Consider the following 72,089-nt stretch of genomic DNA (forward strand, 5'->3'; position numbering starts at 1 on the left):
ATCATAACAAAAGCCATTAATTATACATTATGTGCAATTTCCCTCATGTGAGTAAATATCTTTAAACAATACTATTGGAAATTTCCAAATAACATTTCACCAAATGAAATTACCAAACACACAATGTATATTTAGAATATTGCTGTGAATGGGTTTTTATACTGATATCATTCAAGGGCTTTCTGATTCATTGTTTTGGGTGAGTGGGGTACCCGGGATTGAACTCAGGGGCACTTGATCCCTGAGCCATGTCCCTAGCCCTATTTTGCATTTTATTTAGAGACAGGGTTTCACTGAGTTGCTCAGCAACTCAGAAGTTGCTCACTTCTGCTGAGGCTGGCTTTGAATTTACGATCCTCCTGCCTCAGCCTCCTGAGCTGCTGGATTACAGGCATGTCCTAATGCACCTGGTGGGCTTTCTGATTCTTTCCTTGAGACAGCTTCCTGGGGATGTAATGGCTAGGTGGAAGGACAGGACCAGACTGGTACACAGTCTAGCAGCTTTTCCAAGTGGCTGTGTACAGAGTTACTTCTAAAAAGAAATTCTGATTTGGAAAGTTGAGGATGGATCCTTTTAAACTCGAATTCAATTTGCCATCTTCTCCTCACTACCCACACCCCACACCCCTTCCCACCACAGTAAACTTCTTATTGACTAGATGTTTATGAACTCAACTGCTTTTAAAATGAGGAGAGAATATGGATCTCTCACATAATAGATATCCTGGTGGAATTTAACTGAGGTGTTTCCAGTTATTATTTAATTTGCATTTTAAAAGCATTTATTATAAGTTAATGGATCAATTGATACTCCAGGGAGCATTTAATAAGATTTATTGCCTTATAAAATTTATATGGCTCTCAGCTAAATAACTGAGATTATAATTATTAGCGGTTGCATAATTACATTTGTGGTAATTCTAGAGACGGTCAGGGATAAGGAATGTATATAACTTTTTATATTTTAGATAGAAGTAGGTGACATTAAGATGTAATTTTAAAGCATATTCATAACTTCCAAGTGCCTGTATTTATTTTTTTTAATTTTAAATGGAATAAAAAGTATCTGTTCACTAAATATATTAGTCCTTCATAATAGCAATAGGTCAGGGGAAACGAAAGGGCAGTTTATTAGGAAATGCCACATTGCCCCAGGAATCTGTCATTCCACTGGCCCGGGAGGCAGAAGGTCGTCTACAACCTGTTGTCCACGTTCCCAACCGGTTCTCTCCAGTCCTGAATTCCATTCTGTGCACCCAGGTGCCTGGGCCCATTGCTCAGTCAGAGGCACACTGCCTTTCCTGCATGTCCTCCTTCCTGTTGCCCCTTCCCAGCTGCTACCACGGCATGTCACTTCTTTTATCAAACCTTCTCCCTGTGTCCTCTTGTCCTTGTCATCCGGAACATCCCCATTTGCATTGAATCTCATCTAAATGCATTCCTGTTCCCTTCCCTCTGCCTGGGAACCCATCTCTCTTTATCTTGACAGATGCAATACCCTAGATGCAAAAGCCCTGACACGTGACTTACTGTGGCCAATAGGACCTTAGCAAATGTGGCCCAAGCAGCAGCTCAGGGATGAACAGCTGACCACGTGAGCCAGAGTGGTTGTATCAACTGGCCCCCCAGCCTGCCCACAAACTAAAACCACGTGAGTGACCCCAGGAGAGACCAGCAGAAGTCCAGTCCCACTGAGCAGGTCTACTTTGCTGATATATAGAATAATGAGAAAGTCAAATGGTGGCGGTTTCAGCCACTGAATTGAAGTTCTCTATTTCTGCTTTTTTACTTATTTTTGAAATGCAGCAAGAGATTGCTGTCTCAGTTATCTACTTGACCTCTCAGCTTTCTTTCCTCATCTACAAAATGAAGATTAAGTCCCTGATGATTTAGTCCAAAGGACACGATGTAGCATACCCTTGCCTGTGGGGTAGAGCATCCAGTACATACCAACTCCCCTGAGTTTTCTAACTCCTTCAAACACATTAAGATCTCCATGCCTCTGCTTTCTCACCTGTGAAAACATAAATAGCAGCAGCGATGTATCAGCTAGGATTCTTCTGCTGCAGGTGACAGCATCCTGACTTAAGTGGATTCAAGGAAAAGAATATGTGTACAGAGTCCAAACACCCTTGGGGTGTCTTGTCCTCACCCACCAATGCCTCCCCTCCCTGAGGGGTCACTGCCAATTTCCAGAGTGCCAAGGTGGCTGCCGCCTGTTTGTGTCTGCAAACTGTGGGTTCAAGTCCAGAGAAAGAGGAAAGACACAGCAATGCCTATTAAGAGTTTTAACAGAAATCTCCAAGGTGTGTGCCTATCACCTGTCCATAGAAAACAAATTTTTGATCATCCAAACTAGAGTCCTTTCTCAACTTTGGACTACAGAGTAGGAGTCACAGAGACCAGTGATGAGGACCAGAGACCAGTCACAGAGACCAGTTTTCCAAAGGAATGTCAGAACATGGTTACCTGAAGAACGCTGATATAAATAAAGTATTCTCTGCTATCTGTAGCTTCTCAGTGAAATAAGTCACTAAGTATAACTGCTTATTGCTGAAGGTGGTACCTAGTAAGAACTCCATATATATCAGCCATAAAAATTAACAACACACACCAGAGTGTGCTTTGTTTTCTGTCTTGACTATGCTAGTGTTCACCCAAGTCAACACAGGTGACAAAATCGCAGGCACAAAGGCACAGGTACACTCAAAACAGGTAAAGTCAGATCTGAATGAGCTCAGTGGATTCTGTCCAGGTTGGTTTTCTGCTTTGATACTGCACTGTAAGCATGGATGATATTTTATATTTATCCATATCTTAGAAAATAGTATGAGTCTCCTTGAAGTTGTACTTGAATTTTTAGTAGAAAGTTAAGATCTGATGTGCATTTTTTTTTTGTACATGGGATTGAACCCAGGGGTGCTAGTTACTGAACCACATCCCCAGCTCCTGGTCTTGCTGAATTGCTTAGGTTCTCCATAAGTTGCTGAGGCTGGTTTTAAACTTTCTGTCCTCCTGCCTCAGCTTTATCCTCCCGCCTCAGCCTTCAAAGCTGCTCAGATTATAGGCGTGTGCCACTGAACCTGGCAGATGCATAATTGTAATGGCTGTCAAATCAAGGCACGAGACATATTTCTTAATTGTAGTTATATCAGAACTACTGTGCAGTGGCTAATTTTTTTTTTCAGAATTGGATTGTCTTTGGGGCTTTTCTTATCAGGACTCAAAGAGACACTGAGATAGGGATTATCTACTGAAAAAGAGTTTTATTTCACAGGAGCCTGGGGATCCGAGATTAGCTATTGAATGATCATCTCCTTGGAGCTCCAATTCCCTTTTTATTTAGGTGTTGTGGTGTCTGTCATAAAGCTTTTAAGTAGAAAGAAGTGCATGGCCTCCTCCTAAGGAGTTTGCCATTCGAGTGAATTTTTGGAAGCAATGAAAAAATTTTTAAAAAGGCCAAGTGAGTTTTTTAATAGAGGATTACTCTCCCCGAAGTCGACTATAATTCTCATATATATAGGTTCCCTGACCACGGCTGAGTGGCCAGGGAGATAATAGCCTGTTGGGAAGCGTCCGTCTGTGTTCAGCCAAGGGCATTCTGTCTTTTTTTTTCTTTTCTTTCTTTCTTCCTTTTTTTTTTTAAGACTCATCAGGCCCACCAAATAAGACTAATACCAAGTCTGCAAATAGAAAGCGAGACCATTAACATATCAAGCACTTCCAAGATCAAAATACTGCATGCAGCATGTGTGTTTTAATGAACATCTAGAAGCAGAGCCGAGGGCTGCATTGTGTGAGTTTTCCAAGATAAAAGTGCAATTTCAATGAGAAAGGGAACTTTTAACACTCAAAGTAAAAATGGCTTCTTACATTCTGTGCTAATTAGTTTCTCCTGTTCGGACATACATCATTGACAGACTTCTTCTCTGAGGGAGATAAGTGTGACTCTCTCCTCTGCCTGAATTTCCTTTTGCCTGCAGGAGTCTACCTGCTGGGAGCTAGTGTCTGCTATAAACTGTCTGGAAAGTTGGTCATTTCATTTACTTGGGAACCCATTCGTCTTGGCGACTTGTGTTTCCCACGCCTTGGTTTGCATTTCTCCAGCTGATGGTTTCGAAGCTAATGTTATTGATCATCCCGGTAGCACGGCTCATCATCCCGGGGAAAATGAGGTTACCAACTCCATTTCCTTTTGTCTAGCATATGCTTTGATGAGCTCATATATATCTTCCCCTTTCTTTAGTGTTTCCTTTTTCGTCTCACCTTCCTGACACCTTTCCTATAGAGAAAGGAAAATACAATTTCAAGCATGAAGGGTAGGAGGTGACAAAAGAAAGGGGGTATTTTAAGGTTTGAGAGTACCATCATTTGTTCCAGCAAAGAGCTACATTCATTTTTCTGTGGCCCTCTGACAAATGACTTCTAACTTAGGGGTTTAAATAAGCATGTGTTTCTTACTGCACAGTTTCCATGGGTAAGGGGCTCCAGAATGGCTTTCTCTGGATGCTCTGCTCAGGGTCCCTTGGGATGGCCATCAAGGTGTTGGCTGGGAAGGGGTCACTCTTTCAAGAAAGTGTCACAAATCCGTTCTCTGTGATTGTGTTACAGGAGTAGGCCACCAGTGGAGAGCCAGCTGGTGCCTTAACTCAAAGTCAGTCCATTAGCAACCTCATCTGATAGCACATCAGACTTCCAGGTCCCACCCACTCTTATGGGAAAGAGGTTAATACAGTGCCATGGGCCATCCAGTCACTTATGCCTACCACGGGGACGGTTTGTCTATCACTCCGTAGTTCTTAGAGCTATAACTGGCACCTTTCCTGCAAATAATGAAAAGTTACCCAGAAATTCACCACTCTTTATTTTTGGAATTATTACAACGATTGAAATTCCAAGTCCATTGCTATTGATTGTGTTACAAGAGGAATCATTCCATTTGCATCCATGAGCCTCCCAGTTGCTGCCCACGACGACTTAGTACAATTACATATTCACTTCTCTAACGTGGAGTGTCGTAAGCCAGGTGACTTCAGGGATGAGTAGTTAGTACTGCTTTTTTAAATTTTCCTTTAATTTTTAAATTGGGAAAACCACTGGTTAATTTTCACTCATTAAAACCAGCTCCCATCTGCAGGTGCGAATTTAGCTGCTGAATCACTGGGGAAGTAGAAATGAATTCATGTGCTGCCTACTCCAGTTTTTGCATGTTGGCCTGCCGGTGGCTGATGGGGACACTGTGTTTTTTTAGGCTGCCTCAGTATTTTCTGTGGTTCCTTTTTGCCAAAGTCAATTGCTCAGCATGTAAGGATGGGTTTTTAGCTTTCAGAAATTATAGAAAAAGTCAAGTCCTGAGCTCCGGGTTTCAGGTTTTGAATAGTGGCTATGAATTGTGGACTTGTTTTTCCAAGAGCTCCTAGCGAGAAAGATTACATAAGGAAACAATATTCTTGTGGTGAAAGACAGATACACACACGTGTGCATATATATTCTAATATATATTTTATTCTCAAATACATCTTTACATCTATCTATATAATATCTTGATATATGCTTGATAGGAATGTAGTTCACATTCCTGCATGTTTTCCTAGAGATAAATCGTGTCTATCTCTGCATGTGTGAGTTCATTAAGTGACTTAGTAGAAAATAGTATGAGTCTCCCTGAAGTTGTAGAGATGAAGTTTAGAGCCTAAAAATCTCAGACTGAGACTTGCCTGAGGAATGCAGATGAGGGTAATTCAGGCCACCATATTGAAGTGAGAGTTCTTGAGTTCTCAGAGACCTTTCTCAACTCTTTCAGACCAGATTTTACATCTTTGCTGGAAGTGATTGGAGAAACTAGAATTAGAAACCCTCCTGAGTTAACAGAAGTGTATGCTCTTGACAACTCACTCAGCCTGCTTAAACCCAAGGCTCCCCATCTGTAAGATCAGGGGGATGAGAGCAGAGCTTCCTTTGGAAGACGGTTGTGGGAGTCAAGGTAGCACACCTAGGTTAGCCAGCTTGTCATGGCTGTGACCCAAACACCCGGCAAGAACAACTAGAGGAGGAAAAGTTTATTTTGGCTCACAGTTTCAGAAGTTTAGTCCATGGTGAGATGACTGCATGGTTCTGAATCTGAGGTGAGGCAGAAAATCATGGTGGCAGGGTGTGGTGGGGGGAAGCTTCTCAGAAGCCAAAAAGGGGGGAGAGAGAGAGGTGGGGAGGAGAGAGAGAGAGAGATAGAGATAGATATGGGGTGGGTAGAGCATGCAAGCACTGTACTGTACTCACCAGGGACAAAATATAAACCCAAAGCCATGTCCCAGTGACCCACTCTCTCCAGTCACAACCCTGAGTGCCTCAGTTGTCATCCAGTGGGGTAGTCCTTTCAAATGATTAATCCGTCAAGTGGATTAATCCACTGATGAGTTTTCAGTTCTCATATTCGAATCATTTCAGCTCTGAACATTCCTGCATTAACCCATGAGCTTTTTTGGGGGGTGGGGGTGATACCTCACATCCAAACCCTAACAGCACCCCTGCCTGTAAGGTTCTTAGCCCTTAACCTCATTAGACTTGAGATTCCCTTTCCGCTACAAGGTGAGTAGTACCCTGCCAAGTGATCGTAATCACTCATCACAGTGAAGATGAAAGTGCTTTGTAAAATGGAAACCCCTTTACAAGTAAATGGGTACATGCTTATTATAGTAAAGGACAAGGATGTCACTGTCTTGTCCTCTGGGAAGACTTCTCTGATTGTCCCCCCACACTCCCCACTATTTCAGATCCTTCTTAAATAGGCCCTGTAGCCCCCAGGACTAGTGCTTCTATTTCCATCACATCTATTTTCAGGTTCATCATTACTTAATCCTACATTTGTCCCCTTCACCACCACTGCTGCCTTCTCCAGTTTCTGCGTGAGATTTTCAAGGAGTGACTCCAAATGATGCTCATTTGCAAAATGGCTTTAATTCTTATTCTTCAGTAGTTGATTCATGGCAGCTTTGAAAATCAAGCATATTTAAACCTCAGTTGTAAGTATTCTTAAACCCCCAGAGAATAAGTGTAGTGCCTTTTTCCCCCCACACATCCAGGTGCTTAAAAATGTGTTGATAATGCTCGGTGTGGGGGTGCATGCCTCAGGAGACTGAGGCAGGAGGATTGCAAGCTTGAGGCTAGCCTCAGCAACTTGGTGAAGCCCTAAGCAACTTAGACTCTGTTTCAAAACTGAACAATTTATTAAAAAGGGGCTAGGGGCATGGCTTAGTGGTAGAGCACCCCTGGATGCAATCCTCAGTAACAACAACAACAAAACAAAAACAGTAAAAACGTGTTGATATAATAAATACATGAGACAAACCAAAAACTAGGATCAACTTCTTGAATGTTCCACAAAAACTTGGCTAAAATGAAGTATTTCCCAGTATAGAAGCCAGGTCATTTACATACAGTCTTATTAATTGACAGGTACTCACTTTCATATATTCTATCCAGTAGTACGATAAAAACGACAGAGGAAAAGTCTCTGCATTGTTTATGGATTCACAGAAGAATCCCAAGAAGATTCAGATAGCATCTGTCCTCCCCTAATGTAAATTCCAGTTCAATTCCAAAGGGCAAAAACCAAGAAATGGAGAGGTCTGCAAATGCTTTCTGGTAATAGATTTCCTAGATGGTGTAAAAATTCTTGTTTTGTTTTTACAGACTCATTGGCATGTTCAAAACTGGTGGTGGCTTTCTCCCTCCATCAACCACACACCTCAACACTGTCTTCCTTTGAATACATCTGTTTCCCTAGAAAAATAGAAAAACAAAACTAAAAGGGTGTTCTTTAAATAATACTGAGAATTTCAAGCTATGTTCCCGTAGAAACTAAATGGAGGGTTACAAACCCGGGGACTCGCTCAATCATTGTATATAAGCCTGCAAATATTTTACTCAGCATTCTTACCTGAAGCTGATACATGAGGGAGGGAGCCCAGAATACTAACTGAAAGTTAAATTAATCTCTCTGATATTTAGTTTCTACAAATCTAAAGTGGGCATAGGAATAGCTGGGATTTGTTCTGGAGAGATAATAAGAGTTAAATAATTTTGACAAGTGCCTATCATATGGTATTTCTGCATTCATCTTGGATTAAAACTGGGATTCCAAAGGTAAGGGTGTGAGATTTGAAGTCAGCCTCAGACCCCATCAGTGGATGAATGCTAGAGAAAATGTGGCTCTTGTGTACGGTGGGTTGTCATTCAACCTTGAGAAAGAATGAAATCCTGTCACTGCTGAAACAGGAATAAACTTAGAGGACCAGGTTGTGTGAAATAAGCCAGAGACAAAAACATGGCCCAGTCTCACCTGTGGGCAGAATCTAGGCCCATTTATTGGAAGCTCAGGGTAGGACAGAGGCTATTACCAAGGGCTGGAAGAGGGGTGGCGATTTAGGAGATATTGATTAAAGGTACACAATGTCAGTCAGAAGAAAAAGGTTGAGTTGGGCATGGTGGTGCACACCTGTAATCCCAGCAGTTTGGGAGGCTGAAGCAGGAGGGTCATGAGTTCAAAGCCAGCCTCAGCAAAAGTGAGGCCCTAAGCAAATCAGTGAGACTCTGTCTCTAAATAAAATATAAGAAAGGGCTGGGGATGGGGCTCAGTGGTTAGGCACTCCTGGGTTCAGTCCTCAGTACCTAAAAAAAAGGGGGGGGGAGAAGTTGAGAAGTGTTGGACTTCATGATGACTGTAGTTAATAAAAACACCCTTTGCACCTGAAAATGGCTGACAGTAGATTTTAAGTGTTCTCATCCCAAGAATGATAAATACATGAGCTAATACTTATGGCCTTTAGCTTGCTTTAGCCATTCCATAGTGTGTCTATAGAGCAAAACATCTTGTCTTACATGATTAATATATTTTTGTCAATTGAGAATAAATATAATAAAAAATTAGAACAAAAAGTGATTTAAAAAAAGAAAGGTTCAACATACCTAGTTCAGGATCTAGGAGAATATATTCCTATAAGAAGTTAATACTTCAATTTCTTTTCCAAAATGTCATTTGTTTAAACCACTGATTTGTGTTGGCACATATATTATTGATAATCATGTGAACATCTATGAAAGTTAAATTTTAAGTAAATTCAAACAACTTCAAACCTCTAACCCTCCTGCCAATCAATCTCAGCGAGAACTCTCAGGAGCAGGTGAGCTCTGTATGCCTGCCCTGGACAGAAGGGCCTCCCTTCCTCTTTGAGCTGGTGTAGCCTAGTAGAATACTCAGGGGCTCCTGCATCTCTCGGAATTAGGCTGGGAATGAGCTTGTCTGATTCTCAGGGTGCATTTCACTTAGCCATAAACCCCCACAACCATTACTTCTGAGTTTATAGTTCCCAGGATCCCCAGGAGTCATAGCTAAGGTTGGAAGAGAATAGGGCCCTAGAAATTGGGATACATTGGTGGAGTTCTTTCTAGTCTTTCCTTAAGGACCCCCCATTCCCCCCCATTCCTCCCCATCTCCATCCTTTCTCTCCCCTTCATTGTTCTTTGTGCTATGGCTGATGGAGTCTGAATTCTCCTGTGGAATTAGAGCCCCATGAGAGCCAAGCAGAGGAGTGAGGTGGAGAAGGCTCAGTACAGCCACTTCTTTCACACGTGAAGCCTAATTTATTTTACTCTGCTTTCCTTCAGTTAATTTGGGCTCTGGATACATGTTTCAATGCTTATTTTCAAAATACATCCATTTTCATAAATACAAACAGAAGTATAGTCATAATTACGTTCCTTTCATTTCAGTCTCAAAATAACTTTGATTAATTCAAAGTAAGACGTAAAAGAATATTGTTGAAAACTAACTAATGAAGGGGTTCAGATTAGAAAGGGAATAATATCCCAGTTCAGAGGCATTTCCTTTTTTTTATTTTTCAGAAATTGCATAGCATTTAAATCTTTGAGAAATGGCTATATTAAGTAAGTATCCATTTGCTGAATCTAAAAAAGGCAGTTTTATCCAAGAGTCAGTGCTGGATCTGGGTCACTCTAGGAGCGACTGCTCACATCTTCCAGAGCATTAACTCTTGCTAGGCACAAGCATTAACTTGCATTAACTTCTGCAAGCTGTTCAGACCCTCGATTGATTTGCACAGACCTTGGAAGCAGGTGATACAGAATACTGTGTAGGAGGGTGGTCCATCTCAGGAAAGAGAATTTCTTAAGTAAAAAAAAAAAAAAATATATATATATATATATATATATATATATATATATATATATATGTAAAATAAATAAGACTTTAAAAAATCAGAGGTATAATCATGTAGATTTGCATTTGTATACACGAAGTAGATGTTTTCAGTTCGTATTTATTTTGGAACAAGCGGGGTTTCCTCAGTGACATGAAGTCAAGGACCATTCAGCAAGGTGATCAAACCCAGAATCAAATAGAAGGAAGTCCAGTAATTGGCAGAGCAACTCTCATTCCTGTGAGCTTTATTTTGAAGGAAGGAAACTTAAATGGACTTTGGGATTGCAGGAGTGGCATGCTGGGGGAAGGGCCTGGAGTGTAAGAATGAAGAGCTGTCCTAACACTGCACCCCCAAAGGGGCTGGGCCTGGAGCTCCCCTCCCCTGTCTCCCAATGCCACCTGGAAACCAGCAAAAGAAATCAAGAGTTCATGGACACACCCTATCTTACATCTCAGGCATCTCAGCATTTCCACTGCTGAGATGGGGAATGCTTCCATTTGGGGATTTGGTTTGGGCTGCCTGGAAATGTGTATGCTTCTGATTTCAGTTAATATGTGTCCCTGATATTTTTAAGAAGGCCCAGGCTTGCTATGTGGAAGTCTTATTCTGGGGAAGAGAGCTCGAATAAATACTCTTTGAGAAAACTACTTTTTGATAGAACCAGACATAGGGACTTGATTCTTGACCTCAGCTTTACATTGGATCATCGAAAGAGTTCTGCAAAATACCACACCTGTCATTTTCATTGTGGAGATCTTTCACCTCTTTTTTTAGATTGATTCCCAAATATTGTTTTTTGATGCTATTGTGAGTGGTATAGTTTTCCTAATTTCTCTTTGATTGGTGTATTAAAGGCAATTGATGTGTGGGTGTTAATTTAATATCCTGCTACTTTGCTGAATTTGTTTATAAGTTCTAGAATTTTTCTGGTGGAGTTTTTTGGGTCTTCTAAATATTGAATTATGTCACGGGCAAATAGGGACTGCATGTATGAACAAGATCATATCCCTTTAATTTCTTTCTTTTGCCTGATTGGTCATGCTAGAGTTTCAAGGAGAGTGGTGAATAGAAGTGGTAAAAGAGGACATCTTTCATTTGTTGAAGGGCACCTAGGTTGGTTCCATAGCTTGGCTATTATGAATTGAGTTTCTGTAAACATTGATGTGGCTCCGTCACTATAGTATGCTGATTTTAAGTCTTTGTGGTACATACCAAGTAGTTGGATAACTGGGTCAAATGGTAGTTCCATTCCAAGTTTTCTTAGGACTGGATCAATAAAATGTAGCATATATACACAATGGAATATGACTAAGCCATAAAGAAGAATGAAATTATGACAAATTACAATAAATGAATGGAACTGGAGACTATTATGCTAAGTGAAATAAGCCAATCCCCCAAAAAACCAAAGGCTGAATTTTCTCTCTGATATGTAGATGCTAACACACAACAGGGGTGAGGGAAGGGAGAATAGAGGTTCATTGGATTAGACAAAGGGGAAAGGAGGGAAGGGGGGATGGGATGAATGAATTGAATATAACTTTCCTGTGTTCATATATGGATAACTGACCAGTGAAACCCCACATCATGTATAACCACAAGAATGAGAAGTTATATTTCCATATATATATATATATATAAACATGCCAAAATACCCTCTACTCTCATATATATCTAAAAAGAACAAATAAAAGAAATACTATGCCTGAATAAACCTACCTGAAAATGTTTTGACTTAGTTATTGTTGGGTGCATCCTGGGCACCAAGAGATTTTCAATCTTCCTAGGCTGTTCTAGCATGTAGCCACATTTGAGAATCATGTGACTTAGGAAAGAGATGGGAAAGTAGAGTGATCTAGCAGCCTTGAGTCCTGCTTGAACACTGTATCGCAATGCAGCACAGTTATCCATCATCCCTGGGCATGTCTGGGTATTTGTTCCAGGATCTCCTGTGGAGGCCAAAATCCACAGATGCTCAAGTCCCTTGTGTAAAATGATGTAGAATTTGCGTTCAACTTATGCACATTTTCCTGTATACTTTAAATCATCTCTAGATTACTTATAATACATAATACAATGCAAACACCATTTATGTAAACAGTTGTTACACTGTGTGGTTTATGAAATAATGACAAGAGAAGAAGTCTGTACAGACTCAGTGCAGTTGTAATTTATTTCCCTCCTGTTTTCTGTCTATAGTTGTTTGAATCTGGGAATGCAAGCCCACTGAACTGTAGGACCACCTGCATTGAGCAAGAATAAACAAGAGAGTTAGTCATTTCCATAGTAGGCCATCACAGGGGGTGCTATTGGCTCTGCTGCCCTAGGAGTCCAAGTAGAAATAATGCCAGGCTTTTTTAAAGAGATCTGGAAAAAGTTAAGAAATAGTCAGGCAGTATGGGAATAAGACAGAGGCCCTGTGGGGTCTGACTCAAAAATGGAAAAAAAAAATTCATGCTGGGTATGCAGTTTCCAGCCCCGTGAGCCGCTGCATGTATCCCCACCCTACCTGAATAGGAATCATTCCCTCAGTGGGATTAGCTTTGCGGCTTTCGGGGAGAGCTAGTAGCCAGCAAGTGGGAGGTCTTGGTGGTAGAAGAGACTAGATGTCCCTGGTCCTGGATGATGGATGCTCCATCATAGGAAAACTGTTAGAAATAAGTTCTGAAATTTTAACTTCAGTATTTGATCGGTGGTGAAAAACACAATATGCCATTCTCTTAAGGACATATCACAGTTGAAAAGCAAGTGGAAGTTATTGTGTTTAGCAGAGAACCGTGAGTGTGTTCCCCAGTCAAGGTCGGCTTCCCCATCTGCCTGTGAAGGTGTTCACGCATTGGCTTAAGTCAGTGTGTTGGGTAGCAGCTGTTGGCATGTGACAGTGGTGATTCCACTTGGCTCTGCCTGCTTTCCCAGCCAAGACTCACAAAAATGCGCACTTTACAGTTAGTCTCCTTAGCTGGGTATTGTGGTTCACACCTGTCATCCCAGCAACTCGGGAGACTGGGCAGGAATATCACAAGTTTGAATCCAGCCTCAGCAACTAGGTGAGGCCCTGAGCAACTCAGTTAGACCCTGTCTCAAAATAAAATGTAAAAAAAGGGATAGAGATGCGGTTCAGGGGTTAAGCGCTCCTGGATTCAATCTCTGGTATCAAAATCATCATCATCACCATCATCACCTCCATCTCCTTTCTTTAATTAAAAGATTAATATTCTCATTGCAAAAATAATATAGGACAAACAAAAATATATCTTTTTATAATTTTGGTTATTTTCTGTCATAATTACTGGATGTAGATCCATCTCAGTGTATATTAAAGTGCACCCGTATTTGCAAAATATGTAAAATCAGACTTCTATCATATTTATAGTTTGCAATCCTGCTTTAATTTATTTCATTATATCATAGCCATTTCCCTACCTTATTATATATTCTTTCTTTCTTTCTTTCTCTCTTTCTTTCTTTCTTTCTTTCTTTCTTTCTTTCTTTCTTTCTTTCTTTCTTTCTTTCTTTCTTTTTAAGTGGTACTGAGGATCGATCTCAGTGCCTCATGTCAGCTAGGTGAGCACTTCACCACTGAGCCACAACCCCAGACCCTAATTTTTTCGTTTTTATTTGTTCTTTTTAATTATGTATAACATCAGGCTTCCTTGTGACATAATTATGAAGGCATGGGATACAAGATGCTCCACTTCAGTCCCCAGAACTTCCCCTTTTCCTCTCCTCTCCCTCTTCCTGTTCTCTTCCCTCGACTGATCTTTCTTCTATTTACTTTTTTTAATTTTTTTTTGTTAGTGTCTTGTGGATATACAGGATGGTGAGATTAACATTCTTTATGGGGATTATTTTAAATGACTAAATAGTATTTCTCTTTCTGTTTATAACATTGTCTTATAACCAAATTCCTTTAATCAATTATTTCCTCATGAATTTGTACCTCGATTTGTGTCATTCTGATGAGCATCATTGAGCTCCTTTTTCTTTTTATTCTCCCCTCTGATGTACCCATCTATAGAGATGGAACCTTTTAAATATTTGGAGACTTTTAAAGCCTTTTATTCTTGCTGTCAAATTCACTGTGGGAAAATTATACCAATTTGTACTGAAGGTATTTACAAAAAAAAAAAAAGGCTATTCTGCTTTACCTCCTAAGCACTGGGTGCTGCTCTGTATTACATATTTGTCACTTTGATTAAAAATCTGCTGCAAAGGACAATTGCGTAGGCTTTGCATGCCCAGTGTTGTAAATTTGCAAGAGAAGGCTGGTAATGGTAGCTAGGCTATTTGGTGGTTGCATTAAATGTTGTACATGCAATGTAAGACTGTGCCTTCCAACAGAACAAATATTCAAAAGCAATAGCTCAATTTATTATTGGCAAAAAAAGGAATCTGATTATGATTGGAGTCTTTTCTGTTCACTGATACACTTGAGGTTCCCAATGTGTAGTCCTGTGCATATCTTCATGAATCAACTGCTGAGGTCATTCTTCCTTTGACTATTGAGACATCTGCTCTGTTCTATTTATAGGAGCTCATTATAAGTGAAAGGTACTTTTTTTCCAATGACATTTTAAATAATTTCCTTGACTTCTACTTTCTGTTAATTAACATTGCCATAAAATATTAGGAATGTCAATTTTATCCCGAGAATATAGAGAAGCAACTGATGCTAGCATTTCTCGGCAGAAGTCCATGAGCAAATCTGCCAAGGCTTCGAGGCCACTTCCCCTTGCACACACATTCAAATGCTGTGACCTTTCCTGAGGGTCCAAGGCATGTCCCCACATGCCTTGGTATGTCACACCATCACTTTTGTATTTACCTTTCTAAAGAGCCTCTGGTTATATTTCCACTTTTCATATAATTAAACTGAAGACCTAAAGAATTGTAGGACCGTTGCCCAATCTTCAGGTAGATGGCAAATATTTAAAACTTGATTAATAACTTTTAGTTTGAATGCATTGCAACCTGTCATTATGAAATTTACAAATTTACACCTTGGGGGAAACCAGTGATATATCCTTTGGGGCCTAGAATATGGTCAGCGTCTAATTGTTTCTTGGACATATAAAATAACATGTATTCTCTTTTTCACATGGTCACTTGATGACATATTTATGAAATAAATTGAGTTTTGTGATATTTTATTCAAATCCTCTGTGCCAGTGATCTTTAATGCTAATGTGTAAGAGGCAGTACATTTAGATAACAAAATGCATATGGCGGAACTGGGCCTACTTCACAGGCTCAATGAAAAGATTGATCAAAACATTTAGACTTATGGGGTGGGGCTGGAGTAAGGATGCACACACTGGGTGTTTTGGAAAAGCCCTCAGATAAGCCTGCAGCTCCCATGAGGAGGTGCAGAGCAGGACAGCCCTCTGATTTTGGTCTTCTAGAGCTGTCAGACACTATGAATGCTGAGCTTAAGACCTCACAGTGGTCACCTAGAACTGGTTTATTGACCTTCTCAATAGCATTCTCTCATCCTCCATTGAAAGATGTATTGCCTCATATTATTCCACATGATCTAGATAGGGATTCACTCCATACTTTTATATCACAGTGAGAACCTAAACATTTAGTTCCACACACAACCCCTGTTCTTTCGCTTTACCTTCCTTTATTCCTGCTTTTAAGTCTTGAGCACCTTTCCCAGGCTCACTCTTGCTTAGTTGACTAAATTTATTCTTTATTCTTCAAATCATGTCTCAGGAGTGTTTTCTCTGATGTTCTAGACTGGGTAATATTGTGAACAAAACATGTGCTTTCTTCTGCTTTATGACCTAGTTTCCTCTCTGTGTTGTCATGGAAGGTTGTGCGTCTGCATGAAGGCAGCATGATACATACAACTCGACAGCATCATGATACATACTCTGGCACATAGGGAAAACTCAGTATTTGTTAAATGATGATGTGTGCTGTTTTTATAACAAGGTAGTTAAAAAACATGAAAGAAAGAGAAAAGAATGAAATTAGTCAGATATAGATGTGAAATGAAAGCAGACCGGTTCTGAGCTACTTAAGGATCTTTTTACTTTATTCATCAATATGTCCCCTCCTACTGACAGAGCTCCTGGCTCATGGAAGGAATTCTATAAATATTTACAGAAGGGATGAATTGGTCTACAAATATTTAAGTGAAATCTGCCTCATACTGTTGAGTGACTTCAGTAATGTTTTTGACTTTCTTCTGGGTTGGTTTTGATGATCAAACAAAGATGTGCTTCTCCCTGTTTGCCAAAATGATAATTTTCAGTGGAATTCTTCCTATTGTTCCAAGATTGGGATGACAAATTTGTTTGCCTTGACATTACATCATGACTCTTCCCAAACTGAAGAAGAGGATCTCAAATTGTGATTTTGCTAATACTGTGCACAAATTTTGACCTCAAATTCTAGTCCATTCTACACATATACTGCCTTGTCTTAAGTTCACTGTGCCTTAAGAAAGAAATGCACATAACCAACAAGCTCTGCTTTGAAGAAGAAGGAATGTGTTCAATCTTAGCATCTCCCCCAAACCAACTCCAATAATACAGACTCAATAGCCGAGAACTCAAGTAAAAGTGGTTGGACGTGGATGTCAACACTTTTAAATGGATCTCCTTTTTTATTGCATGCTGCATTTTCGTCAAGGGAATTTGATAATTATAAACTGCAACAATAATGAGGTTTTGAATATTCATTGGCAATTAAAATGCCTCTGTGCATTTGAGCAGTGCCCTGTGGAAGTGTAACTCATTTTAATAACTGGGTTGTAATAATCAAATTCCCCAATATTCTGTTAAAAATAGAGAGGGGGGAGGAAACTAATTCAGTAATGTTTTTATGTACTAGAAGAGTTGGCACCTACTAATTCAAGGTTGATGCTATTATTTTTAATCTGTGACATTTGGGCCATTTTGACATGGTAGATATCTATAATTTCTTATCTCCCTAAACCTCACATGTAGGTCTTGTTCATTTTAAGTTTGATAGACCTCCTCAAATTGGAGTGGTGTGGGGGCAGTGGAGCATGTTTACATCTCCATGATGTAACAGGGACCGGCTGGCTGTCCCCATGTAAGGGGGAAGTATGGCTGCTTCCTCCTCCCAAGGGTGCAGCTGCCCAACACTCCAGTCTATCCTTCTTGGTGGCATTGCCAAGGTGAAACTTTGATTGACAGCATGGTAGCAAGAGCAAGGTGATCCTTCCATTGGTCATGGAGAACTCTCAATCATGTTCCATTTCTGGGGGACCATCGGCAAGCCCCAAGATGGTAGAACCACAAGATGAAAGAAGACAGGGGTTCTTGAATCTTTGCCTAAAAGAAGTCACTGAATTAAATCACTTACATTAGTTGGTTGCACCACTGGAGGAAACATTCCTTGTGCCTCTGAAATTGGGGAGTTTGTTCATTAGAGTAGCTGACTTTAGCCCAACTCATAAAGAATGAAAGAGTAACTATCATCTTGGTACCTTTTTCCAGCCCTTTCTAAAACAATGCATAGAGTTTCAGCTAGAGTGACTCTGGATTGTTTGGCTCTGAATTGTTCTGCCAATTAATATTTGAAAAGGCTTTCCCTGATTTTGTTTTCTTGCCCTCTGCACTAGGAATTGAACCCGGGGTTGCTCCACCATGGAGCTACATTCCCAGCCCTTTTTATATTTTATTTTGAGAAAGGCTGTCACTAAGTAGTGGAGACAGGCCTTGAACTTGTAATCCTCCTGCCTCAGCCTCCCTTGTCACTTGGATTTTAGGCATGCACCTCCACACCCAGTTATCTTGGTATCTTTGTCAGAATTATTTTCACTTAATTTAACTGGCATTGCTTCTTTTCAATGCATGGACTTCTCCTCTTTGCATTTGGTTCAGTTTTGGGTTGTAGCCATTCCAGGGACACTGTCTATTCCAGTGACTGCTTTTCCTGTAGTCACACTTTCCTTCCTTCCTTAACTTCCCATTTCAAAATTGCTAAGGTCTGAATGTTTGCTCTGTTGCCACCTGATCTCCAAGGTGATGGTATGGAGAGGTGGGGCCTTTGGAGAGTTCCAAAGATTCAGACTTAAGAGTAGGATTAGTGTCTTTGTCTAAGGATAAGGAAGGCCAAGAGGCTCAATTGCCTCACCTGCCATGTGCAGACACATCAAAAGTGGCATCTCTGAGGAATGAGCATTACATCAGTGCAGGTCAAAGAATCACCTGTGCAAATCATGGTCCTATTACTGAGAGCTAGTGCTTTTCCACTTGTTAGAAGGTAAGCTTTGCTCTTATCTCTTTTATTCCTATTATCTTATTTAAGTTCTCAAAAAAGGGTCTAGTGCATGAATAATATTTCTCTCTCTGTTACAAAAAAATGAAGCTTATCATTGGTTAGAAGCGTAGAATGGTTGGAATATCTGGGGAAGAGACAGTGGTGAAGAAGGAAGCACAGAGCAGAGTATTCAGGCTGCGGAGCTGTGTATTGGAACAACAGGGCATATTTTAAATTGAAATAAATGATGTTCATAACAGCAACCTACCCTCTCCTGTGGAATAGAAGAAATTAGAGCAAATTTTTAAAATGTCACTATAAAATAACAATTTTCTTTTTGATTAATTTGTTGATCAGTATTTTCTAAGGACTATCTAGTGTCTTAGCATCAGGATAAGGACTTTGGGGTATTCAAGGCAAGAATAAAGCCTCATCATGTTTTCTTGGGGACAGAGCAGGGATTGTATTCAGAAGCACTCAACCTCTGAGCCTCATACCCAGCCCTATTTTGTATTTTATTTAGAGACAGGTCCACTGAGTTACTTAGCGCCTTGCTTTGGCTGAGACTGGCTTTGAACTGGAGATCCTCCTGCCTCAGCCTCCTGAGCCACCACGCCCATTTAAGATTCATCTTTGTTCTCAGTTATAAACTCTCCATAGCCTTCCACCTGCAGGGACTGACGGTGATCTGATTTCAGGGACTACTGTGGAAAGCCTCCCGTGTTAATTTTCTATCACCAAGTAACAAAGGACCACAAATTCACAAGCTGGAAAATAATGTGAATTGACTCTCTCACAATCAATACCTGTGTCCTGAGGCACAATTTAGATGGATCTTTGGCTCAGGGTCTCATCTCACAGTCTGCAGTGGTTATTGTTCAGGTTTGTGGTCTCCTCTAGGGACCAAGGTCTGTCCTCGGCTCACTGGCTGTTGGCAGAGTTCACTTCCTCTATGTGTAGGCCTGAGTCCCAGGGCTCTAGAAGCTAACCTTCCTCCTCACTCCATGGTGCAGGTCTTCTTCAAGGCTAGGAAAGCAAACTGTCTCCACATGCTGAAGAGGCATCCAACAGGAAGCACGGAGGAATTGCACCAACTCATAAGGTTCAAAGGGATGACCTGCCCCTGGTCATCAGGCACAACCAGGACAAGCCATAGTGGGGTGGAAGACTTCTGTGTCATCTTACAATTCTGCCTACCACACCTGAGTGGGAGGATGAAATGGTCAGCCATGGAACTACAGAAAATTTGAGGGTCAGAGAAACCATAATATTTGTCCATGTGTCTATTGGAACATCTCAGGAAAGAACACTTCCTGCAGTCTTGCTGTCATTTAAAATCTCTGATGACCCTGTGTCCTCATTTGCCGTGGACAATCCTGACACCTGTTGTCCTGTGCACTGGCGATGGTGTTGTCTTCAATTCTCAAGGATACCTCATTCTGGATGGTACATTTTAATGTCGACATATTTACAGCCCTGTTGCACAAAGGGGATCACAAAGCCATCAGAGCCTGGTGCCACTCAATATCAGCGTCCATCTCTTTGTTCAGGTGGCAGGGTTCTCTAAGCATACGCTTCTGATCATTTGGATTCTGCGCAGCAGGTCTACAGAGAGGAAGTGATAGTTGGACTAATATCAAAGGCTGGTCTACTCGGTGCTTGTCTTTCTCATGATTAACGAATGAGCAGACAACCTGGTTTATGAACTTCAAGCTCTTATGTGTGCGGAGAGTGAGGCAACTTTCCTAATGCTGATCAATGTCAGGATCCCAAGAACACTGAGTTGCAGCACCCAACCTGCGAGTCATAATGTGATGCAGAACAGCAAGGTCACCAAGTTATAATACTCTCCTCTAAAGCCAGGCATCCATGCCCCGACCTCCATGATTCCACCTGGGCACTCTTTATGGTTCTTTACTTTTAAAAAATTACTCTTTTTTAGTTTTACATGACAGTAGAATGAATTTTGATGTATTATACATGGAGTACAACTTCCCATTCTCGTGGCTGTCTATGACGTGGAGTTACACTGGTCAGGTATTCATGCATGAACATAGGGAAGTTCTGTCTGAATCATTCCACCGTCTTTCCTATTCCCATCCTTTCTCCCTTCCCTTCATTCCCCTTTGTCTAATCCAATGAACTTCTTATTCTTGCCTCCCTGCTGACTTATTGTGTGTTAGCATCCATGAATCAGAGAGAACATTCGGCCTTTGGTTTTGGGGGGATTATCTTATTTCACTTAGCATGACAATCTCCAGCTCCATCCATTTACTGGTATCTTGATGGATCTTTACTCCAAACACCTCCACCTGGATAGAGAGTAAAGGCTGTGAGGGAGAATTAGAGACCCCTGTTGGTAGAAAAGTCAAGGTGGGCTTCTCAGAGCAGAGATGAGATATAAATCAAACGTCAAAGATGAGAGGTCGGCTAGATCAAAAACCAGAAAAATTAATGAAGTCCACTTTACACTCTTCAACAAGACCTTTTCTTTACCAGCTGAGATCTTGAGTTAGCTACAGCAGGGTACAGATTACCCCATAAGTAGTGACTTGAGTCCACTTGTACCACTGTGATCAACAAGGACCCATCTCCTTTCTATAGCCACAGATTAACTTCAGGCATTCACAGTAAGATTATGAGCTTTTATGAAATAAGGAATGCATCTATGAATACCACAGATACTTCCTGAGTGTTTTAGTCAACTTTTTCGCTGCTGTGACTGAAGGACTCAGCCAGCACAATTATAGAGGAAGGAGAATTTATTTAAGGGCTCCTGGTTTCAGAGGTCTCAGTCCATAGAAGGTCGGCTCCATTTCTTGGGGCTGGAGGTGAGGCTGAACATCATGGCGGAGAGGGTGACAGAGGGAAGCGGCTCACATCATAGTGGTCAGGAGGCAGAGAAAGAGAGACTCCACACTCCAGATACAAATATATACCCAAAGCTACACCCCAATGCCCACCTCCTCCAGCCACACCCACGGCTTCAGTTATCATTCAGTTAATCCCTATCAGGGGGGATTAAATCATGATTGGGTTGAGAGTCAGCCCAGTCATTTCTCTTCTGAACCTTCTTGCACTGAGCTTTTCGGGGACACCTCACCTCCACACCATAAAACTGAGACTGCCCGTATGAAGCAGGCTCTGTGTGAGCTTCACACTGGTACCAACAGAGGGAACAAAGGGTCATTCTCAGGTCCCACAGCCTGCACCAGAACCTAGCCAGGCCACAGCCCTATGGGCAGTTATGCGATGCCAGACTGAGGCCAATAGGAGGCTGCAGAAGGATGCACCACAATCCTGCACACACACAGAGATGTTCTTCAGAGAAATCCATCCCATGGAAGTGATATCTTCCTGAAAACCTGAGCAAGACTCTTTGCAATGAGGAGCAACTAATGGGCTTCTGCAGCACAAATCTTTGAACCTTTAAACTCTTTAAGTTTGCTGTGCTAATGGACATGGGTGGAGGGTCTAATGGTTTCCTACACCTAAAGTATTGTGAACTCCATGAGCACTGTCTGCCCCTGGCAATTGCAGAGACATTTAAGCTTTTCAGAAGTAAATTCACATTGCTCTTTGTTCCCAAAGCATGGAGTAGCACTTCAGAGAAAAACAAATTCTTGAGAGAAGGGTGTTTCTTGGACACAGTCCCATTTTCTACCCAATATGCGTAATAATGAGTTCACTTGGACTGTCTCTGATCTCCACCCTTACCTTTCAGAATGGCTTGCACTCTTTTGGTGGGGAGGGTATCCAGGATTGAACTGGGGGACACTCAGCCACTGAGCCACATCCCCAGCTCTATTTTGTATTTTCGTTAGAGACAGGGTGTCACTGAGTTGCTTAGCACCTCAATATGTTGCTGAGGCTGGCTTTGAACTCACGATCCTCCTGCCTCAGCCTCTCAAACTGCAGGGATGACAGGTGTGTGCCACCACACCCGGCTGGTTTGCACTCTTATTAGTGATTCAGCTATTGATCTCTGAGAATTGTATGTTACATTCTTTAGGTGGAATTCAAGATTCCTTTGTTGTATTTTCCCCATTTTAAGTCAGTGTTCACATCTTTCCTTTAGTTAAAGGTGGAAGATGTTACACAATACACTTATGCCCGCCCTTGACAGTCTCCTACTTCTCTTAGGTACTTTATGGGCATCAACCCATGCATTTATCTATACAAAAGCCATCACCTCCCATGAGCTCTGTTTTGGAAAACAGTACTACTTTCCATTGAGGACAGAAAGATCTTTGTAGAAAAACCCCTTCCCCTGATCTATGTCTGTAGGGTTTCAGTGATTCTATATTTTATTTAAAAAAAAGCCTTCCATAATTAAAAATAGCTCCTTAAATTAAATTCACGCAGAATGTGGTCAGCATTCAAGGGAAAATGACTTCATTGCAATTGATGAAAAACGGGGCCCAGAAAATGCAGAAGCCTGTCAAAACTTTAAAGATTTCTCTGTGATTTCAGGGCTGTCTGGACCTGGGTGGAATCGGCCCTGACAGCTTCTGGAGACGGAGCCATGCAGAGGGGTGGGGAGCCTTCACTCAAGGGGGAGAAGATACGCCTTGAGCTTTGATTCGCTGGTGTTGCACAGAGGACTGGCAGCTTCGTCTGCCAGGGAGGAACCCTCTAACCCTCTCCTCCTGTCGTCCTAACTAGCATAAATGATATTTTTATGGGAATGGAACCACTGAAATTTTCATGACAATGAGTTAAAAGGAGACAAGTTTTGTAAGGAAATAAATCTACAAATGATAAATTCTTCAGGAGTCTTTACCCTGGAAATGCAAGAGATGTGATGTTGCAATTGTACTTTAATAATTTATAGAACGTCTACCCTCTCTTCCCCCAACTAATGCTTACCCTAGCAATTTGAGGCCCTGCTGCCAGAATACACTCTTATGAAGTGACATTTCCCCCTTGGGAAGAGGAACACAACCAGCCCCAGAAGCTATAAGTGCAAATCAAAGGTGCCTCTATCAGAGAAAGAGGAAATCTCTCCCAGTTACTTTAAATTGGGAGGAACGAACCCACAAGGAAAGGACATGGAGAGGAAGTGGCCTTGACACCGCTACCTCAATATAAAATTCTGCCATTTGGGGTTTGAGTGCTTTACTTGCACCCAGACTAGATCAATATGCCCAAAGCAGCAGGCAAACAATTTAATAGTCCTTAGTCCCGATGTGAGAAGGCAGAGAGAGAATGAATTATGAACTGTACTCAAGTTGTAAGACTTTTCCACTGAGAGAGAGAGAGAGAGAGAGAGAGAGAGAGAGAGAGAGAGATATCTTGGTGTACAGGCTGATTCGCGCTATTTTTTTCCTGAAACGGAACTCGTTCTACAAGGTTTTTATAAACTTTTCATGCCTTCACGAATGTACAACCACTTACAGTTCACTCTAGGCCTCTTTATTTCCTCCGATCACCTCAAGAACAGAATAAGCCATAATCCTATTCTTTGCTGCTGTCCTCTCAGATCTTATACAAAGGTCCATCAAAAAGAGGCAAAAAAAAAAAAAGATACTATTAGATGACATGGTTTTGTCTATGGCTTCACCAAGTGGTGATTCAGTGTCTTTCTCTCTAAAATGATAGACAATTAATAAGGATGTCTGCAGCAGGGGGTACGCGAGCTTGTACACCTAAGACCTTTGCAAGATGTCAGACCCATCGCAAGGGCCCAGTAAACATTAGCTATTGCTATCTATGGTAGAACCGAAGTCGACATACCAATATCCTGTCTTATGATCATTCTGAATTTATAGCACCAATGAACTTCCTTAATCTGATAATAAAATTCCATGTCAAGTGACGCTGACTTGGTTTTTCTCTGTTATTATTCCCACCACATTGCTGTATGAACTCTGCAGGGGGTGAAGTTGAAGCTGGATAAATAAGAGACCCAGACCAGGCAATGCTTCACCCATCTTGACTGTGACTTTAACCCTTCAGTCCTGTGCGAAGCTCCCATACCACCAGGCCTCCATTTTTTTGTGTGCAAAATAAGAAGCAAATGGCTTCCATTCTTAGTGGTATTTACTGCTCGGTACGTACCAGATGCTGAGACGACCACGTGCAGAAGACGTCCTTATTTGACAACCTCACCCCTGCAAGTCTTTTTTTACCTAATTCTCTGGTTTATCTCGTAATGAGGAGAAACACCCCCAATTAGGGAGAACTTGCGGTAGATAGTTTGCAGCTCCGCGGGGCTTGTTTTCTTTTACATATCATGATACATGTTTTACATGACACACTGTTCCATGGTTCACGGATGTCCCAGCGTGGGGTAAATGATTATAACTTCATTGCTGAGGTTTGAGAGATGATGACTGAGAAGGTAAAGCCTTCTGCTTTCATATTTCCTTTTGTTTCTACTTCACTCTCCTTATAAATAATTCATAGAACAAAATTACTGTCCTAGAAAAACACTGTCTGTTTTCGTGGGCTCCTTTATTGATCAGTGCATCTATTTTTTAATACATATCCGCGGAACATAGAAATCGAGTTCTTTCCCTTTGTTTCAAGGGACTTTAGAGGTGTTTATTTCTATCCATGTATTTATATTTATAAGTTCCATCCTGCAAAAGCATCGTTCCTATCTTACCCATCTGTGTCATGAATCTCTTTGATAGTAAAGGCCACTTTCCTGCACCGTCTCTAATGATAAAAAGTAGAAGTCATTCATCAGGCACTTATGAATGATCTCATTCCAATTTTTTTTTGTCTTTGTAACAGTACTATGAGGTAGGCATGTCCATTTTACAATCCTATAAGGTAAACATGTCCATTTTACAACACTGGGAGGTATACATGTCCATTTTACATGTTAAGACATGCAGCCCAATGGGCTGTGGGGTTGTGGCTCAGTGGTAGAGCACTTGCCTAGCACATGTGAGGCACTGGGTTAGATCCTCAGCACCTCATCAATGTAAAATAAAGATATTGTGTCCATCTAAAACTAAAAAAAAAATAATAATAATTTAAAAAATAAAATAAAGGTCTTGTGTCCAAGTACAATTAAAAAATAAATATTAAAAAATTTCCAAGGAAACTAGAGATTTTTTTGCCTGTGAGTGTTCAGGCACCAGGTCCCCTAAGGTGACCCATTAGATGGGGTGTAGGGCCAGTCCAGAGGAGAGGGTGATAGTCCCAGCCATGCTGCTGAAGTCTGTGATTCTACTGTGCCATTCCCTGAGCCACGGATGATATGCACATCTTTATCCTCTCCTCTGAAAGGGTCCACTACAAAGGATCCCATGGGTAGTAGAATACATGTTGTGTGTCCAACAAAGGGAAGCCACCCGGACCTTGCTCTGTCTAGACTGCATCTTATGGTGACTGAAGGTGTCTTTTTACATGAGGTGAAGGTTGGTAGTGACCAGCCCCAAGACCAGGGGAGGAGCCAACCCATCAGCTGGACACATAGTTCTTCACATCCCTGAACTGTGGTCTGTCGGTGTTGAAAGGCAGTGGGAAAGAGTCCCCGCAGCAGGAGGGACAAAGCCGGATATTAAAGTGGTGTGTGTGGTGGTGAGGGGGAAGAAGAAACAAGAGAGACTGACCAAGGAGGGTTTGGAGACATGGACCCCCAAACGGAATCACAGTCCCCTCTCTCAGTGGTCTCCCGGTTACCCCACCTTTAATATTTCAACAGACAGGCTTTCTGGAGTCTAGGAATAGGGTAATAGCTCCAGTATTTGAGGGTGGATTACATCTCTTCATGTACATATCTTGGGAGTTTGGACAAAAGGTTGTCTTTAAACTGGTGGATATTTTTACCAGAAAAGCAACTAGAGATACCCACCCTTTTCTTTAAACTTGTTTCCTTTAATTTGATGTATAGATTTCAATCTTTCCTTATTAGGTATTTTTAGCAGATCATACAGTGAAATTTGCCTTTTTAGATGTTTATTGTCTTGTGTGTGTGTGTGTGTGTGTGTGTGGTATTAGGGATCAGACCCAGGACCTTGAACCCACTAGACAAATGATCTACCATGGAGCTATATCCCTAGTCCCACATTTTATGTTTATTAAAACTGAATTTAAATGAATGGAAAATATTCTAGGCCCCTCCCTCTCCTCTTTAAAAGCATATCCTAAGAAGAGTTTCCAATTGCACTATGTTGCAATGTTATCAAAAGATAATCAAAAGTGAAGAGTTGGTGAAAAGATGAAGATGTTTGAAGAAATATGCAAGAAATAGAAAATACTTTATAAATGTGTAAAGATATCTTTTTATAGAAATGGAATAAATAGTACCAAAGCTATTCATCAGATCAGCAAATTTATAAGTAAAACTTCCTATACTAGGGATTGCAAGTGCTTGTTAAATGAGTGGATTGATTAATTAATTAAAGTACAGCTCTATTCTATCAAGACAAGTTCTTTATATTTATAGCTTGAATTTTCTTAATAAAAGAAGACATAGAATTCGGCAGTGCTATTTGCATTTCATTTTAAAGTGAACAAGAACAATTAAGATTACGTCCTATTTTTCTGAAATTTAGCTATTTTTCTCTTTATTTTCTTTTTAATATTAGATTAGTGAGTCAGATGTGCTTCTTTGTATATTTCAAAACATTAGCTATGATACAGAGGCTAATATTCCATAAAGTTAAAAAAACCCAAAATTTTATTTATGTTTAGTATTACTAGTTTTTGGCATTTTTAATAAAGATTTTCATGAGCTCCAGGGGGGGGGGGAAATATAACCTTATTGTGAAAGTCAGCTTTCCATTACTCTAACAAAATACCTGAGAAAATTAGCTTATAAGGAGAAAAATTTTGTCTTGGCTAATGGCTTTAGAAATTGTAGTATGATTGATTGGTTCTATTATTCGGCACTCCTAGCAAGATGTCAGACCATGGTAGGAGCTCATGGTAAAGCAGAAGTGCTCCTTTCGTGGCCAAGAAGCAAAGACAGAGATAGAGATAGGGATGAAAGTAGCACGGTCTCCTTCAGGGCATGTTCCCCACTATCTCAGAACCTGATATGATGGGAGGTAGTACCACCTCACAGTAGCATCATTTTGGGACCCAGTGTTTGTCCCAGGGGTATCCAGGGGTCATTCAACATTGGAACCATAGCCATTAGTTATTCTACAGGGTTGTATATTTTATAGAATAGTTCTTAGGTTTCATTCACATTGTAAGCCTTGACAACAAAGTAAGGTTTAAAAAATAAAATCCCGACCTTTGTCTAACCTGAAGTCTCACCATGAAGGACAGGTTTAGTATCAGTGAATTTTGCAAAGTCAGTGGGTCGCTCCATTTGTACCCCCTTCAGAATCTGTTGTGGATCGTGCAGAACTTCCCCCGTCTTTTGCGGAATTCATGCCATACCCTACTTTCTAGTTAGTTATAGAAGCTGAAAAATCCACACAATCAGATAGAAGATAAGTTAAATGGGGTGGGGGCAGTGGTCTGAGATTGGCTAAGACCCAACACATGCTTTTCTTCTGTTACTCTCCTCTCCCAACCCAGTGAACAGGGTTGGGGCACAGTGGTCTGGATAGAGATTTCAAAGCTGGTGACTACAGAAAGTATCTCTAGCAGTGGAATGTCACATACAATCTGCCCACACGCACGTCAACGTTGCTTGGTTTATGGGAAGAGGGTAATTTATTCTAGCAGGATGGGAGGCTTTAATCACATTAGTGAGAACCTGAGCATCCCCTGCTCACATAATGCTTTGTGATCATGATCATCGACTTTATCATGACAGGGTTTTAGGACGTCTATATTCACTTGAAGTTTTCTGTAACATTTTTTTTTTTTTTTTGGCAATCCAATGCACAACTGTGGGCGTTAATTTTATTCTGTCCTTTCTTTTCCCAACTAACCCAATTATCTTGGTGTTATTACAGGCCAGGGCCAATCATCTTCATTTTCACTGTGATTTGATTGACTGGAATTGGGAAGAGTCAAATTATAATGCTTTTGTTATCCTAAGTCACCCAGACCAGCAGCATTGGTAGCACCTAGGAACTTCTTGGAACTGTGGATAAGAGCTCAGGCTGCCTCCAAGGTGCTAGATTAGAATCCTAGCATAAACGGGAACTGTAGGGGATTTTTTTTTAAATGTACTTCATGGTTAGAGAAATACTAAGCTAGAGTGGGAGGTCTCAGCTCCAATTGTAAATTTTAATCATGTAGGAAAACTTTGGCCACATGTCTGGGTTTCACGCCTGACCATTTGAATTGGATTCTTTGATTTTTTAAAAATGCTTTTGGATTTAAAAAAGAAAAAGTCACTGTGTGAAACTAATGAAAAGCCACATGTAAAACAATGGAACCTAGAGATGCGACGTGTGTGTGTGTGTGTGTGTGTGTGTGTGTGTGTGTGTATGTGTTAAGTGCTACGCCTCCATCACAAGCAGGTCACTGGTAAAATGGGTCTATTGATAAGAGAGGAGCACAGAACTCTGGCCCCATGGAGAGCTTGCTGGGTCAGGGGACCTGCGTTTTCAAACAGCAACCAAAACGAACATATTTAATGACTTCAAACCATTGAGAGCTCAATAAGCCTGGGCAGACACTTTACTGAAGATCGAGGAAGTCATTTCTTGAACAAAGTGAATAAACAGACAGGGGAGGAAGACAAAAAGGAGATTTGGGAAGATTTTAACTCTGGGGCAGAATTATTCCAGTGGTGGAGCAGGTCATGCCCCACCCAAGGGCCTGGAGCTCAGAGGGTGGCCTCTGGGATGTGTCCAAAGCTCTAGTGAGAGGCTGATGGTATGCAGGGAACTTTTACTAATTGTGTCCTCTCCCCTGTCCCCAGGTGTGTTTGGTCTTAAAGCCATCAGCCTAGAGGTGAGTATCCCTTTCTAGTTTGCACAGAGGGGTCCCCTCTTTTGTTGGAGGCTCAGGAAATCATAGCTGCCGTGTAGGTGAGTCAAAAGGGCCTAGATGAGCTGAATACCTGGCACAATTTTCAAGATCTTAATTCAAAGTTTGGGAGTTATGCCAAGACCACAAGGAAACCACTGAGTCACTCTGTACACTCCAGCTATGCAGATTTTCATTCTGAAAGGCCTGAAGACTCTCTTGAGATTGCATTTCTGTCACAGGGGAGCGTAGGAACAGAAGTGGAGCATGAACCCAGGTCACACAGGGTGCTGCCTTGGCCTCGAAGAATCCTAGGAAAACACTCCAAGTGTAGCTTTCAGCGGGGTGAGGTCTCTTCCAAACAGACAGAAGGTCCTTGAGGAAGCTCCAAACCTCTAATCCTAGTGTAATCCGAGGACAGAAGCACAAATCCAAAATTCAGAGGAATGAAAACCTGAACTAAGCATTGGCTTCCCTGAAAATCAGGAAGCAAAGCACTTGATACATGTTAATTCCTCCTTTTGATTCCTCAGGAAGCATTACCACATGTAAGAAGTGGTGTGTGTGTGTGTGTGTGTGTGTGTGTGTGTGTGTGTGTTCACAAATCATCACTTGAATCTGTATTTTAGGCTTTTTTTAGAAAACTATATATGGATAAGAGAAGAAGAAAATAGGAGCCGCGCCTGACTTCCTTCCTCAGCCATGGTACGTGCAGCAGTGAGTGGGAGGAGATGTGGAAAATGAGGCTGGACAGATCCTGGTGCCTCTCAACAATATTTCCTGAGAACCTGTTGAAAATGTGGGTGGTGGGGGGCGGTCTGTGACGTTCACGTTACTGATGGAGGACATGAAATGCCGATGGACCTGAGACAGGGCAGCAGAACAACTGCTTTACTTTCTCCTTACCTTGTCAAATTCAGCCTCTGCTTCATCAGTACAATCTGGGGAGACTGGAAAAAGCATCTTGCTGAGCCACAGGATATACGGGTAGGAAGGACAGTAGAACGAATCAGCCATTATGACCCTCTGTACATATATAACGATACGACTGGTGGGATTCTTTAACAGGTACAACCAGAAGAATGATGAGAAATGATACTCCATTTTATTTGATGTGTCAAAGTACATTTGACTGTCATGGCTTAACTAATTAAAACAAATAGGGAAAGATTTAAGAAAAAAAGAATTTTAGCATTTAGAGGTGAAATGAAAGCTCCTGTAGGGTTATCCTGCAGGGAAAGCAGATATGATTGTTTGTGTAGAAGTGGGTATTAAATGAGGATCATACATTTTCAAATGGAGATAAGGGGACCATTTGGCTGTGGCTTTGGAAGTGAGACGTGGCGGCACCTCAGAGCCCAATGTGAGATTGGAAATTGGCCTTCGGGCTGCTCTTCTGTTGACTTCAATCTCCAGTTGGTCCATGGTCCCTTTTGTCCCCTAGGTGAGAACCTGGACATCCACCAGTACACTTGTGAGATCCTTGGAGTTAAGTTTTATCTTCACTGTGAATAAAAAGAACGTTGGAATTTAAAGTCCCAAATCATGAGAATATTTAGGGAACAAATATCAGACAGAGTGTCCGAAAGAGCAAGCACATGGTTTTGGATTTCTGGAGAGCTTCATTACCTGGTGGTATGCAGAAGATAGATCATAACGGTTGATTTGTTGTGAATGATTCTCCCAACTATGACATTCTGGGGAAGGCAACAGTTTGGAGAGAACAAAAAGTTTAATGGTTGCCAACAATTAGTGAGAAGGGCATGCAGGGGAGTCTCTGGGCAGTGAAAATATTCTCTATGATATTATAATGCAGGGTATATGTCATTCCCATTCCAAGTCCATTAGATGTATATCATGAAGAGTGAGCACCACTGTGAACTGTGGTGGGTGAGAATAACATGGGCAAGATGGGACATCATGGGCACCCTCTGTTCTTTCCACTCAGTTTGGCTGTGAGCCTAAAAGTGTTCTAAAAGGATAAATTTAATAACTTCTTAAAAGTCCGAAAAGGTTCCTGGAAAATAAGAAACCCAAACAGCCTTAGCATGATTTCAGACTTACGGATTAACGTTGATGTGTAAAATCTCTGTTGAAAAATAGAGCAAATAGCGGAACAATGATGTGTGTCCATTTTTAACATTTCTTTGAAAGAAACAGAGCAAGGGAAGAAAGGAAAAGAAAATGAGAAATGATAGAATGAGAGGGAGAGAGAAGATGTGTTGAATTGATTGGCCCCATGTTTGGGTTCCCTGAATTTGGCAAATGCCTCAACCTGGGATCTCTTGTATGCTGGTGACAACGTGGGTGACAGAGAGTGGAGCAGCTTTCTTTATCCACAGTGACAGGTCCAGTCACTCTCTGAAACTTGGCCCCAGATCAAAAGTCTAGGGTCTCTTAAGAAACCTGAGTGCGCTTATTTTGCAGCTGATGAGGTGTGTTCCTTCTTTGGGGTGTGACATTCCTGAATCTGTGTCTCGCTTCTACGAACCTCTCCTGATACCTTTTCCTCTAGTTTGGCCTTACATCTTTAGAGTAAATCTTTCCAATGCTAAGTTCCTGGAAAAGGTCAAGCACTGAAACACTGACAGATAATTGGTTCTTTGGGCAGGGCTCCTTCTATCCAGAGCACAGTTAACAAGGAAAAAAAATGGACCAAAGCAGGCCAAAGGATGGGAGAGATTCTTCCTACTTACTATCTAAATAATTTGGGTGGAAGCCAGGCACCATCTGAAGGATGGTCAATCAAAAATACTTCTGTGAAAGTTAAAAATCACTTACTTTCAAAGTTGTCTTGGGAATGGAATATGATTTTAAGTTTAAACATACTTTTTCTGTCTTAAATTTCTAAGTGTATATTACCTTTTTTTGTGGTCTGAATTAAGACTGCTCCACTCAAATCAAATGTTTCCTGAATAATTGCTTTGTGTTCTATATCCCTCAAGGAGATATAGAAAGTACCTACTGGAGTAATTCCCATGTTTCTAGATGTGGAGACTGAGTCCTGGAGGCTAAGTTACCAGAAGTCACTCAGTGATTATATGGTAGTGGTAATGACCCATTTCTGCCTAATTCCAAAGTGAGCCTCTTAATGAAGCTGTCACCTTTCCCTATTGAGGACATTGAAGAAATGGTTTTGCTGTCACATTTCCCTACTAGGGATGTTAAAGAAATTCAGTAAAGGAGGAATAAGAAGGATTTCACGAGGAATTGGTTTTTCAAAATGAAGAGTAGCTCTAGCTACCAACATTTACTGCAAAGGACCACTCTAAAACCCAAAAGTACCAATTCAATACCTTGTTCGCAGTGCCCATGTAGTATCACCACTTGGCATGATATTGATTTGCTTTTTATCATATTTGAGCTCCAATGGAGAGTTCTGAAATGTTGAAATAACATCACCATATGGATAATTACAAGATAGGCTATTTTTGCAACTGTCTCGAAGAGAAATAATTAGATGCAATGTACCACTTGTTTTATTTGTCTTTGATCTTGCTCTGAAGCACTCACCAAAAAAAAAAATTAAATGAAAAATGCATGGTTAAAAAAAACACAGAACAGATCATAAATTTTCACAAATAAAAACTCAGAGGAGTGCTATTGAACCATATCTCCAAATCCTAGGAAATAATCATTGCCCTATAGCATAGGGATTAAAGATGTTCAGACTTAAACCAGACTTTCCTTTTTTCAATACCCTTTGTAAAGTTTTTTCTTTTCTTTTTTTTAATTCTTGCCCCTCAGCAAGAGGTGGTCTCCATTTTTTTCCTTCCATTGAATCTGGGTTGGCCTTGGGATGGGTTGTGGTCAATAGGGCGTGATAGAAGAAAGGTTCTGATACCCTGATCTTGCACGCACCCTTTCCTCTTGGTGCCCCACCATTCATGGTGACAAGCCTGGGCGGGCCTCCTAGAGGTTCTTGGAGCAGAAATGAGCCTCCTGCCTGAGCCATCACAGATCAGCAGTCCCTGACACACGGCATCTGATGATGGACGCGGGAGGCAGCCTAACCAGTTAGCCCTGATCGAAGGAATGAGTCATTCCAATGACTTCAGCCCAAAAGGCCAATTCACAGAACCAGAAATTAAAGAAATGGTCATTAGTTCAGTTTTGTTTGAGAGAAGAGAGAATGGCTATTGCTTAGGTTCAAATCCCGCCTCCATCTCTTTCTACCTGTGGGACCATGGCCAGGTTAATGAGCCTTCAGAGGACAGACTTCTCATCTGTTTAATGGGGGATGATGTTGTGGTGATTGATGCTGTTCTCACATATGGGCAGTTCTCCTACTTTGGCCATTCAGTAGAGGACACCATCTGCAGAGCTCTTTAAAGTTAGGGTGATCACGTGACTAACTTTAACCAAATAAATGTCAGTAGAATTTAATTTTATTGATTTCTTTGAGTTATTCAAAGCATGCATGGAATTAAAAATAATTTTCTCTCCTAAACCTGCAGTGTTCCAGGTGGGGAGGGTCTGTCTTCTTGTGTCTCAGAGCAAGAAGAACATGGTTCTAGAGTCCTGTTTTGACATACAGGGAACTGAAATTCTGTGGTTGTATGTTATCAGTTCCATCCCTTCCCATGAAGATAGCACAAAAAAATGAATAGTACCCTGATCATAAGGTCATGTGACAACATATATGAACTTTTAGTACAATACCTGGGACATGAAAAATATTCAGTGATAATGAATATATCTATTCCTGCCCTATCAGAGAACAACAAAACAAAGAAGTATTCATGGGGGATGGGATGTACAGGTTTCTTTTTTAAAAAAATAATTAGGTTCTTAATTGATATTCATGCACCATTTTAATATCATCCTACAATAAATCAGGGCTTAAAACTTTGTTTATCTGTTCACTGTACCAAGAAAATGCACTATAATTGGAGCTTAATATCATTTGCTTCGTCTTTGACTCCATAAACTTAATATAATATTAGTTCTTCCATTTTTTAACTACAAAATAATTTCAAAATCATCTTAGGGGAGTTGAGGATTATGATTAATATATATTTATAGCACTTCCCAGTGTTTGTTTGAGATTACTTTTTAATTTATCACTGTCACTGTGCTGTAGCACTCCAGAAACATCTGTGTCTCAAGGTTAATGTTCATTGCACCTTTATGTAAGTGTTTGAGAAATGAAGTCATCGACAGGCCCCTTCAGCTTACACCGCGGTCCAGTCACCTGGCCTTTAAAACATCATCAAAATCTGACTTGTGAAAGGGAGCTATGACTGTAGAGCTGTGTACCAGTGGGTCAAAAATTATAAAATTTCAGATCAGCAAGAGAAAGCTTGGTGAACTTAAATCTTATAATTTAAATAATGGAATTTATTTTTTGTACTAGGGGTGGGGTCTCATGCAATGCATGCTAAGCAGGTACTCTACCCCTGAGCTACACCGCCAGCCCTTTGGATAAATCTTGAGATAGGGCCTTGCTAAGTTTCCTAGGCTGGCCTTGCACCAGCAATCCTCTTACATCAGCCATAGTGGATTGTGATAGTGGAGAAGAAAATTCCTTAGCCCCGTGTTCTCAAGTGTGGGAAATCTTGCTTATTGGAGGGCTTTGGCAATGTTGAGAGACATTTTGATTTTCACTGCTCAATGGGAAGTACTGCTGCCAGGATTTACCGGAAGGCTGTCAGAGATGTTCACTGGTTCTTGAACAACTTTGAAGGCAGAGTGTGTTTCCATCCATGAACCACAGTCGACTTGGAGGTTGCTGACTGTGTGTTGTGTTGCAATAATGATCAGGTATGGTCTTGCCTCTTCACAAATTTCATCTACACAAACACAGTGGGCAGAACTCATTCTTTCATTTTATGGATTGTCAAAATTATCAGGAATTTGCAAGAAGAATGCCAACATTGTATTAGAAGGGCTCCTCTACCTTCCCTTTGTTTTGGTGTATTTCTCTGGCAGCCTGGTCATTGCCATCCTGCCTGATGGTGCAGTCAGAAGACACAGAAGCAATGACTGATGAAGCATGACCCAAAGGCGACATTTATTTAATGTAGTGGCAACCCCTCCTCCACAGAAAAACTTAACTAAGCTTCTCCAGAAATATTCACCATAATTAATTTTAGGGCTATCTGCAAAAAAAATCTCTACAAAATAGTTCGATGTAGGTAAACTTCCTATTTTCCTGTTGCTCTATTACTTGGCCACTGGCCTGGAAGAAATCGGCACTCAGGTGCTGAATTCCCCTTTACTAGTTTTTCACAAATATTTATCCAGTATACGAGTTTGTAGAAGTATGTTTACAAATGTAAAATGGGATAATAAAAAGACAGATCCTTTAACAAGGCCTCTGGCCTTGAGCTGGGGCTTCACAGAGATGTCTACATTTCTAAGCTAAGAGAAGTTGCCAGCTGGGCTGCATGATAACAACTGGCAGGGGGAGGAAAGAAAAGGGAGAAGAAGCTCTCCCCTTCTCAGGTGTTGTCCTTGAAGGGTTAACTTGCCCAAAATAGTAAAAATAAAAAATTAAAACTCCTTTTATGTGAACTTCTGCAGACTGTGAACTTCTGAGCTCCTCCCCTTACATGCTGGGTATAAAGTTCTGAAACTACCTGAACTCGGCGGGGTTCAGAGGATTAATTGATTACAGCAAAAGCTGTGCCCTCTGAACCTGGTTGCAACCAAGTAAAACTGTTTCCTGCTATCATTGGTGCCTTGCCTCATCTGTCCCCTGCAACACTAACACTGTCATTATCTCAGTGGAGATGTTCAAAAGTCCTAATGGGAGCTCTCCAGAGCTTCTAGGTAGCTGGTGTGGAACTAATGGGTGCAGAGATGCAGCTTTTCCTGGATTGGAGGGTGCCCATCATGTTCCCATCCCTTCATTCTCAGATAATACTGGGCTGACATCCTCATGACCACTCCCCATTTTTAATGTTATAAGTGTTGGATGTTAAGCCGATCAGTCTTCTTCTGTTACTTCATTTCTAACTGGGTACCACAAAACATGGAAAGAAATAAAAAAGGTGGTACATGATCAGGGGAGAAGCACTCCTAATTTGTCTGGAAGATTGAAAGGAGAGAAATAAAGGCATGGATTAGTTTGATACACATTTACAAAGCAACTACCATGTTGGGAGTTAGGGAAGAGCCGGGGAATCCCAGTGGCTTGGGAGGCTGAGGCAGGAGGATGGCGAGCTCAAAGCCAGCCTCAGCAATAGCAAGGCACTAAGCAACTCAGTGAAACCCTGTCTCTAAATAAAATACACAATAGTAAGGAACTAAAATTTTTAACTTGTGGTTATGTAGATTTGTAATGTGACTTTTACCCTTCTCTTTTTGGGGTATATCTTTTATATTTCTCATTTCAAATTTTAAAGCAAAATAAGTGAAAGACATTCTAAGAGATGCCAGTAATCTTATACTTAAATCACACATATGTGTGTTTATACACCTGTGCATGTATATGCATATACATATATATTTATACATCTACACACACACACACACACACACATACACACACACACACACACACACAAATATACATTTTTGAACCCACAGCTAATGTGCCATTATTCTCATGGAATTGTAAGGCAACCGAATAGTTCATTTCATAAACAGGAACGTCCACTATGCGTGTAAATTAATAAATCTACTTCTGTGATATTAATTTTCCACATTCGAGCTTCTGACTTTCAAAGAAAAAGTGCTTCAACAATGAGAAAGTTTCACCTGGAGCATGTGGAATTTATTCAATTTGAGTTGAACATAAGTCTTATGGGAAATCAGGCATGTCAGAAATTTTTCCTGTAGGTAATGGAAATAGAACTAGTCATCGTTTTTGAAATACATCAAACATGAACACACACCTAGAGTCCCAAGAAGCTGTGGGTTTAATGAAATGGCCAGCATACATTAACCTATCAAACACTGCCTATGGTAATTAGGTATTTTCATGATGGATACATTTTTGACAGTTTTTGGGGTCCAACTGAACTCAGTTGAAATATTTTTGACATTTAGTAAATAGCAGCCCACTTTTATCATTGTAAATATGCCCCAATATAAAATGGCAACAATTAAGGAACGGACAATCAAAAGTATTTTACTGTGACACCTGAGCCTATAACCACTACAGACTCACTCCAGATACTCCAAAGATGTATTTATTACAAAGGCAAACAGAGAATTTTCATAGACTTGACAGGGCAAAAAAGCTGAAAAAAAAACCCAAAAGATTTGCAGAGACTCCCTTAAGTCTGGCTTCCTTTTCTGAGTATTCAGAACGGTTTTGGGAATACCTGTCTGTCACCTCTGAAGAACGTTTAGACCACATAATGATCTGTAGGCACACTCATAAGCCTTCTCTCTTCAGCTTCTTAAATGCATTAGACTCAATTTTTCCTGGGGCTATTTTCCACTTGAGATATAATTTTTTCCCATAATTATCATTATTTCAGACCTATACATTTAAATTATTTTAGTAGCAGCCAATATGATACGGTACCGACTCTATTGATCAGATCCTAATCAGTTGGCTAGTCACATGCAATAACTAGGGAGGGACTTCGTAGCCTGCTAGGGATGTTATGACAAATTAGCTTTGAAGTTTAACAAACCTGTGTGATGAATAATTTCATCTAACAAGAATTTATAAAACTGGTATTCATCCAGGAGTATAGACTGAGCATATACAATGTAAAAGGCAGATACATTTTTCTATTATTAATAAGAAACAAATGTAGAAAGGCTATGATTCAATCCAAAGTTATATTTTGGAGTATTACAAGCTAAAAATAGGCATATGATAAGCACCAGTGTGAATTTAACCTTCATGAACACCCCCACAACACCCTCATCCCCGTGCCAAATATGGAGAAAGAGAAAAAAAAAACACATATAAACGGTTATCTGTTTCCTAGTGGAACTTTGGGTCTATCTGGGAAAGAGAACCTAAAGTATGTAATAACTAGATTATTGTATCCAGTTGAATGTCAATGCATCCTGACCACTGAGGGTCAAGAATAAAGGCAAATCTATATGGAAGAATTTCATACCAGCTTTTTGTCTAGTCAGCCCAGTGGTGGGATTCCTAGTTTCATGGCAGTACTATCTACCAACCCTAGACCAATGTTCTCTGATGGTAGATACCCGGTGCTGGTTAAATGATATGGCCCCTAAACCAGGCAGGTGCTTCTTTGGAGACCACAGAGCACACAACCCCCTATTGTCCTGCTGCCATGGCATCAGTGGCCATCAATCATTCTGATTGTGCTGCTACTTCTCTTTTGTAGAGCAAGGTATATCATCTTTGTCCTCAAGAAAACAAAGAGGGAATTAAAATTAAATAAATGAACTTGGTGGTGCAGAGTAAAATGAGTCATTTTCTGGGAAAGAAATTGGAAAATAATCCTAGATGCTTAATATACAAAAGCATGATGTTATCCAAATTATGTTGACATTTCACTCTTAGGTGACTTGCCCCTTAGGGCATTTGGTTTTATAGTTGCTGAGGGAGTAAAAGATGCTGGAATTTCAAGTGTTGGGAGAGAACTTATGTATAGAATATGTCAATCATGAGTCTGATGGAGGGAGCCTGGCTGGGGAAGAACACAGGAGTTCTAAAGGAGGAGACTCACGACGTGACAAAGCTCGGCAGGGAAGCAATTAGTGTGGGCATCCTTGTTTATAGAAAGACTCATCTAGCATGAGCCAGTGATTCACAGTAAACAGCCAAAGCTGCTGGGGTTGGCTCTTCAGGGGTAGAAGGTCTTACAGCTCTCACAGTGGAAGTAGAACCTGGGATTTAACCCATTAAGAAACCACGGTTGAGAAATCAGTGGTGAAGTTATCTAATGAACATGACATTCACAGGTGACCCCCGTCTGAACAAAATTGGGAAGCATTGGACAGGGACCAAGTGGATGATCAGGGGAACCTCATGGTCTAGGAAGTACTTAGATGTGCTATATTAAGTTAGATTAGAATAGTTGCACAAATGTGCACAATAGTTGCACAAATGATGCACAAACTGTGCCATCCGGGAGAAAGTTTAAAGAAAGGAACAGAATGGGGACAGGTACAGAAAATATACTTGGCTATTGGCCCAAGTTTTATTTATTTTTTTATTATTGTTTTTGCTTTTCTTTTTTTTTAACAGAAAAGAGAAGGAAAAGCAAGCGGAAGATAGAGGATTTGGGAGAAGTAGGGAAGAAAATAAAGTATATATATTGACAGAGGAAGAGGAGTGGATTTGCAATCCTGCAAATCTATTTCAGACAGATCAGGGGCAAAAACACAATTAAGTATATCCTTGTGTATTTAAAATCACATGCTGTGGCCAGTTTCTTCTAGAAGGTTCAATAATTCTATTGGCTAGAATTTCATGTAAGTGCAATAATCCTTATGAGTTCCCCATGTTGTTAGTCATAGACCAAAAAAAAAAAAATGATTCTTAACCAAAAAAGCTCATCTGCTTTCAGAGTTCTTTCCCCAAATCACATAAGGCACATACCAATATTGACCAGTACCAGAAATGCAAGGCAGACAAGGAAGTGAAAGCTCATGGTCGGTGGGAATTGTCAGGGGAGATGTTCTGGATGATAGCAGATTGAAACTGGGTTCCAAAAAACTAAAGTAGGAAAGGTAAACACTGAGAGAGAGGGTGAAGGAGTGTGTCATCTGTGCTTGACATTAATTTTGATGTGAGGGGGGACAATATGAAAATATAAAAAGAGAGATCCATTGTTTATGTCTTCTAATAGCCATTCCCAGTATCAATAAGATTTGGTATCATCTATAAAAGTGGAGACGGCTGTCATTTTTTATTTGACTTTATCAATCATGAAGTTTTATTTTTTATCCTCATTCCTAGATAGAAGCTTCTGCTGGATTTCTCAATAGGGGTTAGAGAAGTGATTGAACATCCTAATGACCATCCTGTGTTTCCCAAAGTGATAGTTGCTAGTCACATATGATGATCAAAATTGAGGTTAATTAAAACCAAATGGAATAGAAAATTTTGCTCCACAATTGAAACTAGACACATTCAAATATCCAGTTGCTACATGAGACTAGTGGCTACTATTCTTGACAACAAAAGGTAATATTGGGTTTATGATCACTTCCATCATCTGAGAAAGTTCTGGTACTCATCACAGAGAAACCAATAGCATGCATTAGTAGATACTTTATGATGGAAGATAGATGGTTTTGCTTGTAGGAGCAATCTTGTAAGAATGAGAGACAGGAATCATTTAATCATTTATGTGCTGAAACTTAATCATTGAGCTGTGTAAGCTTAATCATTAAGTTTGCTGAATCATTGATTTGGTCATCAAATCAATAAATACATATTGACACTTCACTGTAGTAGGCACTGTCATTGACTGAGGGATAGGATACAGTAGTTGTCCCAAACTCATAATTCCATGTTGTTCAGAGAGACTCAAGGCTGCTGAGAGATCCATAGTAGCACTGGATCAAATGTAAAATTACACCTGAGTTACGAAATGAATTACAGTATTCCATTTGGGGGTAGCAATTTGTCCTAAAGAGTCAGGGGATTCTTCTCCGTGGAGATGAGATAAAAATCTAAAGGTCAATGGGGGACTTTTCTAGATAAAGGAGAAAGATATGGTAGGAGGATTGGAGAAGACTATTTTATTCAGAGAACACAAGATGTATGGTCTCTGCAGAATGAGCTTCCCAAGGACAGTCAGAAGTCTAAAAGAGGACTATCCCTGGTTAGATTTTTTTACCTGAATCTTATAGAAGTTGGTCTCAGCAGTACAAATAGAGTTTAAATTGAGCACATTATTCAGGTTAGTAAGATGTGTTTGAATTTTAAGTAAAAATTAGAATCTTGGATATTAGGACTTTACATATTCCTAAATCACGGGGCGCTGAGGCTCCTGGGTAGCTGATAGGTGAACGGGATAGCATGTATTGCTGATCCATAAATGATTTGAAGAAATAGGTGCTCCTAAGCCGTAAAATATCCGTCACCTTCTCGGAGGCTTTTTCTCATTGTGTTCACCTCTTCACCATCTTGGCCCAAATCAGTCTTCCCATAAAAGATAATCCGGTTCCAAGTCCTGTTAAATTACTATGATCATCAATGAGGAAATAACTCAGGTGGAACATAGGCTGGAGTGGAAAAACACATTTATACTAATAATACGAAAGCTGCAGTGTGAAATTAGGGGATAATGCTAGAATTACTGCACTTAACCTCTCATTCTTCGTAGTAGAAAGTCAGGAAGACATGGTGTACTACAAACCCATTCACACAGCGTTTCCATGGCTGCTCAGGCAGAGAAAGTGCAGCTCTGGTAAAAAAAAAGGAAAGGTGACATTGGGACTGGTTCAGAGCAGAGGCAAAATTGTATTTTGCATCTGTTGCTGGCAAAACATTCTTTTAGGGCATAAAGAGGTTTTCTGATGTGCCGTCCTTGGGATTAAATTAACATGACACTGTCGGGTTGCTTTTGGTATGGGCAGTACCTCCTTTCTGCTGACAGAAGAGCACAATTGTCATGACCAATATTAAGACCGAGATTCAAGGGACACAGCCACACCACCTTTTTCCTGTTGCTGTTAGCGTGACTTGGTATTCTACATTAGGAATGCTGTTTGTCCCAATGAAAATATGCTCAACAGGAGTTTCAGAACTGGGAAGCACCTCATCTAATAATGCTTGATTCTCCCTTCAATAGCTCCATCAGATTTGTGCCCTATTCCAAAATTCCATTGCTACCATGGAAGGCATCACTATTGTGATGACTGGTAAATGTGAGTAAATGAGTAGCCTACACATAAGCACTCTGACACTCATTTAGATAGGGCATGAGCAAAATATATCTTTTGCTTTCAGCCTACAATATTTTACAAACATTCATGAATATTATGACGTCACAGTTTGGGGTGTTCTCTCTTTCTCTCTCTCCTGTCCCCTTCTGGATCATGCTCACGCCCCTCTCCTCCCTCTTTCCTGTATCACCCGTGTCAACTTGGAAATCATGCACCAATGATGTAGAATACAGCATCCTCATTTAATTACAAGCTGCTGTGTTTTGGATATTTGTGACTCTCTAACATTCATGTTGACACTTAACCCCTAAGAGCTGGGCCCTTAACTGTGAGAAGTAAATTTGTGTTTCTTGACAGTTCCCCAGTCTGTGGGAATTTGCTACAGCAGAACAAATGCTGTGGCACATTTGCATATTTTGTGTGTGTGTGTGTGTATGTATGTGTGTGTGTGTGTGTGTGTGTGTGTATATTTTATATATATATGTATGTGTATATATAATGTCAAGTTTCCGAGGGGCAATACCTGTCAACTTATTGCCACATACTCAGTGTAGGGAATTAGTCCCTAATGCAAAATAAAAACACTTCCAGGCACACAATGATCAAAGATAAGTACCACCAATGAATTCTCACTCAATAATCTGTTTAAAGTATATTTCATAAGGAAGAGGTGAGTAGCATGAAAGAATGAAAAGTAAAGAAAATGAGAAATGTCCGAGTAAATAGAAGCAAACATTTTATACTTAAAACAATGATAATGTCAAATTTCATGGATTTAACTATTCAAGATTGTACCAAATTTTTATTAATTAATTAGAACTGAAGGATAATGAAAATAATATCAAAATTTGCAATGTAAGTAAAGCATTATCTAGGTGACAATTACTACTTAAATGCTTTCATTAGCAATGAAAAGTGCTGCAATTAATGAACTAGACATCCACCCTAATAGAACAAATGAACAATTCCAGGAAAGTCCTAAAGAGTACAAATTATGAGAAGTAAAAGGAAATATAGAGAAGAGTTGCAAAACCAAATTCGTTCTTTTTAAATGCTTAGCACAATGAGAAAGCTTTGTCTGATATGCAGTGGCACACACCTGTAATCCCAGCAGCTCAGGAGGCAGAGGCAGAAGGATCATGAGTTCAAAGCCAGACTCAGCAATATCGAGGTGCTAACAACTCAGTGAGACCCTGTCTCTAACAAAAGAAAAATACAAAAAAAAAAAATAGGGCTAGAATGCAGAAGAGTCTCACCATCCCATTTCTGTGCTTTTCCAATTCATCTTCCAAATCCCTGAGAATCACTGATCTTCTCTCTATTTCTAGAGTTTTGCCTTTTCCAAACAGTTGGCTCATACCAATTGACCTCTTGCTTTAAGCTATATGCACTGAGGTTTCTTCTATGATCTTTCAGTTTTGAGAGCTCATTTCAAGTCTGACAATATTTCATTGTGAGATTTACCATTGTTTGGTTATCTGTTTACCTGTGGAAGGATATCTCGGTTGTTTCTAGTTAGTATAGGGAAATTAGGGATAAAGCTTCTGTGAATATAATATGCAGGTTTGTATGTGGACATCAGCTTTGAACAAACTGGATAAATATCTAGGAGCACAATTCCTAGAAGTCATGTTAGGGATATGTTTAACTTTGTAATAAATTCTCAGGCTTTCTTCCAAGTGCCTGCATAGGTTTGTATTCCCAGCAACAAAGAATGAGAAATTCTCTTGCTTCCTGTCCTTGCCAGTATTTGGTAGTAACATCATTTCTTTTTCTTTTAGCCACACTGATAGGTGTGTACTGATTTTAATTTGCACTTCCCTAATAGCACAAAGAAATGCTAACCATCTTTTGAAGTGCTTATTTGCCATCTTTATACCCACTTCTCTGAAGTATTTGTTCATGTCTTTTGCTCATTTTCTAATTGGATTTTTTTTTAATACTGATTTGGGGACTTCTTCATCTGTTGTAAATGTCAGTCCTGTGTCAAGTATAATTTTCTACTGTGTGATTTTGTGCATGTTTTATAATTGTGCATTTCACATGTAGGCCAATAATCCATTTTGAGTTAATTTTTATAAAGTTGGAAGGTCTGAGTCTAGATTCATTTTGTTTGTGTCAGTTCCCCCTATGGATTTCAAATCATTTCAGCAGCATTTGTTGAAAAGGTCACCTTTCTTCATTTAATTGTCTTTTACCTTCTTGTCAAAGATCAGTTAACTCTATTAGTGAGGATTTAATTCTGGGCTATCTTTTCTGTTCTATTGAAGAGTAATTAGAAGCAAACATTTAATACTTAAGAGTGTACCCATTATTTCACCAATTATTTGACCATCTATCGACCAATTATTTCACCAGTACCACACCGGGTTGACAGTAAGGCATGAAGCTGGGTACTGTCAGCTCTTCTACTTTGATCTTCTGTTTTGTGTTTGCTATCCTGGGTCTTTTAACACGCAATATGAGCTCTGTCACTCTGTCAATATCACTCTGTCAATATGAAAAAAAATCACTTGCTGGAACTTCATACAGGATTGAATTGAACCTTTTTGTAATTAGGAAGAATTGGCATCCTGATATCATTAAGTCTTATCTATGAACATGGAATATGTCTCCATAAACAGTCATATGTCACTTAGAGATGAGGAAAAGTCCTGAGAAATGTGTCCTTATGCATTTATTTTTAAATTGTGTGAACATCATAGAACACACATTGACAAACCAGGACACTTGTGATGTTGCCAGGGGTTATATTATTACAAGTCCACCATTATACATAGGGTCTGCCATTGATTGAAAGGTCTTTATGCAGTGTTTGACTGTGCTAACCTCTGTACTTTCTTTCATCAGAGTTTTGAAGTTTACCTCATATAGATCCTACATGTTTCCCAGATTATATCCAAGTCTTTTATGTGGGGGTATTACTATAAGTGGTGCTTTTTAAATTGCAAGTTTCTTTGCTAATGTAGAGGAAAGCAGCTGACTTTTGCAGATTAACTTGCAATGCTTCAGTCTGAACTATAATAGTTTACTAATCCCAGGAGTTTTAGTTTTATTTTTCAATTCTTTGGGATTTTTTTCTACGTAGATGTAGATGTTTATGTGAAACACAGATAATATTGTCTTATTTCTCCCTTCCCAAACTGTGTACATTGTACTTCCTTTTTTTGACCTGTTGCATTAGCTGGGACATCTAGTGAGGCTGAAGAGGAATTCTGAGAGGGAATACATTCGCCTTGTTGATCCTCCTGTGGAGATGGAATCTGGTTCCTTGTTATCAAGTGTGAAGCAAACTGTAGATGGTGTGTAGGTATTCTTTAATAAGTTCAGGAATTTCTACTCTATTTCTAGTTTGTTGGAAATTAAAAAAAACAAATCACAAATAGACATTGAATTTTCTTAATGGCTTTTCTGTTTTGATTAATAAGATCATATGATTTTTTTTCTTCAGTAGTCTGCTGATATGATAGATGACATTGATTGATCTGTGAGTATTGAATCAGCTTGTATTCCTGAAATAAATTCTGCTTGGTCATGGTATATGATTCCTTTTTTATACTGTTAAATTCAATTTACCAATATTTTTCTCAGTTTATATGTGTTTGTTGCTGAAACATTTTGTTTTGAACATCACAAATGCGCCAGATGAGCCATTCATCTTAAGACATCTGTACCATAACTAAAAAGCACTGTACTGATGTTTACAATAAATTTCTGACAAACTAAAACTCATGAATGATATTGTTCTCTAATAATAAAATACTTCATCATCAACTTAAAGTAATTCTTGAATTAAAAGATCAAAATCTCCCTTCCTTTTCTTATATTTAAACCAAAATGTAAAAAAAAATAGTCATTTTTCACCTAGAAAGAACACTTATGTTAACCAGTTTTAAATAAAACCCAGCATGCCTTGAAACAGGGGAAAGCAAGAAAAAATATTTAATTGAGCAATTTGGTATCTATGTTCATAAGAAATTTTGGTCTCTCTCGTTTTCCTTTCTTGGAATGTCTTTATCTGGTTTTAGTAATAGAATAATGCTGGGCTCATAAAATGAACTAGGAATTGTTCTCTTTTCTTTTCGTTACTGTTACCAGGGCATAGCTTTATTTATCTCTTGCCTTTCAATCCCTCTGTCTTTGCATTTAAAGAGGGTTTCTCCTAGACAATATACAGTAGAGTTTTGCATTCTGCTTTTATATAAAAGCGACTTACAAAGGAACAGACTGTATGCAAAGGATGGTCTCAGGCCATATATTAGGGTCATAGTTTGCTCTGTACCTTAAATTCTCTCATGGATCTAAGAAAAATTATTTATCTGCAGCTTGATCTGCTTTTTTCTTATTACAGAATGAGAATAATGATGTGCATTTCCTGTACACATTAGAGCTAGAACCAGAGGGGCAGACTTTCTAGGATCTATTCAACGGCGCCCAAAGTAAGTGCTAGAGACATTCCCCCTCTAGAATGAAAGGCCGTTTTCTTCCAACTTTGGAAGATGGAGATAATGTTGCTCTGCAAGAGGCTAGACATTCTTTGCTCGTTACAAAAGATTTTGGCTGCTAAATTCAGATTTCCTTTCTCATAAGGTAACCCATTTCCCATAGAAGTGACCTGACCTTCTTATCTTTGCTCTGTGGGAATTGGGGTTTAGGAAACTTGCACAAAAGTAGTGATGGTTTGCAGTTTTCTAGTGTTGTGAGTGATAAACTGTCGTTTGACACTGGCTCAGGTCTCCTGTATTACGTTAGCATCCATGAAACTATCTGGCTCACTTTTTGTCTTGGAAGTCAGGCACACTATCACGTCCTTCCCAGTTTTTTACACGTTACCAACACATTTGCAAACATCAGTGAAAGGGAAACATTCCTAAAAACTACATGCATAAACAGCCAAAACCCATTCGAAAAGAAATAGAAAACATCCATCAAATTGCATTTATGCTTTATAATTTTATCACAAAAGAAACATCACAGATATTTTTAGGGGAATTTTACCAAGTATTCAAGGAGGGCATAATTACATGTCTTAGTAAGCTTTTGTGTCACTGTGACCAAAAGACCTGATGATCAATATAGAGGAGAGAAAGCTTATTGGGGGGCTCACAATTTCAGGGGTTCAATCTATGGATGGCTACTCCACAGCTCTGGGGCCAAAGTGAGACAGAACTTCATAGCAGAAGAGTGTGAAGGAGGAAAGCAGCTAAGGACGTGGCCATCAGGAGCAGAGAGAGCTCCACTCACCAGGGACAAAATATATACCCAAAAGCCATTGCCCCAGTAACCTACCTCCTCCAGCCATACCCAACCTGCCTACAGTTACAGTCCAGTTAATGCATATCAGTGGATTAATGCACTGATTAGGTTAAGGCTCTCATAACCCAATCATTGTGACTCTGAATGTTCTTGCATTGTCTCACACATGAACTTTTGGGGGACACCTCATATCCAGAACATAACATTCCAATTTTCTACAAATTTATTCACAGAATAATAAATGAAGCAGGAGTTCCACTCCTTTTAGAAAGTGGTATAATCTTGATAAACCAAAGCAATTAAAATAAATAACAAGAAATTCTATATGAGGAGGAAAAATTGTCAGGAATTTAATTCTGTAGTGTAGATACAAAGACAGCTGAGTTCAGCAGCATATCATACATCTTGATCATTTAAATTTCACATAGAAATGCAAGATTAATTCAGAATTATATAATTCACATTTCCATAATAAAAAAGAAGAAAAATAGAGAATAATATCAATAGATTTTATTAAGTTAACAGCCACTATGGATAAATATCTTTAAAATTACAAATATAAGAGGATTTTTAAAAAATGTTTTTTAGTTGTTGATGGATCTTTATTTTATTTATTTGTATGTGGTGCTGAGAATGGAACCCAGTACATCACACATGCTAGGCAAGTATGCTACCACTGAGCTACATCCCCAGCAACCAAAGAGGATTTCTTAATGAAGGAATCTACAATAAGTTTTGTACTCAGGAGAAACACAAAGCATTCTTGTTAAAAATCACAACGAAGATAAAAATGCACAGTGCCTACATTGACATTCACTGTGAGATGTAGGTAAAGAAGGCAGCACAATCCATTAAGAAAAAGAAATTAATTGGTAAGAATTTAAAAGGGAGACACCAATCTGCCATTATTATTTTGCAGACTGTATTATGGCATAGAAAATCAAAAAGTGAAGAACACAGAACATGCTTCTCATTGCTCAGTATGAAGTTAATATACACAATCCAATTGTATCATTTTATATGAGCAATTCATAGACAAAATAGTTTTTAGTTATTGGCCCAATAACAGCAAAAATAAAAATAACGTACTTTGAAATATAATAAAACATAGAAGTTTTGAAGAAATAACTTTTTAAACTTTTTAAAAATTATTAAAAAAAAAACTCTAATGTGGAGGCACATATCATAGTCAATGCCTCTAACACTTGAGAAAGGTATTAATTTTCCTGAAATTTCTTTGGATAGTCAAAGAACTTTCAGTAAATCCCAATAATTCTAATTTATTTTGAAGCCAGAAAGCTTGACAGAAGTAATTATGATGAGAAGGAGGTAAAGACTTAAGAGAAGACAAGGATAGTCATGACATAATGACCAAGTGATAGACGGAGCAAAGACGCAGTGATTTTAAGTCTGTAAGCACCTTAATGTTGGAGCACCCAGTTTTATAAAACAAATACTCTTAGACATAAAAAGTGAGACAGACTCCAACACAGTAACTGTGGTTTATCATCCTACTCTCATCAATGGAGAGATCATCCAGATAAAACAATAATAACAATAACAACAAAATTATAGTGAAACTATGGGCACACCAAATAGACTTAACAGGTGTTTACAGAGCATTTAATCCAACAGCTATGGAAAATATGTTCTTTCCATAAGCACATGGAACTTTTCCTAGAATGGACCATCTGTGAGACTACCAAACATGTCAACAATTTTAAAAGTAAAAATGAAAGCACGTCATGTATATTTTCTCATCACAATGGACAAAACCTAGAAGTCAAGGACAAGAAATTTTAGAAATGGAACAACACTCTTTTAAATTGAACAATTTTTGAATAAATCAAAAGGGAAATTAAAACATTTCTCAAAACAAATAAAAATGGAAACAAAACATACAAAATCTCATGGGTTATAGCAAAGGCAGAACACTAACGGTTAATTTGAATTGTCAACTTCATTGGATTAACAGATGCCTAAGATTAAGAGGCTTCTGGGTGTGTTAATGTGGACGTATCTAAGAATGATTGTCATGTGGGACAGCCAACTGAAGTGGAGATCCTCCCTAAGCATGGGTGCCACCATCCAATAGGATGATGGCTTGGATGGAATAAAAGTTGGAGGAACAAGGAAGCAGCAGCAGATGCAAGCTCCATACTTCTTGAACAGGTTCTTAATTGCTGCTGGGATCTCATGAGGATACCAGATTCTCGCTCTTTCACTCTTCCAAAGCAGACTCTGCCAGTGATTCTCTAAAGAGTTTCCAGAAGCCTTTGGTCTTGGACTAGGGTAGCATGATTGATCCCTCTTGTTCTGAGGTCTCAGCCTCTTGGACTACACAGCTACTGATTTTTACAGTTCTCCAGCTTGCAGATGACCACTTTGGACTATCCAGCTTCTAGTCATTTAAGCCAACCTAATAACTCCCCCCCCACCTTCTTCTATTTTTTTTTAGTTGTAGTTGGACACAATACCTTTATTTTATTTATTTTTTATTTTTTTTTTATGTGATGCTGAGGATTGAACCCAGCACCTTGTGCACATACTAGGCGAGCACTCTACCACTGATCCACAACCCCAGCCCTAAATCCCCTTTTTATAATCATACTTCCTGTTGGTTGTGTTCCTCTAGAGAACTCTAATACAAGTACTGAGAGGGAAGATTGTAGCAATAAGTGCCTACATCAAAAATAGATTCAAATGAACAATGAAGCATTTCAATGCTTTATAAAAGCAAGAAGAAAGCAAACTTGAATTTGGAAAAGAAATGGATAAAGATGAGAGCAGAAAAAAATGAACTAGAGCCTCAGAAATCAAAACAAGACAAAAATCCAGAAGATTATTGACAAAAAGACCTGGTGTTTTGAAAACAGAAACAATACCAACCAATCTTTAGCTAGACTAACCAAAGAGAAAAAAGGAGAAACCTTAAATATGTAAAATCAGAGTTGAAAAGGAGATAGCATAAACAATAGCATAGAAATACAAAGCATCATTGAGAATTATTATGAAAAGCCATGTGCTAACAAATGGGAAGACGTAAAATAAATATAAAAATTTCTGGACACATGTGGCCTACTAAAATTGAACTACGTGGACATAAAAAATGTGGATGGACCAATAGCAAATAATGAGATTTAATCAGCAATAATATTTTTAACAAAAGTCTTGCAACAAAGGAAAGTCCAGGACCAGATGGCTTCACTGCTAAATTTTACCAAAATTTTAAGGAACTAATGCCAGTTTCTCTCTAATTATTCCAAATAATTGAAAGGGAGGGAACCCTTCCAAACATATTCTATGAGACCATCATGATGCTGTTACCAAAACCCAACAAGAATACAGTGAAAAGAGGAATGGCACAAAATCCTGGTGCAAATTTTCTCAACAAAACAGCAGCAAATCTAGTTTAACAGCACATCAAAAAGATCATTCTCCATGATCAGATTTGTTTCATCCCAGAGATATAAGAATGTTTTAAGATATGCAAATCAATAAGTGTCATACATCACATCAACAGGCAGAAGAATCACAGGATTACCTCAATCCATGCAGAAACAGAATTGGATGAAATTGAATATCTTTTCAGGGTAGAAATCCTGAACAAGTTGAGATCATGCCTTGAAAGATCATGCTGTCTCTGACGATCCCACAGCTAACATCACAAAGAGTGGGAAAAACAGAACACCTTTCCCCAAAGATGAGGAACAAGATGAGAATGTCCACTCTCTCTTGCTACCCTGAATTGATACCATGGAGGCTTCAGGAGGGAAATTAGGCAAGAAAAACGAAGAAAAGGTACACAGGTAAGATGGAGGGTGTTGAATTGTCCCTGTTTAGAGATGGTATGATTCTAGAAGAAACTGAAGAACCCACGGAAAGACTGTTAGAATTGATAAACAAGTTCTTCAATAAAGTAGCAGATACAAAATTAACATGCAAAAAAGTAGCTTTTCTGTATACTGATAACAGATTGAATGAGAAAGGAATCAAAAAAAGCAATCTCATTTACAATAGTGAGAGAGAGAGAGAGAGAGAGAGAGAGAGAGAGAGAGAGAGAGAGAACCTAGAAATAGAATTAACCAAGGAAATGGAAAGCCTCTACAATAAAAATGACAAAAACACTTAGGAAAGTAATTGAGAAGACATAGAAAATTGGAAAGACCTCCCATGTTCACAGATTGGAAGAACTGTTATTGTTAATATATGTATGCTACCTAAGTGATCTATACATTCAACCCAGTCCCTATTAAAATATCAAAGACATTCTTCACAGCATTAGCCCAAACAATCCTGGTAGCACAGAAGACCCCATATAGCCAAAGAAATCTTGAGTGAAAATAAGAAGCTGGAGGCATCACAATAAATAATTTGCACCCACAGTCCAGAGCCATAGTGGCCACAGTGGCAGGACATCAACAGGCAGACACAGAGCCCACGGGAACAAATCCGAGATCTGAGAAATAAAGCCACATAGGCAAAGCCAGCTAAACCTCAGCAAAAGGTGTCCTTGGAGGAAGGACAGCCTATTCTATAAACAGTGCCATGCCAATTGGAAATCCACACTGAAACCTGACTCCTAATTCTCCTCCTGCACAAATCAGACTTAAGACCTGAAACTCGGAACTTAGGAGAGCATGTAATGGAAAAACTCAGGAGATTGGTTATGGCAAGGATTTTCTGGATAGGACCCCAAATCACAGGAAAGAAAGGCACCACTGACAAATGGGATTACATCACACTAAAAAACCTGCACAACAAAGGAGACAATCAATAGAGGGAAGAGACAGCCTGCAGAATGAAAGAGAGAATGTTTGCCTAGCATCCATCTGACAGAGAGAGAATGTCCAGAATCTATAATGAACTAAAAATAAATAAGTAAATAACAACAAAAACTTAGCAACAACAAACACTCCACCAAAACAAGTAATCTAGTTAACACCTGGGCTTATTATCTAAACAGACACTTCCCAAAAGGAGAAATGCATGTAACAAGCAAATATTTGAAAAAAAAATTCAATATCATTAGCCATTGGGTAAAGGCAAATACAAACCACAATAAGGTACCATCTTATTTCAGTTAGAATGGTTGTTAGACAGAAAATGAACAATAAAACAAATAAAAAATACTGGTGAAGATGTGGAGAAAAAGGAACTCTTGTACATTGTTGGGCAGAATATAAAATAATTATGGGGAATAGTATGGTGGTTCCTGAAAAAACAAATAGATCTACCATATAATCTAGCAAAATCACTTCTGGGTATATATCCAAGGGAAATGAAATCAGCATGTCAAAGAGATGCCTGCGCGGCCATGTTTATTGAGACCCTATTCACAGTGTGGAATCAACCGAGGTGCCCATCAACAGATTGAGAGGTGAAGGAAATGAGACCTATGTGCCCGATAGGGTATTATTCAGCCATAAAGAATGAAATCCTGTCATTTTCAACAAGATGGATGGAATTGGAAGACAAGAAGTGAAATCAGCCAGACCTGGAAAGACAAGTACTACATAGTCTTTTTCCTGTGTGGAGACTTAAAGAAGAGAATTTGAAAGAATAATGATTATAAAGAGATGGAGAAATGTACCCGGGGTGGAGAGTGGAAAAGGGAGGTTGCATTTGATCAGCGCCCACTATATGCATGTTCGGAAATGTCACCCTGAATCCCATTAATATGTACAACTAATATGTGCTAATCATTTTTAAGTAATAAATGTATCTTCTAATTTTCATCACAGGGGCCATCCAAGTAAGATCTGGCTGGATTTTGATTCTATCATGAGGTTGATAGCCAAGTTGGGTAGTTTCCTTGAAGATATGAATATTTGTTGAACAGAAATATTTGGTTAGAAATAGTTTCTAAATATATTTAATTGAGCTTTGTGTTTGGTCTTTCAACCAGCGTTAGACTTTCCTGTTATGGACTTCCCAGGTACACTTCTCAAGAGCTATATCTGAAAATGTAATGGATGTTTTTTATATATAAAAAAAAAATACTTGGGGCTGGGATTGTGGCTCAGCAGTAGAGCACTCGCTTAGCACAGGCAGGACCCAGGTTCGATTCTCAGCACCACATAAAAAATAAAAAGGCATTGTGTTGTGTCCATCTACAAAAAAGAAATAGATATTCTCTCTCTCTCTCTCTCTCTCTCTCTCTCTCTCTCTCTCTCTCTCTCTCTCTCTCTCTCTCCTTTAAAAAAATACCTGTACTGTCATTATTATACCTATCAAAGTTAGTTACAATGTTTGAACATTAAGGGGAAAATATGCTCAAAAAGCTGATTAGCTGTGACAGATGAAGAGAACTGCAAAACTCCTGTAAATACCCACGGCTCAGAATTACAGGATAATAGTGCTTGTATAGGTCATGATACTTGTTACCTTCCACCCCTATTTTTCTGTCAAATTTCCATTTTCACGAGAAGATGGTTTCTTTCTGTTTGGAAAGTAACATCTATTTGTTCCAAATGGATGTCAGAGCCTGTGGTATGGACACAGGAGTAGGGGGCCAACCAGGCAGGAGCAAGAATGGGGATGTCCCTGGACAGAAGCATGTGCCTACTATGATGGTGAAAGCTACAAGAAAGAGCTTGTGATATATTCCATAAATCGCCTAGCAATTGAGAATATGTCAGTCAGTAGTCAGATACAATTTTCTTTCAGATCACATTTCACTTTTCGTCTTTTGCCATTTATATGCCTTACCATCATGGACATGGGAATGAATGTTAAACTTCAATTAAAACGAATTTCCTGTAGATCATTTAAGCTAATGAAAATGCTGCCTGCATTAGTCTTGAAAGCACTTACGGACTAAAATGCAAAGCACTTTTGTATGTTGTGATTTATGGTTTTTTTTTTTCTACAATGATTAACACTCCCAGTTATTTGCAGTGAAGCTAGCGTTGGAAGAAGGATACTTGACAATGATTTTAACAACTTTCCTTTTAAATTCATGTATCCATCAAAATGCTTCATTAGGATAAGGATTTTTTTTTGAAAAGAAGACATCATTCTGCTTAATTTCCAATTTTTTCTTTAAAAATTTTGTGCAGGTACATTTGAATAATTTATACTCATATTATGCAATCTTATCAATATTTTTGAAGTGCGCGCAAGTTATTTTCATACATATATGAAGTATCTTCCACAAACTCAACAAGAATTGGGGGATTTAAAAAAAAACTTTATTTACAAGATTTTTTAACTGAATTACCATCATACTTTTAAATATCATATCCAAACACTTCATAGGATTTATTACATGATAAATTAATTCTTTATCCATGTTAAAGCTCTTGGTGCATATTTCATAATTCTTTTTAAAGTAACTCAAGTTGTTTTCTAATATGTTCCAGACTCTTCTAAAGCTGTCATTTGGTTTTGTGAACCAGTGTTTAATTCAATAGAGTCCCTTCTTAATTAAAACACCAGTCATCATGTAAAATATTGTCTTTCTTTGCCTCTTTGAAATCTGGAGTGATACTGATTGCTTTAGGCTATTGTGGTTTCAATACTCACTTCTTCTGCTGACAACTGAAGACCCTGTGGAGAGCAGAAAATTAAATTTGCCTCTGAATTTCCCTCAAATCCTCAAGTCCAATGAGTCTTCCTTCCTTAGAACTTATTTAATTTTATGGATCTATCATTGAATTACTCAATTGCTAATTGATCCTTCTGTAGACTTTGGCCAATCATTTGTGCAAGGTCAAGATTCCTGTTTATTTTGGGTATTGGATAGATTTAGTTGGGATGTACAACATTTCATTTCTCAAAATTCAAAGATTGATTCTAAGAAAATCTTGAGAAATGGAGAATTATACTTGACTTGAATCTTGAACCTCTGGATATTCAATTTATGCTGTCTCTTAAAGACAAATTAACACTGACTTCAGTTACCTTCACAATGTATTTTTAAAATTCAATTATAATAAATACATTGTCTTTTACAGTAGTTTTTAAAGAAACCCCGGTGAGTATAAAAGTTCTACAAAGGGCAGCAGTAAACCTGGTATAGTGTCTCTGTTAAAATAAACCACATGGGCATTTGAGGTCTTAAATGAATTCTGATTTCTCACAAAAATGTTATACTTCACTCGTGTCCTGAAGATCAAATATTAAATAAAACACAATTGAGAAAGCAGCATACAACAAAATATAAATAAAGCAGAACAAACCTTTCAATCAGGCAAAACCCAGTGCCGTCACTTCTTGAGTAAATGTCTGGGCAAAGGAGAGGTTTATTCTGTCTAAAAAAAAATTGGCCTCCTGCCTGAGCTAGCAGAGCAGGTCACTGAGGATCTGAATGCTGCCTTTGGCTGACATATCAAGCATTAAATAAGAAAGAAAGAAACAGCTTAATCAACCTTAGCTGAACCTTCTCTAGACACTAAGATAACTCCCTACTGAACTCTGCCCTCCTTGCATACCTCAAGGATATTTCCTGAGAGGAAACTACATCCTGAGCAGAGGCTGGGTGCTGAAATATGGACCTGAGAGAGTTGCTGTGTATGTTAGTCGGCTTTCCTTCCCTGTAACAAAACACCCGAGATAATCAATTTTAGAAATAATGCAGTCTGAATCTAACATATGGCTTAAATTTCCTATGCTTGAATTTTAACTTTGAAGGTAAAAAGTGATGATCAACTTAAATCTTACTTGTTGTTAGGGCAGTGCTTAGTATCAGTAGGAATGTCACAGATCTGTGGTGTACATCAGCATTAAGCAGATTCCAAAATCCTGGTAATTCCAAATATTATGCAATTGATTTTGGGTTCTCTTTTAGGTACTCAGGATTGAACCTGGGTTACATCCTCAGCCCTCTTTTTTATTATTATTTTTATTTTGAGACAGGGTGTTGCTAAGTTGCTTAGGGCCTCCCTAAGTTGCTGAGACTGGCTTTGAACTTAAGGTCCTCCTGCCTCAGGCCCCCGAGTTGTTGGGATTAGAGCTGTGTACCACCATACCTGCCTTGATTTTTCTTATACATTTTTCTTATACATTACTTCACTTAAAGTAAAATTGCATGGGTTGAAGGTTTTACTACTAAAGCTTATTACTAGTTGTTAGTGGGGAGTTAGGGTAGAAAGTGTGAAATTGAACCCAAAAGGTGCAAATCTCCCTTTTCTTAGGGTAGGGATGCTGGGTTGTTAGAGTTCCTAGCCACATACAGTGTGGACAAAGGACCTCAGGTCAACAGCTGTATTTTTGGTTTAATCACTCAATTACTTCATGAGTATTCCCCACCTCACTTTTCCCTTCTGCTTCGGTTCCTTAATTTCTGGATTCAATATATTTGTTTTACATGGGTGCTATCACAAATGAACATAATCTTGCTGACTTAAAAATGTTCACATCTTTGCTTTATAGTGTTGGAGGTCAGAATCTAAAATACACTTCCTCTGAGCCTAGGGGAGAATCTGATTCTTTTTCTCGTCCAGGTTCACCACAGTGTTTCTCGACTTTGGGTCCTTCTCCATCTTCTGCTGCAAGATGTGGCCATGCAGCATCCTACTGTAGTCTCCACATTGCCTGTCTCCTCTACAGGCTGAGCCCCCTGCTGACATTGCCATCAGTCTTTTTCCCTCTCTCTCTCTCTCTCTCCTTTTCCCCTTCTTTTTTACTTTATAGTGGTAAATATAATGTAAGTTCTTCTTTTTTTTATTGGTACCAGGGATCGAACTCAGGGGCACTCAACCACCGAGTAACATCCCCAGCCCTATTTTGTATTTTATTTAGAGACAGGGTCTCACTGAATTGCTTAGCGCCTCGCTTTTGCTGAGGCTGGCTTTGAACTGGCCATCCTATTGCCTCAGCCTCCCAAGCTGAGCCACTGGGAAGACAGGTGTGTGCCATGGTACCCAGCTTGTTATTCTTTTTGCATGTTTTAAGTTCAGTACAGTATGTTTTATTCTTTTTACAGTGTTGCACGGCAGATCTCTGGAGCTCATTAGTCTTATGCAACTGTAACTTTATGCCTATGGGTTAGTAACTCCCCATTCTATCTTATCCCAGCTTCTGGAAACTATCATGCCATCCTTTGACTCTGTGAATGTGGCTATTTTAGTTACATCATGTAAGAAGAGTCCTACGTAGGTATCTCTTTCTGTGAATGAGCTGTTCCACTTAGTGTAATGTCCTCATGTTTGTGTACAGTAGAAGTTTCTTCTTTCAGGCTGATGTGTGCGTGTCCGTGTGGGCATGCATTTTATGTGGCTGACCCCATGGCAGATTTATGATTTACAACATTTTCTTCCTTGGGTTGTTTTTTTACTCACTTGATTACCCCCTTTTGCTATGCAGATATTTTTTCGACGGAGACAGTCCCATCTATTGAGGATTGCTTGTGCTATCTGTGTCGTATCCATGCAGTCATTGCCAAGGTCAGTATTATGAAATTTTCCTTATGTTTTCATCTGGGAGTTTTACAAATTTAGGTCTGACCTTTAAGTCTTGAATTCATTCTGATTTAGCATCTGTGTGTGGTGTGAGGGAAGAGTCCAGGCATAGTGTTTTGCACAAGTATGTCCAGCTTTTTTTTTTATGTAGTTATTCATAGCACTGTTTGTTGTAGATGGCCACAATACCTCTATTTTATTTATTTATATTTATATGGTGCTGAGGATCAAAATCAGTGTCTCACACATGCTAGACAAGTGCTCTTCTACTGAACCACAACCCCAGCCCTACAGTACTTTTTGTTGAAGAGGCTGTGCCTTCCTTCCCCAATGGGTATTTGTATACCTTTGTGGAAGATCAGTGGATCCTATGTGCATTGATTTATTTATGGGATCTCTTTTCATTTTCCTATGTCTATAGTTCTGTCTTGGTGCCCAAAATGTACTGTTTGTGTTGCTGTAGCTTTGTAATATATTTTGAAAAAACATTACTGTGATGCCTCTGACTTCATTCTTTCTCAAGTCTGATTTGGTCACTTGTGATCTTTTGTGCCTCTTATAAATATTAGAAGTGTTCTTTTCTATTTTTATAAAAATTGTCATAGGAATTTCGATAGTGATAATATTGAATTTCTTCATCATTGGTGATAGTATTGATGGTGATTGTATTAAATTTCTTCATCATTTAAAAAATACTAAGCACCCTAATTCATGGACACAGGATGCTTTTCTGAAAGTTTATGTCTTTAATTTCTCTCATCAACCTTTGGTAGTTTTAAGCCACATGCCTTTCACCTCCTCAGTTATAATCTGAGGCGTTTTATTCTTTATGGTGCTTTAATAAATAGAGTTGTTTTATTAATTCCTCTTGGGTATTTTTTGTTTATTTGTGCATAAAAGCATGTGATTTTTGTGTCTTGCTCTTGTATCTTGTAACTCGTCTGAAATCCTTCAGTTCTAAGAGTTTTTAAGTGGAATCTTAAAGGTGTTCAATATGCAAGATCTTATCATCCGCAAAAAAGGAAAACTTCATATTTTTTTCAATTTGGATGTGTTTAATTTGTTCTTGCTCCAGTGGAGATTTCCAGCACTATGTTGAAAAAAAGTAAGAAGAGAGAACCCCCTGGCCTTTTTCTGGATTTTAGAGGAAAAACTCAGTTTCATGATGCATTAATTGCTAGCTATGGGTACTTTATGGTGGCCTTTATTGGGTTGAGATATTTTCTTTCTATTACTCGCTTGTTGAGGGCTTTATCATTAAAGGGCACTGTATTTTGTCAATGACTGACGCCTGCATTTCTTGAGACCTTTCCTTCTAATCCTTTCTTCTGTTAAGGTGGCACATCACACTAAGCAACTTTCCATGTGGAACCTTCTTGATCCCAGGGACATCCTATTTGATCAGAGAATATGACCCTTTTCATGTCACAATGAACTTGGCTTCCTAGTATTTTGTTGAGAATTTTTGTATCTGTTTCATCAGGGATTTAGGTTTTTGAATTTTTTGTGGCATTTTTGGCTTTCATGTAAGAATAATGCTGGGTCATAAAATTGATTTGGAAGAGATAGCTCCTCTTCCATTTCTTAAAAGAGTTGGAGAATAGTTGGCTTCCGGTCTTCTCTAAATGTTTGATAGAATTTACCAATGAAGTCATTTGTTCCTGGGATTCTCATTGTTGAAAGATTTTTTTCTTTGTTCTATTACTGATTTTATCGTCATATTAATGACAAGTCTATTTAGATCTTTGTTGCTTTATGATCTAGTTTTTCCAGGGTTGTTTCTAGAAATTCATTCACTTTTGCTAGTTTATCCTGCTGGTTGGTATATAGTTATTCATGGTAATTGTGAAGACATTTGTGATATGCTTTAAGGCCAATGGGGAAATCCATGAAACTCCTCACCTCAAGATTCTCAACTTAATCCTATCTTCAAAGTCTCCATGAAGAATAAGGTGCCATCCACCCATTCCAGGGATCAGAGTTTGAATAAATAGGGAGTCATTTTTCAACCTAACATATACCATGCTATGCTATTTTCTTTCAAGATTATATTCATTAAAAGTGATATTCGGGGCTGGGATTGTGGCTCAGTAGTAGAGCGCTTGCCTTGCATGTGTGAGGCCCTGGGTTTGATCCTCAGCACCACATTAAATAAATAAATATGAAGATATATAAAGACTGACATCAATCCAGATATTTTCCTAAATCATAAAATAGAATTGATCATAAAGAGATGGAAAACTCTAAGCACCAAAAGCTCTGGGAGAGGGTGGGAACAACTTGAAAGAGAGAGGTAAGCAATTTCAGAGCCCTTGTTCCTTCCCACCCAGACTCGTCTCCATTCTCTCTCACCCCTGGTCAGTCCTTCCCGTCTCTGCAGACCGGTCCTCTCTGTTTTCCTGGTCCATAGATGCCAACATTAATGAGCTTTGTTCACAGGTAGGAGATGTGACTGCTGAGAAACTGCCATGTGTTTCTGAAGCCAAAAGTCAACAGCTATAAGAAGGAAGCTGTTGTATAGTTCAGTGCAAGCAACCCGGCTTGGACTAGTCCACTGTGGCACTGCAACATGGTTCTCCTGGCTAAGACTGCCTGTCTTCATTCATTGACATTGACCAGGGGAACTTGGTGGGCAGCAACTAGAAAGGTGGTCAGGTGGTTCCTGGGCATGCCTCTCCCCAGGTGTTCTTTTCTTATGCAACTTCACACCTACAAAAACCAATCCCTCCTTGGGGGTGAGGTGGGACAGGTAAAGTAGTGTGATAACAGAATTTTGCATAAAATGCCTCTTTTAAAAAAAGATTTAGTTATACATGGACACAATACCTTCATTTTATTTATTTATGTCTGTGTGGTGCTGAGGATCGAACCCAGTGACTTACACATGCTAGGTGAACACTCTACCACTGAGCCACAATCCCAGCCCTAAAATGCGTCTTTATAGAAATGCTTTACTTATGAAATAAGTAAGCATTATTACCTTTTGTCTGTAGATGAGAACATGAAAATCCGAAACAGTTACAGGGCTTCTGAAAGTTGGCTAGCGTGGGTCTTCTAAAAATAAAAATATTATTCCTTTCTTCAAGTGACAGCATAGTGTTGAAAAGATACTAAACTAAGAGTTAGAGGACCTGGGTTTATGGTTTATGTCCGCTATTTAAAACCCTCTCTGGCTCTCTTTATGTCCTCTAAAGTGGAATAAAAATTCCTTAACCCCAAGGGTCATGCCTTTCAGGTTCAAATGACCATAATTTAGTAAAAGTCTCTGTACAATTAATAATTTTTAAAATTCTAAATAAACGCCATATCACCTGTCTCTGATTATTTTTGATACCGTTTCTGTAATTCAAATGGTGCTATTACTAAATGAATTGCAGTAGAGTCTGTTATGGGTTTTGCCTCATATGTGCAAAGAAGTTAATCAGAACAAGAGTTTCAACTCAAATGCCAGCGATGGAGGCAAGCGCCGCTACTTGTCGGTAGAGGAGAGCATTTTCCAGGAACAAGGCTCTTGGCTGCTGAGGTGGGCAGGGAAGGATCCAAGAGATGTCAAGTTCTGGATGAGATCCAGAGCAGCCTGCTGGCTTACACGGGTGGACGCTCATATCCTCTCAAGTTCAATTTCCTCAGTGATGCTGTTCTAGCAGGGGGCTGGGGGGAGTTTACCTCTCCCTGTAACAGGACCCCCGGCAGCAATGAGCTGAGAGGAAAACGGGGCATGGGGACAGATGGCTGAGAGCCAGCATCTTAGGCACTATCATGAGAAGATGATGCAGATAATGTTTCATTAACAGTTCCAGAATGCACAATTCTATGCTTAATGGGAATTTTTAAATGGCATGGGGCTATTTCTCTACCAGATAGATCAACATTAGCCACATTGCTTGATGATAATGTTTCCCTGCTGCTCTCTTTGTAGCGTATGCACATTGGATAGATAAGCCCAGAAGTTTAAGAATAACCTTGAATGATGGACTAACGAATATACTTCATTCTTTGTGTGCTTGTGGGCAATGTTTTATAAAATAATAAAAGATTAAAATTACCGTTTTATCCTCTAGGATTGAAAGTAAGTAGCACTACCAGTAGCTTTTAAAAAGCATTTTGTTACATGTTTCTTTTGAATTTTTCATATACATTTGTATAACTATTTTTTTTTTCTTTCAAGAGTAACTATAATTGGTATTTAATTAAACATACCCAGGGATGTTTTCTTTTCTGTTGAAGTTGAGCTAGTTCAAATCACATGTATTTTTGAAATAAGTCCTAGAGTTAAGTTTTGAAGATTTTCTAAAGTTATTTCTTAAATTGGTAACTAAATATAGCAAGAACAGCTCCAGTTAAAATTATGTACAGGACCAAGGATATAGCTCAGTTGTAGAGTGTGTGCTCAGCATACATGAGACCCTGGGCTTGATTCCCGGCATTACCAAAAAGAAAAAGACACAGAAAAGGAAATATGCACAAATATTACTAACAATTGTGTTTTTTAAAAGTTGAAACTTGAAAACCAAATAGGCAAGGCAATTAATACGTCTATTCACTCATCATAGTAGGGAAAAAATCTTTACATCATTTAGATATTTTAAAATATGTGGCCAAAAAAATAAACATTTAAAATTGTAATTACCTGTGACATCTTGAAAATAATGTACTTAAATAACCAATTTGCTTATTTGCTCTTCATTGTGTTGCTTTGTTCTCTTATAGATGGTAATATTAAAAGAAAAGTATGTGTAAAAGCTCTTTAGAAAGCCAAATAGCTCATTCCCACGTGGCTAGGATGGGCATGTCAAATCCTTTGGCTTATCCTATCCCCATTTAAGAATTATGTATAGAGCCTCCTTGGAATTCCACATCAGAAGAGGAAAGGGTGTTCCACCCTATTTCTCCTGCTGTTCAGAGAAAAAAGTCTGGACAGTCTATGCAAGGGAACTCTGAGAGGACCCAGAGGTGAAGAGAAGAAAGCTGGCTGCCCCGGAGAGTCCAGCAACGACCACCCAGTAAGTTTCCTGTGACATTTGAAGCCTCCAGTATATATCAGTCTGTGTGATAGAGAAGTCCCCAGCCTGAAACTCCCAACAGCATGTCCACAGCCTACAGTGCACCCAGAAAAGTGTCACTCTCTTGCCAAGAGACCAGGCATTTGTGAAAGGCTCAACCCACCCCACTGCAGGTAGCACCAGCATGATGCCGGTGCGCACCCTATGTGCTGGGTGAGGAGCCTGACTGCATGCAGAGCCTCCCCCAATGACCCTACTGCTGCCTTTCTGCACCTGTCTGCCTCTTTGTCTCAACTGGATACTGTGTAGCCCATCCAGTGAGGTTTTTCTTTTAATTCTCATGTTCATCAATTCTCGAATAGTTTTTTAAATATTATTATTAAATAAATCGGTTCATTTCAAAACAGCCTGCTCTTACTTGAAAGCTTCTTCTATTGTGATGGTCAGTTAATTGGATTTCCTGTGCATGGTGATTCTTTGTCTGCGAGCTTGTCTTCAGTGAGAGGTGATGGTAGGTTTCCCATGCCTGGGACGTGAAGGCACACATACTTTAGGCACTCTGACGGGCCCATCATTTGGTTTGGTTTCAATTTTCAGGCAGTTAGAGTTCAGGCAGATCACCTTGACTGAATAAGGATTTCACTGATTCAAGATTGTTGGGTACCACTCCAACCCTGAGGACTCTCAACTGTGGCAGGTTTTGAGGGGCAGTATTTATCTTCTCACAGCGTGGTGAGATGGGCAAATTATACCTTCGCTTTTGAACAGCTGGGCTATTTGCTTTCTCTTCCTCCTTCCCTTACCCCTCCTCCCTCTATGACTTCCTCTCTCCTTCCTCCCTTACTTTTTCCTATTTTTGTTTCATTTCTTTTTTATGTACATTGAATACATTTCCATCTTTTGTTTTGATGCCTTCTGTGCTCAGAAGGTGCTTATCTTTTAAGACAATGTCTAGAATGTATTTTCATTAATATGACGTTGGATTATTCAGTTTTACTTTTATTACACAATATTCTATTCAAATGCAAATTGTGCATCACTTTATAATGTCATAAAGCAAAAAATTAACTTTTTTAAACCCATCATATCACTGAAGAACCAAAACTTTTAACCTATCTGAAACCACCTTTGTGCTCACTCTGAGTGACATCTCTTTGCATCCCCTCCAACTTTGATTTCTTCAGAAATGATACATACAGAATATTCATTTGAGCTTTTGACATTAAGAGATACTTTTTAAAGAAGTCCAAAAGCTTTCAATCCTCTTTTAAAACTGAACATCAGCTGGGGTGATCTCACATTTCCTTATAAAGGGTTTCCATCTTATCAGAACATTCTCTATGATTTTGTTCTCCTTACATTATGAAGATATCATTTAATTAGAAATTAAAAGAATAACTACTTTTAAAATGCTTCCAAGTTGCTCCATGAGAACTGGTTATTTATAAGCACTTTAAGGGGTGTGATTAGGCAGTTCCTGATATTAATGTGAATAGAGCAACTGTAAAGGGGACATATATTCCACATCCATTAGAACCTGAATGATTTTCTCAGTCAATTTTTTTTTAACTCTCACCGTTGCTGTGGCAACCAGCTACACACATGCAAAACCTAAGGACACTCTAGCTGTAACTGGCATTTCTCTTGCTTTCTTCCCTGGGAGCTTTCTGTCTGTCCTTACAGTGATGTCTACAAGAAACCAATCAATCATTCTGAAGCATTCAAAGTCAGGGAGTGTGAGATAGCTGACATTCCCCAGGATGACCATTGACCAGTGGGGAATGGCAGCCAATGGACAAGTACCATCTTTTTCTGTCCCTAGCATAGATGACTGTGAGGCACACTTTATATGACATATGGGGATGACCCCATTGAGCACAGGTTGTACATAGCAACTCAGAGATGTCACATTGTACTGGTTTCACTTTTTCCATATCCCCACTCCTGTTTTTGAGATCACTTCCGACAACAAATGATCTTTACACAAGCCCTTGCCTTTCGCTCCAATTTTAAGGAGATGACAGTGGGACTCATGTTAATTAGCAGCTCATAATGAATAAGTTTTGCATTCACTAAAGTATTTTAAATGTCAAAGACTCTGACCATTTTGATAGATGATTTATGGGTAGAAACTCTAGAGGATGGATTTACTCTGGGTGTTGAAATCAGTTGCTATGGCAGTTATCTAAATACAAGTTAATATATTGATGTGTGTGTGTGTGTGTGTGTGTGTGTGTGTGTGTGTGTGTCTTGTCTTTTATGCAAAGTCATCAGTAAAGCTACTGAGGTAAATTACTATGGGTGTAGATTTTTATTGAAATGATATCTATTACCATCTGCTGTATTCTATGTTAAACACAGAAGTAAATGATGTAAAAGACATTGTCTCACCTTTGATAATTTTATTATTGAATGGAGGTAATAGCCAATAAGCTAGAAATTCTAATAAAGTGAGAAAATTATTCTCATAAGGGTATGAGATGTTTTGGTATCACTAAGGAAACACACACGTGGGCATTGGTAAGGGATAGTTTGGTAGAGTCGTGAAAGGCTACAATCATCAGACCAAACAATTTGAGTGTACTGTGTGTTGATAGGTGTTCTGGTTTGAGTATGAGCCATCTCCCCAAAGTTCCTGGATTAATGCAGGAATATTCAGAAGTGAAAAAGATCAGATGATGAGAGCTATAACTCATCAGTCTATTCTAACTAGAATGGACTGGCTGGGTGGTAACTTTAGGCAGGTGGGGCTTGGTTGGAGGAGGTGGGTCCCTAGAGGGTGCCCTGGAAGGATGTATCTTCCTTATGGTCCCTTCCACCTTCCCTTCTCTCTGCTTTCCAGCTGCCATGAGCTGAGAGCTTCCATCCACTATGCCCTTCCACCATGATGTTCTGACTCATCTGGGTCCCAGAGCAATGGAGTTGGCCCACCATGGTCCAAGGCTCTGAAATTTTGAGCCAAAATAAGCTTCCTCTCTTCTAAATCATTCTTGTCAAGTTGATAATGTTTTTTTCTTGTATTTTTACTAACAATACACTTATCAGGTGGAATCTATTTATATCCCCATTGGCAGTTGTAGAAAGTGAGAATTTAGTTCAAAGACTTCCCCGACTATGAGTAAGGACTGGTCAAGTGGAAGAAGGGGGATGGAATAAAGTATCTATGTTGGGACTGTACAAAGACACTGAGGTTTGAGAAAATCTGTCCTTTAGAGGAAACAAATAACACTGTTTTAAGATTAGAAATCAGGGGCACTAGGAGATGAGGGTCGTGAGCAGCCATGAGCCAGAACACAAAAGGCCGGGCATGTGATAATAAGTATGTTGAAAGATACAGCCTCTGAAAGATACCCAGCAGAAGGGGACCTGAACAGGTTTGTGTTTCATAGATTATGGACACACACAAGACTCTACAAGATGCAGTGCTGATGATGTCTTGCCCATGTTGGTCTCTTTTGATTCTTAGACCTAGAGACGTACTCTGTATGTCCTTTGTCATGCTGGGCTTGGAATGCTATAAACTGTATCTCTACTTTTCTGTATGATTCCTTCATTAGGTTTGCTGGTCCAGGAAGGGAGACAGGCAGGCTGGAGGGGTAGAAGGGGTTTGTTTTTTCCTGCTTCATTCTGTTCAGTGGTATTGTCTCGGGGAGAGCCGTGCACCCCAGCACCAACAGTAGCTGTCCCTAGTGTTTGACACAGCTCTCTAAACCTTGCTCTGTGTGACAAAAGCTGAAATTAAGACAGAGGCAGCAGATTTACTCCAGTCAGAATGACTGCTATCAAGAACACAAACAACAATAATTGTTGGTGAGGATGTGGGGGAAAAGGCACACTTATACATTGCTGTTGGGACTGCAAATTGGTGCAGCCAATCTGGAAAGTAGTATGGAGATTCCTTGGAAAACTGGGAATGGAGCCCCCATTTGACCCAGCTATTCCACTCCTTGGTTTATACCAAAGGACTTAAAATCAGCACACTACAGGGACACAGCCACATCAATGTTCATAGCAGCTCAATTCACAGTAGCTAAACTGTGGAACCAATTCAGATGCCCTTCAGTAGATGAATGGATAGGGAAACTGTGGTATATATACACAATGGAACATTACACAGCATTAAGAGAATAAAATCATGGCATTTGCAGATAAATGGATGGAGTTGGAGAATATAATGCTAAGGAAAGCAAGCCAATCCCCAAAAACCAAAGGCCAAATGTTTTTTTTGATATGAGGATGCTGACTCACAATGGCGATTGGTTGGGGGGGGCATGGGAGAAATGGAGAAACTTCAGATAGGGCAAAGGGGAGGGAGGGGAAGGGAGGGGGCAATGGGGTTGGAATGATGGTTAGTCATCATTACCCTAAGTACATGTATGAAGACACGAATGGTCTGCAAATACTTTGTGTACAACCAGTGACTTGAAAAATTGTGTCCTATATGAGTAATATGAAATTAATTACATTCTTCCATCATGTACAACAAATTAGAATAAATAAATAATTTAATAAATAAAATGTAAAATTAACAAAAAGAGGGAGCAGATATGCCAATGTCAATGTTTTTAACAAAAAATTATATAAATCTCATCTTATAGATTATTATGAAAATCAACTGAATTTGTTACAATGCAATAGCTGGCTTCTCACCTAAGTTTATGGTGTTTGAGTAACTAGACACAAATACGATGTTGACCCATTCATTCATCACGCATATTTAAAAGTATTTAAAAGTATTTATTACAATTAAAGGTATTTATTGCAGACTTCAATGTACAGAGCACAGAGGCTGTGTGGATACAGCCATGAATAGACAAAAAGAATTCTTTCTCTTGCTCAGGCCATGCTATAGTGCACAGAGACGCAGTAAATCAGCAAACAGTTTTACGGATAAAATACAGATACCCTGATAGAGAATGTGTGTGAAGTCAATGACAGAAGGGAACAAGGCAAAAATGTTTACCTCTTTAGAATGTGTTCACCTGGAACTTATAAAAAATGTGAATAGATTCCAAGGATACTTGTGATTTACTTCATCACAGTTTGGAAGGGATTTGGGTTCAGGGTTGATCCGGCAGCTCAGTGAGGTTGTCAATCTGCAGACTGTGGCTAACTTTCTCTTTTACCATTTTTTATTATATTGGCTATTGATCCTCCTGTGTGTCCATTAGGGCTATACAATGACACCCACATGTATGCACCAGACATCTCATGCCAGGGTGTTTAGCACATGAAAAGGCAGGGGCCAAGATCCTGGGAGGAATCTTAGCCATTGTGGGTAGAACCCATTGCATGAGTTAAAGAATGAGGGATGGCTGTGAGTTTGTGTTTGCATTCTGTATGTGTCCTTTGGTAAAAAAATGAGTGTACATACAGGACTATATTAAAATTTTTTCCCCAATGTGCCGATGATTTTCGTGATTTTCAGTGTTTGCTTTTAGACAAACAACATTAGCTTGACACTTAATTTTTCTCTGAAAGACTGTAAGAGTTGCTGAATCACAGAGAATCAGAGGTATCAATAAGCTTTCACACATAGGATTATAGCACTGTTAGTGCGACGAGCTTTCGACATGTGCTAAGGAAATTGGAAAAAGAACCCAAGTCGGACAATTCACTTCCACATGAGAACTGGCCACAGTGGGAGGCATGGATGGCCCCAGGAAGATGCCCTTCATATCCTGGTGATCTGAATAACCTTTCGTTTGTAGATTAATGGCTTTCTTTTAACAAACTGTCTTTCTGGAAATGGGTATAATTAAACTTGTCACTCAAGGGTACTGTATGATTTAATCACTTAATATTAAGTAAAGCTCTCTGAGATCCTTAAGCAAAGGGTCTTATGCAGATGCAGAATACCATTATCGGGACACAATTTTAGCTTCTCACTGAGCTCTAAGAAATGACATTGCAGAGACCCTTCTTCTATCCACTGAAATTTACCCTGTAAACAAATGACACTATTTATAAAGCAAGGCAACATATATTAAGCAAATTGTAAGGATGTCTAATTATGTTATCAGTTGAGACATTAATAAAAAAAATACCACTCAACATTTGTTTCTGGCCATTAAATAATTATGTTAAGACTTTTTAGAAATGTAATTAATTTATTTAGACATAGCCTCATGCACATCTTTTCTTTAACAGGGATTCATTTTACAATAGTAATGGGGGAATTTGGAACACAACGAATTCCTAAGTCCTTGAGAGTGTATTAACTTTTATACACAGACCTCTAAATTTATTTCCCTGTATGTATATGTCAGAAACATAAAACTGTCTGTAAAAGTCAAAATTTGTACATTTAAAAGCAAAGGCTATCGTTTGTTTTAATAAAAATGTTAGAATAGTCTAGCTAATATGTATTTGTTGAAAGCACTTGAAAGAAACCTCACCAGAGATGGAAAAATCCCACCCAAGATCAAAGACTGTGGTAAAAGAAAGAAAAACTGGTCAATGGCAAGGATTCCTTCCGCCCGCCCACACACCATTGCTTCCCAGCATTCATAATGATGGCTGTAGGCTTTGAAAGCTTAATAAGCAAGAGTACACCCATATCTTATGCCTATGGTGAATAAGTATCTTTATATACACAGATGATTGCAAATGTATCATCTCCAACCTCTGTTTGGAGAGAAAAATATAACTTTTTTCCCTGGCAATTTGAAGAGCTGCATTGGGTAGTGTTGTATAGTGAATTACAATAAAAAGTTGAAGTACAAAAACATACCTCTTACTAATGCCTCCCTGAACCATGCTGTTTCTCAGCGAGCGTCTGACATTTATGTATCTGTGGTACACAGACACTCTACAGGGCTAGACACGGGGGAAAAACATACCCAGTATGTGTGCACCTGTATTCTCCTTTCTGTTTTAACGGAGAAGTGGCACAATAAGGGTGTGTCTTGCAGTAATCAAGAATACACACTTACCTTGGGGTTGTTAAGAAGAATGGTCCTCATAGAGTATATCAGCCCTGACATCTTTTATTTCTTTATGTTAGAGATTTTGGTAAAGGGAATATGGCATTAGCTATTATTATTAATTCAATTTTTGCTCAGAGAGATTTATAATGATCTCAGGTGCAAAGCACTATATAGGCACTGGGGAGTTAGCAAATTATATGCTTGTGCTCAGAGAGTTTGCACGGTGTGTGTGTGTGTGTGTGTGTGTGTGTGTGTGTATGTGTGTGTGTATATATATACCAGGGATTGAAATCAGGGGCACTCAACCACTGAGCCACCTCCCCAGCCCTATTTTGTATTTTATTGAGAGACAGGGTCTCACTGACTTGTTTAGTTGTTTAGTGCCTTGCTTTTGCTGAGGCTGGCTTTGAACTTATGATACTTTTGCCTCAGTCTCCCAAGCCCTTGGGATTACAGGCATCTGCTACTACAACCAGCTAAGAGTTTATACTCTTATACAAAGAATGATAACTCATCAATTGTTCCTTGAGATTTAGAAAAACAGTCAAGAAGATGAATCAAAGACATAAAAAATTTCAAAAAAGTTGAAAAGGAAAAATTTGCATCTTCATGTATACTTCTCTTTATAAAGCAAGAAAAAAAAATCTCTCCAGGAAAAGAAATGATAATAAAGAAAAGAGACAATCTAAATCTGACCACTGCCATGAAGCTAGGCCAACCAGCAATATAAGCTCATCAATGTGGGGGCTATTTCTTATTTTTCATACAAAACCTAACAAAAGTTTTACCATTGACTTTGCATTTGGCATATAGATGTGCTTGGATTCTTCTACATTTTGTTGCATAGCAGTTAAAATTTTTTTTCTTTGGTTGACATAAAAATATATCTTCCAGCCTGTATTGCTGCAGAGCCGTCTCTGAGGTAGCGTAGGAACTACCCTGTGTGGACACAGTAGCACATTACCGCATCCCTGGCTCGCTGCTAAACCCCAGTCTGATTCTCGCCATTCATTTATACTCTCTGCCTGGTTTGGGTCCTATATTTGATAAGAAATTGAAACAGAGATGTTATCTCTCTTGCATTCTTGAATTATGTATTTGGATCTTAATTTGTATATTTTGATATTTTAATAACAACTACTTTATTGAGCATCATCTATATCAGCAGACAGTAAACTTTTTATTCACAAAGGAAGAGAGAGCTAACAGTTCAGTTGTGTGTGTCGTGGGGTCTCTGACACATCCAGCTGGTTGTGCAGAGGCAGCCACCCACAATAATACAGCTGAATAGGTGCCATTGTCTTCCTAATTCAACTTCTCTCTAATGGACAGTGAAATTCAAATTGCACATCACTGTCATGTGTCACAAAATTTTATTCTCTGGATTTCTTTCCAGTCATTTACATATGTAAAAATTTATTTAACATTTATTATGTTATGGACTGAATTTTTTGTATCTTGCCAAATTCCCACTTTGAAACCCTAACTCCCATAGTGACTATATTTGGAGATGGAGTTCTGAGAAGGTAATTGGGGTTACATGAGATGATAAGGGTGTGATCCTAATTTGATTGGGTTGATGTCCATAGAAGAAAAGAAACAGACTTCTTGCGAGTTAGGAAGGGATGTCTGACTGGGAACTGAGTTGGCCAGCACCTTGGGCTTCGGGTCTCCAGAACTATGAGAAAATAAGTACCTGTTGGTTAAGCCACCCAGTCTAAGGTGCTTCATGAGTTGACAAAGGCATTCTGAGCCAGCTGGACATGAATCAGGGGATTTCGACTTCTGGCTTGGGATGACCAAGCCCTGGTCCATCTGCCAATTTACTGTTGCCTGTTCTTGAGAATCTTAAGAAATAATAAACATGGTTTAATTTTGCACTGGCAAATGTAGCACTTACCAAATGCTACAAACCTAGTCAAAGTTGAGCCAGACCTGAGAGAGAGAGAGAGAGAGAGAGAGAGAGAGAGAGAGAGAGAGAGACTGAGTCTTCTCTGAGATTCCTTTTGGCTTGCGAGCTATGGCTCTTTAGCTCGGAACACAAGGGATACTTCTATGGGTAGACTGCAATTGGTGAAATTGGTAAATATGGGCTAAAAGATAAATATGTTCTGAAAGTCCTTGTTTAAGATCCTTATTTCCATTCCTATCCTTGGTCTTCCCCAAAACATTCCAATGTGTCTAGTTGCTTCCCCAGAACAGAAAGGGCTTTTTAAATTTTGTATAAAATGATTTCTTTTATAAAATTTTGTCCTAATTAGTTACACATGACAGGAGAATGCATTTTGACACATTGTACACAAATAGAGCACATTGTCTCATTCCTCTGGCTGTACATGGTGCGGAGTCACACCAGTAGCATAATCATGCATGTATATAGGGTTATAATGTCCATCTCAATCCACCATCTTTTCCACCCCT

This window comes from Callospermophilus lateralis, unplaced genomic scaffold, assembly GCF_048772815.1.
Source record: "Callospermophilus lateralis isolate mCalLat2 unplaced genomic scaffold, mCalLat2.hap1 Scaffold_109, whole genome shotgun sequence".
Classification (NCBI taxonomy): Eukaryota; Metazoa; Chordata; class Mammalia; order Rodentia; family Sciuridae; genus Callospermophilus; species Callospermophilus lateralis.